This window comes from Camellia sinensis, chromosome 11, assembly GCF_055761805.1.
Source record: "Camellia sinensis isolate YWXY chromosome 11, ASM5576180v1, whole genome shotgun sequence".
Classification (NCBI taxonomy): Eukaryota; Viridiplantae; Streptophyta; class Magnoliopsida; order Ericales; family Theaceae; genus Camellia; species Camellia sinensis.
The window spans coordinates 115844013-115916101 of record NC_138971.1 but is presented as its reverse complement, the minus strand read 5'-3'; the positions used below and the strand labels follow the sequence as shown (position 1 = coordinate 115916101).

At 39.0% G+C, this 72089-nt stretch overlaps 2 protein-coding genes across 2 annotated transcripts; one reads left to right on the top strand and one right to left on the bottom strand.

Annotated features, from left to right (window-relative positions):
* Positions 1-31976: 31976 nt before the first annotated feature.
* LOC114310616 (disease resistance RPP13-like protein 4) lies at positions 31977-32537 on the bottom strand. Its single transcript, XM_028256659.2, has one exon. It carries the CDS (start codon positions 32535-32537, stop codon positions 31977-31979), a length of 561 nt encoding a protein of 186 aa, XP_028112460.2.
* Positions 32538-56784: 24247 nt separating this feature from the next.
* LOC145802569 (uncharacterized) lies at positions 56785-59685 on the top strand. The gene is made up of 4 exons (XM_082895302.1): positions 56785-56832; positions 57274-57593; positions 59254-59368; positions 59467-59685. Exons 1-4 carry the CDS (start codon positions 56785-56787, stop codon positions 59683-59685), a joined length of 702 nt encoding a protein of 233 aa, XP_082751428.1.
* Positions 59686-72089: the final 12404 nt, after the last annotated feature.

Sequence of the window (72089 nt, the reverse complement as noted above, 5' to 3'; positions counted from 1 at the left end):
TACTTTTGTAATGAGGTACTCTAATTATGTGAGGAAATGTAGATCTTTTGTATCTAAATGCATGTTTATATTGAAGGGTTTAATGTTATTATTTTGAGGGCGTTACACTTTATTCCTCACTCAGATTCCTCTATTTCGTTCAAATTATCAAATGATCAACGCTTGTAGTTCTGTCCCGTTGAATTCTTACTCTCTCAACCTTGATCGCCTCTCTCTATTCTTGTGTCTCTACACCAGATCCTTGAGTTTTTCACTTCTCTCTCTCTCTCTCTATTTCAATCCTATTGTGCTTGATGTTATGAAACTTTGTGACTTAATTACGACATTTGTGGTTTTTAATAATTTTGAACAATTTTGTTACGTCAATTAGTGATGTGGTTACGCATGTTGTGTTTTATGTTATGAAATTTTGTAACTTGATTACGATATTTGTAATTTCTACAAAGTTTAGATATTTTTGTTACACCAATTAGTGGTGTGGTTATACATTTTGTGGTTGATGACTACAATACACAAAAATAGACGAATAATTTATATTAAAAGAAAAAAAAAATTTAGGGTTGAAATTGATAAAATAAAAAATTAATAATTTATTTTATTGTAATACTCAAATCATGATTTTTATTTTTAATTGTTACTAAAAAAAATTATCAATTTTATTATAATTTCCCCCCCAAATAATTGTCAAAAATTTGGAACAAACACCCAAAATTTTGTCTAAATCAAAATGCCCTCCTAATTTGTTTTTTTTTTTGTGACAAATCCTTAGACCTTTTCTTCAGCCCGAAACATTTTGAGAAATTACGCTCATTATCTCTCTCTCCCTCTCTTCAGTTGTCGCTGCTGACCATCACCACCTCCAAGTAAGTCCCACACCTTTCTCAGGTTGAGGGTTGCTACTATGCCTTATGGTACAGTAGTCCTATTGTGAAGTTTTGTAAAAAGATTTTCTGACTATATTTTGATAATTTGAACAGTTCATATTGTAAGATTTGTGAAGTATATTATTCATATAAAAAATTAAATTAATCAAACATTTGTAACCTAATCATCAAGTCCTAATTATTTTTAAAAAATTATTAAAATCATATTAATCGTTTATTTTTTGAAAAAGAAATATGTTACTGATCAAGTCCTAATTATTTTTAAAAAATTATTAAAATCATGTTAATCATTTATTTTTTAAAATTAAAAGGTTACAGATATCTAATTTACTTAATTTTTTACATAAATAATATATTGAACAAACTTTACAATATGAACAGTTCGAACCATCCAAAAAAAAAAAAAAAACTCACGGCACACCCCCAATAGGCCAGCAAGAACCCAACTCCACCTTTCTCTCCTATTCTGTTTTATTTTGGAGCCTTGATTTTAACCCTCTAGGTGTCACTCTCTCTCAAGGGATCCTACACTTCCTGCCATCGATTCATCTGCCTTTGTCTCCATCGTCATCTCTAACTTAAACAACCTATTCGATAATGCCCAATCCCCTGCTGCGATGACGAAATTCTAGATGTATTCGAGCTGGATTACAAACTGGTATGTATGTAGTTCATAATTGCCCAAAGCCCGTACTTTTACTATTATTATCTGCAATTTGTCTGTGTTGAGAGGAAATTTTCAAATTTAGGGTTTTCAAACAGAGGACATGAATTTTTTGTATGATAAAATCAAAAACTCATCTTCATGCAGTCTCATTTCCTTTGAAGAAAGACTTGATTTTTTGTTTAGGTGTAATTTATGAGATTATGTGATTTTGAAGACCATTTGAGCCTTGATTATTTATGTTATTTAATGTTTTGTGGTTGAATCTACGTTGCTTCAGTTGCTCTAGACTTGGTAGGTCCACTACTTGGATGTGTTATGTTAGGTTTTATTCTTGGCAACCCCGTTTGACAAAACTCCTTTCAGTTGTATTTATTTTTTCACTTTTATTTCAATGAGACTATGAGTGTTTAGATGCGAATCCAACCTGAATTGTGCCTTTCAGAGAAGTTTGTGATGATAATGCTTTCAAGATTGCCACTTCGCTGATTATGACGAGGATCGAGCTGCCCAGTCAGCTCGCGGGGGTCCAGGGGGTAGCGCCCCTTGGCGGGTCCGGGGCAGTGCCACGGCGGGGTCGAAGGGCAGCGCCCCCGAAGCAAAATGCAAAAATGCATTCAAAATTGCCTGTCCGCTCGAGCGGACATACCCGCGCTCGAGCGGAGAATTCCTGGTTCCAGCAGTTTTGGTCGCCTGTAAAAGTACTGAGATGTGTAATTTTGCGCTCGAGCGGGTTCTCTAGCGCTCGAGCGGACCTCTATTATATCACATGCATATTTTGCTGAAGACGCTCGAGCGGGCTGTTGGGCGCTCGAGCGAAGATCGCGGGACAGATTCTATAAATTCGCGTGTTGGGTCAGATTTTAGGATTACTACTCCAGATCTTCTTTTTGGGTTCTAGGGTTTATATCTGGGGATACTTTGTGAGTTTTTCTTTGATGTTTTATTGAGTATTCAACTCATGGTTTAAAGAGAGTACATCAAAGGTTGTGTTTTGTTCTACAAAAGAGAGAGTTGTTCTTCGGTGGATTCTGAAGAATTCGAGCCTGAAGCTTTGGTGGATTCCGGGGTGGCTCATCGTAAAGACAATTCCGAGGTGAAGACGGGTTGGAAGAGGCACATAGAGGTTGGTTCAATTAGGTGTGGATTCGCTAGGTAATTGAGAGTATACCTGTGTAATTCCTTTAAATCTTCTTAGTGGATTGTTTTGTGGCTGTTGCCCGTGGTTTTTTTTATCACAGTTGGAGGTATCCAATTGTGGTTTTTTCCACGTAAAATCGTTGTGTCTCTTTGTCTTGATTGTTTGATTGGGATTGTTATATTCTGCTTAAAATTGATACATAATCACAAATCAACATCTAGGGATTTCTAGATTTTTCATGTTATAACTGCCATTGAAGTTTTGTTATTGTTATCATTATCATTATGGTTCTACAAAGGAAATTTTTCATTGTTTATGTGTTGTAGCAACTTCATTGCCTTTTGTGAATAGTTGTGTGGATAACTATGGAAGAGTTCAAATTTAGCTCAACTGACTAAATGAAGGACTACTTGAACAATTAGTCAAGATTAACACGACTATATTATTTGAAAATAATTAATGGATGTAATAGGTGTTCATTATTATTTTCAAGTTCTTTTGTCATTAATTAAGTTTGCTAAGAAAATATTATGTTTGAAGAATCATTCAAATTGATTATTAGCAAAAATATTGAATTTTGTGGACATTGATCTATTGAAATGTATAGTTTGGATATTGTCCCTTATGTATTATTGAGAATGCAATTGATCTATTGATGAATATTGAAATTAGGGGCTTATTGTTTGAAATCTCTAATCTAAATATTTGAAATGTATATGAATCTCATCAATGAACTTTTGTCAAGTATTTGGGATATTTATCTAGTTGAAGCCATTGTACTTAGTATTTAATTTATTTGAGACGTTCGTAGCTAACAGCCCATTGCCATCACTTGGAAAATTCAGGTAGAGAATTTTATTACTGACACCTTTGGTTGAATCCATAGAATTTTGTGTTTATTTAATGGTGTTTACAAGAGTGAAAGGGATCTAAAGGCTTCTGCACGTGCTTTTCAAGTTGAGGCGGAAGTATTCTCTAACCCCATTGTTAAGATTATTTAAAATTTTTTCATGAGGGATGGAACAACAAAAAAAGAAAAGCCTTTTGAGTTGTGAATTTGGTTTGGTCTTTTTGTTTTGTTCAAATGTGGGACATTGGTATTTCAGCCATTTATGCTCCTTGTGGTTTCTTGAGCTATGTTTAATTGGATTGTGATCTTTGATTTAATTAAACTATTACTACTGATTAAAGTCACATTTCAACGTCTAAATAACTGTTATGTTTGAAAGTTGACGATGCTTTGGGTTATCTTAACGGAGGGCTGAATTTTTTTTATTTTTTTTTTTTTAAGGTGACCTTCTCCTTGAAATTGTATGTGTCATGAGAAACACAATCTCGTATGATCACCAATTAGGCACAATTATGAAGATAGGTTATTTATTGTTTAATATTGTATCTTTAGCTATTGTTGATTTGCTGAAAGATTGCTACTTTGTTTTCTTTTTATAAAATTGTCTTTTTGTTTGTTTTACCTGGAAAAATTATGGTTATAGAGAGAAAGATGGAAACTTACTTTGTTTTCTTTTTACTTTATAAAATTCATAGCTATAAAAGGTAAATTCATCAGTTAATTGGGTTTTTTTATTTAAAAGATGTTTACAATTTAATGGTTTCTTTATGTTAATGGTTAGGATTTGAATTTTTTCAGTTAATTGACTTTGAAATTGAGGAACAATTTAAAATTCCCCTGTTGTTTTCATTAAACATGGTGACTTGTAGGTCCACTTTTATAATTATTTAACACTGTTCAAGATGAGGGGAATTGGGATTTGGTGAGGGGCACTATGTATTGTAATGAATATAGGTTGAAAGATTTTGTTTGAATGGAGTGACAGTGCATATTGTAATGGTGCATGATAGTACTTTTATAGTGATATTGGTGAGTAATTAGATTTTGGTAGTAGAATTGCAACTGCAGTCCACTTTAATGTTTTGCAAAATAGTGAACAACCAGAAAGAGACTGGAATTGCACACATAGTTGTTTTCAAATTTGATTTGCATACTTTGCTTTCTGGTTTGTTTTCTTTATATGTAACAGATTTTAGATCACTACTTTTGGTTAAGATTCACTTTGCTCTTAGTGGAAATCAATCTATTGATCCCTCTCCATTGCCCGTGACAGCCCGGTCTCTTTTTCTTTTCCTTTTTCCTTCTCCTTGGTTTCATTCTCTTTTGTTCCCGTTAGGTTTGAAACATTCGGGAGTTATTTCAAATTGAAGCTCTCGTTCTTGTCTTGTTTGTCGGTGTTGAACTCCACTGGTTTCGGGAGGTACAAGGTTAGGCCCGGAGTGCCCGGGAGCGAAACGAGATTTTTCTAGGCTGTTGGGCCAGGGCCGCACGTGCGGGATTGGGCCACACATGCGGGAAGAGGGGATTTTGGTGGCTTGCATTCTGCCTAAAAGACACGCGCGAAAGGAGATGCGAGAAGAGCCCCGCAAGTGCCGGGATGAAGGCCGCACGTGCGGGAAGGGGCACTTCGCACGTGCGGGGTTGGGTGTCGCACGTGCAGCACTCTGGCAGTCCGAAAATCCCTGTTTTTCTTCTCTTTTAGTCAGAAAGTGTATCATTTTTTTGACATTTCTCTCTCACTCTAAGCTATATTTTCCTTCTTTTCTCTCTCTAGAAATCATTCCCTAAACATTAAAAACTCTTTGATTCTTATAATCCCTTGGGTTTAGATCATCATCCTCTCCTCAAATCTTGAAGATCTAGCTTGGGGCTCTCCTTGGTGTAGTGGAAGTTGAAGAATCCACCATTGAAGTTAGGGTTTCATCCTTTTCCATCATCAAGACTTTGAGGTAGGGATTCTTGAGTTATATATACTAGTTTTGCTATTTTGATGATGATTTAAGAGTCTTCTACTAGTTTTGAAAATTTCAACCTTGTGATTTCAAAAATGTAGAGATTTTCTTCAAAAAAGGGTTTTGCCTTAACCTTTCAAAATTTTAGTTAATCTTTGGGGGTTTCATCTTGTTGATCTAAGAAAATTGTTTTGATGAGGGTTTCTACCAAGGAGTGGGAAGTGATTGTCTTGAGGAAAAACCCTAGAAATTGGGGATTTTGAGGACACATGAAAATACTTGTGAAATCCTTTATTATTTTGCATCATGATGTTGAATGAGATGTTATTGTTGCATAATTGTTAAAAATGTTTGAAACATGTTGTTGGAAGTGATGAATGACTTTGTATCATGGATATAAAAAGAAAAAAAATTTAAGATCTTGGAATTATGTTGAAAATCTCGTATTGCCTTGAAAAGGTTAATTGTTGTGATTTGTTGTTGTGAGGAATGGAGGGCACATGGATGTTTTGAGAAATGGCTTTGAAAGGAGGAAAAGAGGAATGGGATTGATTGATATTGTTGTAGAGATGTCTTGAGAATAGAAAAATGTTATGACATAGTGATTATTGCATCATGTTTAAATTGAATTATTATCATTATTGTGCATCTTGGCATGTGTTGGAAAATATTTATATTGGGAAAGAATACATATTGCAATGAGAATTATGATAATGTACATGGGGTAAATATGTGGTAAGTCCGGATAGGGGGTGTAGTTGAATTTAATAAGTTGGCCTGAGTGTCCATGGTGAAAGACCAGAAAACCGCGCGGATAGGTGTCGAACCTTCCGGTTAATACCGGTAAAAATGACAGTTTGGTAGTACTCGTAGAGTCTACTTGCAGACACCAGCCTAGGGATTACCAGTGTCGTATTTACCGCCCCTATTGAATTAATATTGGAAGTTTGAAATTGATGAGATTACAAGATAATATTGAGAACATGGTGATTTTGAAATAGTGCATAGAAATGAACATTTTCCGCATTTATTAACCTTGGCATGACATTGCATTTACGTTTATTTTTTTTATGTTGAGGAAAAAGCATAACTGTATATACTTTGTGAGGATTCTCTACTGGGCTTTATGCTCACCCCTATGAGATTTGGTGCAGGTAAAAATGTGGTGATCCCGCCGAGTTGATGGCGTGGACGTGATTGTGAAGAGTACTTTGCTCTTAAATTTTTGTGTAAGTTTTTGTAAAGCCAAGGGATAATGTGTATGGGTCCGAGAGACCATTTTGTGTAACCGGGCTATTGCCTTGGAATTTGTAAGCCCTTAAGGGCCTTAGTCGTTTGGATTTGATGATCTTACATGCTATAGATTCATGTACTAGTTTATCAATGAATGTATAACCGCATGTGAGATTATTTTTGTAAAACATTTGATCTTATGTAAAGGAAAATGGTTAATATCTTATTTTGGAAGTGGTTTGATGTAATAGGTATGTGGTTAGTTCATGTCGAATTATTTCGGGGCGTGACAACTTGGTATCAGAGCTATGTGGTTTGAATACTTGGGGCTCACGGGAAGTGGTTATACCACAATGGGTTCATTTCGCGTGATTAGGAAATGTCTTGTTTATTTGTGACTATGTGATAGCATGCTTATGTGACTATATGGGTATGGGATTAGACTTTTGGAATGTTATTTGCGCCTATTAATTTCCTTCAAGTCTTTTAAGAAGGATACTTGATCAATACTCATTCTACTAAGAATTCTTGGTTTCTCATGGGACGAATCACATCACTAAAGGATAATTCGTATGTGTTTATGTGACTACGTGCTTATGTGGAGTGAATTAAATTGTTTATGTGGTAGGATGTAACGCCCTCAAAATAATAACAATAAACCCATCAGGTAAGACATGCATTTACATTTAAACTAACTGCATTCCTTTCATTCATTAGAATTCCAAGACATAAGTATTACATGTTAACCTCATAACAAAATGCCCTACGGGCTTACAGCTTTCCAAGTTAACACTTGGTTACAACAAAGAGTTCTAACTCGTTTACACATTAAGCCCTTGGCTTGAAATTACATGTAATACATCAACAGTAAAACGACAAAACTATGCCCGCCACAAGCCTCCCAGCTATGTCCTTGGAGGTGGCATGCTTCCTGCACCTGAAAATGATATTCCCATATAGGGTGAGCCACAGCCCAGTAGAAATACACTAAACCAACCATGGACAATGACTAAAACATTAGCAATTGATAGTTGGTCAACACTGATACAGACACATAAATAACATATTTATGTCAACGACTTACAAGTCCCAATTACTTTTCATTTTCCTTTTAACAACAGATAAGCATACTAGCTCTATCATCATTTCCACAGATATGTATAAAAAACTATATCTCACATTCAGATAAGCATAAAAGCTATATCCACATTCTCAACAGATATGTATATCAACAATATCCACAGATAAGCATACAAGCTGTATCCACACTCTACAACAGATATGTATATCAACAATATCCACAGATAAGCATACAAGCTGTATCCACACTTCACTTCACAAAGATAAGCATATGAGCTCTATCTTCACTTCTCTAGACAAGCATATGAGCTCTGTCTACGGAGTACATCCCCTATCTCCTCCAAATACCTATCCGGTTTAGAGGTACATCCCCTATCTTCCCCTAAACCGCGGAGTACATCCCCTATCTCCTCCTCTACACATAACGTATATAAACACATTGGTTCTATATACAATCACACAATACACACAATTAATGTATTCTATCAACCGTCAAGTTCCATGACACATTCCATTGATTAGTTTCCGTTTACCTAATCATCATGCATTGTCTACAACAATCTCGACTATCCTCCACCGATAGCCCAAAGCAGTTATTTCTAAAACAGAGAATAAATGCACAAATGGATATTCAATCAACATTTCATTTCCTCATTTCTCACCAATTAATTATCCCAATTAATTAAACAATGTAATTAGGCCATTTTCCATAATTACCATTTCAACCCTTAGGTTCCATTTTCATCAATGATTCAACAATCATTCCATTTTTCTATGCCAAACATGCATCTAGGTTTATTATGAATAAAACCCCAACTTTTGTAAAAATTACACAAAAGCCCCAAACTTTCACAAAATTACTAAACCAAGCCCAACATCTCAAAATACCAAAATTTAAAGACAAAACCCATAGAGAGGAGTAGGTTATCCCTACCTCAAATTCGGGGTCCCAAAGGAGAAGACGACAAAACCCAACGTGCTCCAAAACCCGTGATTTTCAGATTAAAATGAAGCCCTCGACGATCAACAACTTTTTTGTAAAGGCCAAAGGTGAGTAAATCACTCCTACTAGATCAAAACCTAGAGAGAAGGTAGTATCTAGAGAGAAAGACTCAACAATGGTGTTTTTGGAAAAGTAAGAGAGAGAAGAGAAAGTGAAAAAGTGATTTGAAAAGTCACAATTTCGGGACTTAAACCCAGTCTTCCGCTCGAGCGTAAAACACCCCGCTCGAGCGGCCACTCACAGACTTCCGCTCGAGCGGCCAACCTCCCGCTCGAGCGCAGAATGCACTCGCCCAGCACTTTTGCAGAACCAGGCCTCCGCTCGAGCTCCCAATCCCTACGCTCGAGCTCACAACACTGCACAACAAGATACTGGATGGATGTAATCTACGCTCGAGCGCCAACACCTCCGCTCGAGCGTACAGGCCAAAAAAAATCTGGGCAACTAGTTTTGGTTTCTAAACTCAACCAACCTGTAACAAACCCGCTCAACACATCCTATAACTCAATATACAAAGTAAAGAGGATGCAAACTAGAAAATAAACAACTACCAACATTCACGGACACATGTCCGGATCATTGTACAACAAGGGTAAACCCGGGATCGCTATATAGGATATGTGTAATTGCTCTAGTTTAACGTGTGAGGCAAGTTGCGAGCACATTTGGAATTATTTGCTAAGTTTGTCTATCTTGTTTCTCAATTAGGATGTCGGGAAGAATTCGAACAAGAGGTGGTAGGGGTGGAAGGCAAGGTCGAGGTCGCCGGGGTGTACATGAGATACCAGTCCCCTAGGTTCCGGTACAAAAAGAGGGTCTAGGCCAAGCTAACATGGCCGAACAAGTTGGGCAAGCGGAGGTGTCGGGGCAAGCCGGCCAAGCCGCAATGAGGGCCCTAGCCTGGGACATGGCTGGGGCATTGAGGGAGTCTATGAACATCTTGAGGGCAGAGACCCAAGCAAGGGAGAATGTTGCAGAGACTAGAGCTAGCTTCCACAAAGTGTGTGAACAACGTATACTGAGGAACTTGTGCTCTGATACCATTCTGTCACGACCCCAAACCGCCCCTAGTAGTTTGGTGCCGTGATGGCTAGTAATCCGGGATTACCGAAGGCCATCTTTCAAAAGATTTAAACACAATCAGAGTATAATATATGGGGCTCACAAATGCGGAAGAAATAAATCAAATACAAGTGGTCCATAAGAGCAGTGCATAGGTCAAATGGAATGGCATACATCTTTACATAACTTTACAAACTTGAATACAACAAGGTAAAATACGTATTACATCTTGATCAAAAGGTTTCTCAAGCCGACATATACAAAATACAGTGAATACAAGCCAAGAAGCATAATTTTCAAGAATTGCCGACATAAAAATGACATCGCCGACGTGAATACAAAACAAAGCCGACAAAATCATGGATCCAAAACAAGCTTTCAAAAACACATCTAGGCGTCGCCGACGTCCTGCTCATCACCTACATATATATAGAGAGGGTGAGCTTGGATACTCAGTGAATGGTACAAATAATAAAGGTTTTGCATGAATATAGCCAAAGTCTTTCAAAACAAAACATGCCAAGACCATACGAATATTAGCCGAGATTTCTTTCCGAGCAAAACACATCAAAACTTTATCAAAACAAGGGATGAACCGTATTCATCTATCAGGTCTTACAAGTCTCAAGGGATGCTTACTGGCATCGGAAAAATACAAATCAAGCTTTCCGAACAAACAAGTCCACGCGGTAAACCGTCAGTGGCAAAACAAAGACTGCACGATCCGTAATCGATTAGTCAAAGGTACTGCGAAAGTTTATAGTCCTCCAGCACGAGGGACTTGTGTTACTTAAGCCCGTAGCTTCTTTTAACACGATGGTCTTGTGTTACTTAGGCCCGTAGCCCGCTTTAACACGATAGTCTTGTGTTACTTAGGCCCGTAGCCCGCTTTAACACGATAGTCTTTCTAAGAAAGGACCGTATCCTTTTATACTTAGTGCTGCGAAAGTTTAGAGTCCTCCAGCACAAGGGACTTTTCAAGGACGACATCAAAACAAAGCTTATACTTGATTCATCAAACAGAGCTATTCATTCATGCTTAACAAATACTTTCGTCAAAACAAAGATCAAGGACCCCAAAGCTCGAATCTAACGGCTCAAACTCCAAAGGTCAACTTGGAACTCTACTCTCTCACTCTAAAACTCATTTTCCCTCTTCTAGAGCTTCTCTCTCTTCAAGAACAAAGCTTACAACAAAATGATACAAAAGAATGATATATTCACAGGCCTTCCGGCTGACTTAACCTTCAGCTCAGACACGTGGCGCTTCCGGGTTGGTTCAACTCAAAAGGTGACTGATTGATAAGACAAGTCTATGACAAAGCGTATGCAGCAAGCTAAGGCAAGACACATTGGCAAGTAGTGACATCGGCTAAAGTCAAAGCTTCGGCAACAGGGTAACAAGACATCGGCTAGGGAGGACGACACTTGACTAAGCTGTGCCACACCTTGGCCTGGGTGTGCCACACTTCGGTCTAGGCCATACCTGCCCAAGGACAAGGATCACTAAGTGCAAAACATCTCGGCAAACATGCCTGGGGTGAAGATGGGGGTCGACCAAGTGGTTCCAAAACAGTTCTAAGTACAAAGGTTCAGAGGTGAACTAAGCTCAAGATGACCTCGGCTACACACCAAGCAAGGAACAAAATCATGCAAGCAATACTTAAACAAAACAAGGCAAGGAAAAACTTGCAAAACAACATAACAAGACAAGATCATGCACGAATGTATGCAAGTATGACAAGAGTGAGGGTTGCTACAGTCTACCCCCCTTAAAGAAGTTTGGTCCCCAAACTTAAGTTACCTTGCTCTATAAGCATTTCCGGATAACGGATTCTCACATCCGCTTCCTTTTCCCACGTGGCTTCTGTGCCATAATGCTCCTTCCATTCGACCTTTACCATTGGTATCGATTTGTTTCTCAACTGCCACACTTGCCTGTCAATAATCCTCATTGGTTTCTCCTCGTAGCCCAAATCCTCATTAACCGAAATCCCAGAATGATCAATTATATGTAGTGGATCTCGGATGTACTTCCTCAACATCGAAACATGAAACACATTGTGGACTTGGCTTAAATCTGGCGGCAAAGCAAGTCTGTAGGCAACGGGGTTAATTCTCTCAAGAATTTCAAACGGTCCAATATACCGGGGTGCTAATTTACCTTTCTTTCCAAATCTTGAAACCCCTGTCATCGGCGAGATCCTCAAAAATACATGATCCCCAACCTCGAATTCTAGCTCCCTTCTCCTCTGGTTGGCATAACTCTTCTGTCGACTCTGCGCGGTTCTAATCCTCTGCTGAATGAGCTTAATCTTTTCGGTCGTTCCTTGAACTAACTCAGGGCCAATCATAGCTGTATCTCCCACCTCGGTCCAACATATTGGCGACCTGCACTCCCTTCCATACAAAGCTTCGTACGACGCCATTCTAATGTTAGCTTGATAACTGTTGTTGTATGCAAATTCTACTAATGGCAGATGCGATTCCCAACTTCCCTTGAAATCCAACACACACATTCTGAGCATATCCTCAAGTGTCTGAATGGTTCTTTCCGTTTTCCCATCAGTCTGGGGGTGAAAAGTTGTGCTAAACCTCAACTCAGTCCCCAAGGCTCCTTGCAGGCTCTGCCAAAATCTAGAAACGAATTTCGGATCTCGGTCTGATACAATGGACACCGGCACACCGTGAAGTCTAATAATCTCATTCATATACAGTTCGGCAAGTCGGTCGGCATTGAACGTAGTTTTAATTGGAAAGAAGTGTGCTGACTTAGTTAACCTGTCAACGATAACCCAAATTGAATCCATACCTCTTTGCGTCCTCGGCAAACCCACCACAAAATCCATAGAGATGTGTTCCCATTTCCACTCAGGAATTGGCAAGGGTTGTAGAAGTCCTGCTGGTCTCTGGTGTTCTACCTTCACTTGCTGACAACACAGACACTGGAATACGAACTCAGCTATCTCTCTTTTCATATTTGGCCACCAGAAGGTCCGCTTCACATCTCGATACATCTTGGTGCTTCATGGATGAACGGCAAATTTGGAGTTGTGGGCTTCTTGCAAAATCTTCCTTTTTAACTCTAGGATGTCGGCCACGCATAATCTTCCTTCAAACTTGAGCACTTGATTTTCGATGGTGTATCCTGATCTCGGCCTTGTGACAATCTCCTCGGCTATTTTCTTGAAGAATTTATCCTCCATCTGTCTTGTCTTTACCTCATCAACAATAGTCGGCTCCACTGCTATCATGGTCAAACACGCCAAATTTCCATCTGACTTCCTGCTCAAAGCGTCGGCCACGCTGTTAGCTTTACCTGGGTGATATTGAATTTGCATATCATAGTCTTTCAACAACTCAAGCCACCTTCTCTGTCTCAAATTCAATTCCTTCTGTGTGAACAGGTACTTTAAACTTTTATGATCTGTAAAAACCTGACAAGAAGCTCCATACAAATAGTGACGCCAAATCTTTAAAACAAATACGCCGGCTGCTAGCTCCAAATCATGGGTGGGATAGTTCCTTTCATGTGGCTTTAACTGACGAGATGCATATGCTATGACTTTACCCTTTTGCATCAATTCACCACCCAAACCCTTACGCGATGCATCACTATAGATATGAAACTCTTCATTGCCTGAAGGAAGTACGAGTACTGGTGCTGTAACTAACCTCGTCTTCAGTTCCTGGAAAGCTGACTCCTGATTTTTAGTCCATTCATACAGTGTTCCCTTCTTAGTCAATTGCGTCAATGGAATTGCAATCCTTGAGAAATCCTTCACAAACTTCCTGTAATAACCTGCCAAACCCAGAAAACTACGAATCTCGGACACATTAGTCGGCCTCGGCCAATTTACTACGGCTTCAATTTTGCTAGGATCCACTGAGATACCCTCTTCATTAATCACATGACCCAAGAATGAGATAGTAGGAAGCCAAAACTCACACTTGTTAAACTTAGCATACAATTTCTGGTCTCTCAAAATCTGTAAGGCAAGTCTCAAATGATTTTCTTGTTCAGCTTTACTCTTGGAATAGATCAATATATCATCAATGAAGACAACTACAAACTCATCTAAATATGGCTTGAAGACTCTGTTCATTAAATCCATAAATGCAGCAGGGGCATTGGTCACCCCAAAAGGCATTACTAAAAACTCGTAGTGGCCATATCTTGTCCGAAAAGCAGTCTTCTCAACATCTTCGGCTTTAACTTTAAGCTGGTGGTAACCAGACCTAAGGTCAATCTTAGAAAAGACTCGTGCTCCTTGTAATTGATCAAGCAAATCATCAATCCTAGGTAATGGGTACTTGTTCTTGATAGTGACCTTATTGAGTTCTCTGTAATCGATACAAAGGCGGAGTGTGCCGTCCTTTTTCTTAACAAATAAAACAGGTGCTCCCCATGGTGAAGTGCTCGGCCTAATAAATCCCTTATCTAACAATTCTTGTAATTGTAGTTTCAACTCCCTAAGTTCAGCTGGGGCCATCCTGTAGGGTGTTTTGGAGATCGGCTGTGTTCCCGATATGATGTTAACAGTAAACTTTATCTCTCTATCGGCTAAGTGGCCAAGCAATTCGTTCGGGAAGACGTCGGGAAATTCATTAACAACTGGGATGTCGGCTAAATTAACATTTCCATTCTGATCACCCAGTATACTACATAAGTAGCCTCGACACCCTTTCTGGATTAACTTATATGCCTCAATGGACGAAATCAAGTAAGGTGGGGGCACTATCCCTTTACCCTGGAAAATAACCTCGGCTAGGTTTGGGGGTCTCAGTGTGACACTTTTCGAAACACAATTAATAGATGCATGATTTGCGACTAACCAAATCATTCCCAGTATAACATCAAAATGAGCTATATCCAGAGGCATTAAATCCACTAGCAATTCAACATTCTCAATCTCAACAACACATGCTCTATAAATGGATACAACAATCATAGATCTCCCAGACGGAGTAGTCACAAATAATACATAATCAAGGGGCTCTAGTTCTCTATTAATTTTCTCGGCAAACTTAGCAGATATAAACGAATGCGTAGAACCCGAATCAATCAACACATAGGCATTTTGGGAGCAAATTAGGAGTATACCTGACACCACTGTCTCAGCATTCTGAGTGTCTCCTAGTACTAGCACAAATACTCCGCCTTGTCTCATCTGTCCTTTTCCAACATTACCCTTCTGAACGGAACCCGAGATATTCTCATCTTTCTTGTTGTTATCAGCCTTTGTCTTAGGGCAATCCTTCACATAATGGCCCATTTTGCCACATTCATAACAAGCTCCAGACGTCCGACGACAGACTCCGAAATGTTGCTTCCCACAGTCCGAACACGTCGGTTTAGCATTACCTTCCTGCCTTAGGTTACCAGCACTGCCCATGTTCGCCTTCTTCTTGGTGCCTGGCTGTGCTCGGCGATTGTCATAGTTCTATCTCTTTCGCTGGTTCTCCCCGGAGCTCTGGTATCGATTCAAGTTAGCTTCAGCCAGAATGGCTTTGTCCAACACTTCGGCGTAAGTCGGCATATTGTGCAAGTTAACCCGGTCTTGAATCGGTCCGCGAAGCCCACTCTCGAACTTCCTGGCCGCCTTCATGTATTCATTGTTGGCTATGTGAGGTGCAAATCTCGCCAATTCAGTAAAAGCGCGGTCGTATTCAGCCACTATTCGGTTGCCTTGCGTCAAAGTCTGGAATTCGGTAGCCTTGCGGTTTCGAACACTTAGGGGAAAGTGTTTGTTGTAGAACAACTCTAAGAATCGGGTCCAGGTCAAGTCTGGGTTGCTTTCTCGAACCATCATCCACCATCTGCGAGCGTCATCATCTAGCGTGAATGCTGCCAATGTCACCTTCTGAGCGTTGGTGCTAGGAAAGATCTCGAACAACTTTTCCATTTCCAAAACCCACGCCTCAGCCTTCATCGGCTCTATACCCCCAGAGAATCTCGGGGGTTTCATTTTCTTGAACTCCCTGATCAAAGCTATCGTGCCATCCCCATATAAGGCTGGCTGCGGAGGAACTTGCAGCACTGGAGGAGATGGAGGCGGAACTACATTTCGGCCGTTGGTCTGCTCGGCCTGAGTCGACGTACCACTAGCGTACTACTGTCTTATTTGCCTCAACTTGCGGGCCAAACCTTCAACTAATCTTTCCAGTCTGTCCAATCTGTCTTCGGGCTGATCCCGGCCAATTGGAGGTCTACCTCTCCTCATGATGCTATGAGCATGCAAAGTGTGACTTTAAAACAAATAAGCAAATAACCACGTAGGCAAGTAACAAATAGGTATGTCAAGACAATGCACACCTTGTTCAAATAGCAAGCACCAGGATGCAATCCTAACATCTTTCTAAGGGAAATCCTATGCTCTTTAGGACTCAAAGTGTGTGAATAACGTATACTGAGGAACTTGTGCTCTGATACCATTCTGTCACGACCCCAAACCGCCCCTAGTAGTTTGGTGCCGTGATGGCCAGTAATCCGGGATTATCGAAGGCCATCTTTCAAAAGATTTAAACATAATCAGAGTATAATATATGGGGCTCACAAATGCGGAAGAAATAAATCAAATACAAGTGGTCCATAAGAGCAGTGCATAGGTCAAATGGAATAGCATACATCTTTACATAACTTTACAAACTTGAATACAACAAGGTAAAATACGTATTACATCTTGATCAAAAGGCTTCTCAAGCCGACATATACAAAATACAGTGAATACAAGCCAAGAAGCATAATTTTCAAGAATTGCCGACATAAAAATGACATCGCCGACGTGAATACAAAACAAAGCCGACAAAATCATGGATCCAAAACAAGCTTTCAAAAACACATCTAGGCGTCGCCGACGTCCTGCTCATCACCTACATATATATAGAGAGGGTGAGCTTGGATACTCAGTGAATGGTACAAATAATAAAGGTTTTGCCTGAATATAGCCGAAGTCTTTCAAAACAAAACATGCCAAGACCATACGAATATTAGCCGAGATTCCTTTCCGAGCAAAACACATCAAAACTTTATCAAAACAAGGGATGAACCGTATTCATCTATCAAGTCTTACAAGTCTCAAGGGATGCTTACTGGCATCGGCAAAACACAAATCAAGCTTTCCGAACAAACAAGTCCACGCGGTAAACCGTCAGTGGCAAAACAAAGACTGCACGATCCGTAATCGATTAGTCAAAGGTACTGCGAAAGTTTATAGTCCTCCAGCACGAGGGACTTGTGTTACTTAAGCCCGTAGCTTCTTTTAACACGATGGTCTTGTGTTACTTAGGCCCGTAGCCCGCTTTAACACGATAGTCTTGTGTTACTTAGGCCCGTCGCCCGCTTTAACACGATAGTCTTTCTAAGAAAGGACCGTATCCTTTTATACTTAGTGCTGCAAAAGTTTAGAGTCCTCCAGCACAAGGGACTTTTCAAGGACGACATCAAAACAAAGCTTATACTTGATACATCAAACAGAGCTATTCATTCATGCTTAACAAATACTTTCGTCAAAACAAAGCAAAACAAGATTTATCAAAACAGTATAACATAGCTTTATTAGAAATGCCACTCACTTAGATCTCCTCGGGTGTAGGCTCAAAGCAAAGATCAAGGACCCCAAAGCTCGAATCTAACGGCTCAAACTCCAAAGGTCAACTCGGAACTCTACTCTCTCACTCTAAAACTCCTTCTCACTCTTCTAGAGCTTCTCTCTCTTCAAGAACAAAGCTTACAACAAAATGATACAAAAGAATGATATATTCACAGGCCTGCCGGCTGACTTAACCTTCAGCTCGGACACGTGGCGCTTCCGGGTTGGTTCAACTCAAAAGGTGACTGATTGATAAGACAAGTCTATGACAAAGCGTATGCAGCAAGCTAAGGCAAGACACATCGGCAAGTAATGACATCGGCTAAAGTCAAAGCTTCAGCAACAAGGTAACAAGACATCGGCTAGGGTGGACGACACTTGACTAAGCTGTGCCACACCTTGGCCTGGGTGTGCCACACCTCGGTCTAGGCCATACCTGCCCAAGGACAAGGATCACTAAGTGCAAAACATCTCGGCAAACATGCCTGGGGTGAAGATGGGGGTCGACCAAGTGGTTCCAAAATAGTTCTAAGTACAAAGGTTCAGAGGTGAACTAAGCTCAAGATGACCTCGGCTACACACCAAGCAAGGAACAAAATCATGCAAGCAATACTTAAACAAAACAAGGCAAGGAAAAACTTGCAAAACAACATAACAAGACAAGATCATGCATGAATGTATGCAAGTATGACAAGAGTAAGGTGAGGGTTGCTACAGATTGTCTTGAGGAAAAACCCTAGAAATTGGGGATTTTGAGAACACATGAAAATACTTGTGAAATCCTTTATTATTTTGCATCATGATGTTGAATGAGATGTTGTTGTTGCATAATTGTTAAAAATGTTTGAAACATGTTGTTGGAAGTGATGAATGACTTTGTATCATGGATATAAAAAAAAAAAAAATTTGTAAGATCTTGGAATTATGTTGAAAATCTCGTATTGCCTTGAAAAGGTTAATTGTTGTGATTTGTTGTTGTGAGGAATGGAGGGCACATGGATGTCTTGAGAAATGGCTTTGAAAGGAGGAAAAGAGGAATGGGATTGATTTATATTGTTGTAGAGATGTCTTGAGAATAGAAAAATGTTATGACATAGTGATTATTGCATCATGTTTAAATTGAATTATTATCATTATTGTGCATCTTGGCATGTGTTGGAAAACATTTATATTGGGAAAGAATACATATTGCAATGAGAATTATGATAATGTACATGGGGTAAATACGTGGTAAGTCCGGATAGGGGGTGTAGTTGAATTTAATAAGTTGTCCTGAGTGTCCATGGTGAAAGACCAGAAAACCGCACGGATAGGTGTCAAGCCTTCTGGTTAATACAGGTAAAAATGACAGTTTGGTAGTACTCATAGAGTCTACTTGCAGACACCAGCCTAGGGATTACCAATGTTGTATTTACCGCCCCTATTGAATTAATATTGGAAGTTTGAAATTGATGAGATTACAAGATAATATTGAGAACATGATGATTTTGAAATAGTGCATAGAAATGAACATTTTCCGCATTTATTTACCTTGGCATGACATTGCATTTACGTTTATTTTTTTTATGTTGAGGAAAAAGCATAACTGTATATACTTTGTGAGGATTCTCTACTGGGCTTTATGCTCACCCCTATGGGATTTGGTGCAGGTAAAGATGTGGTGATCCCGCCGAGTTGATGGCGTGGACGTGATTGTGAAGAGTACTTTGCTCTTAAATTTTTGTGTAAGTTTTTGTAAAGCCAAGGGATAATGTGTATGGGTCCAAGAGGCCATTTTGTATAACCGGACTATTGCCTTGGAATTTGTAAGCCCTTGAGGGCCTTATTCGTTTGGATTTGATGATCTTACATGCTATAGATTCATGTACTAGTTTATCAATGAATGTATAACCGCATGTGAGATTATTTTTGTAAAACATTTGATCTTATGTAAAGGAATATGGTTAATTTCTTATTTTGGAAGTGGGTTGATGTAATAATTATGTGGTTAGTTCATGTCGAATTATTTTGCGGCGTGACGTTGCCCAACTCTTTCCTATTTCAAGTTGAAATAAAAAAGATAAACACTACACATTCGCTACCTGGGAGGCACTGAGGTAAGCTTAGAATAAGCCGACAGACCCTTTTAAAAAATATATATAATTAAAGAAATTATTAAGTTTACCTGTCGTGGAAAGGGAAATCTCTTCCAACACTTTCCCATGCTCTGGCACTTCATCATAGCACCAAATGAGAGAAATAAAATAGTTCACCAACAATATATTCAAATGGTTGAATTACATGCTTCGATGATATCAAAATAAGGTATTCATACATTTTTTTTTTGTTCTTTTGTTTTTTTTTTTTATTTATTAGCGAGATAAGTTTAGTTTGTTGTTGTTGTGAGAAGAGCCATACAAAGACAGAGAAACAATTGCAAACTAACAATTGTCAAAGTAGAGTTGGTTTCGTAATAATTGTTTATATTGAGATATTTTGGCTTTTTATTATTTGTTGCACTTTTTTTGGAGTACATTAGTTGGTGTCCTTCGGTTTTACTAAATTTCCATGCCATTGGTATGTTGTTGGTGAGAGTTAGGAGATAAGAAATTTTTTTGGAGTACATTAGTTGGTGCCCTTTGGTATGTTGTTGGTGTGTCATTAGTGAATTACATTAATTGGTATCCTTTGCTTGATAAGATTTGTTGTTTTTGTATTTTATGAATTAGTTGGAAAACTCAGATTACTTAACGTTCTAGAATGATTTGTTTTAGGAATAGTATATTTGTTTTTGTATTATGGAGGAGGGTTGTTGTCTTTGGGGCTAATATTAATGTTAGGTACATTTTTTTAAAAAAGTTTTCAGACCAAGTATCTTATTGTAAATTGTAATTTATCAATACTACTGATAATGTTAGGAGTTATTGCTATGCCTGCGTGTGTCCACTCACCTTGCATTTATATTTCTTTACTTTCTATCATGTTCGGATGCCATCTTCATACTAGCTTTTTTTTCTCCATGATAGCTGGAAAAAATGAATGAAAACTAGCATCTTGGCTACTGTTTCAGCAGACATGGTTATTTTATTAGTCAATCTTTGTAAACATGGATATTTTATTTTTGTTTTCAATTGGAAAATTTTTAGGTTTTGGAGGTTTGAAAGGGCTGTGCAGGTCCATTGACGAGCCTTTTCTTTTAATTTTTTGCCTTAACATCTTCAAATCTTTGTTTGGGGAGCTTGAATCTGATTTATTGAGCTTGAAATCTAATTTTTTTTGTTGGGGTTAGATTTGTTAGAAAATTTTATTGAAAATATTTACTACATTATATATGTTAAAATTTTACATAGAGGGAGTTTATACTTTTGTGCTAATCAGCTTCAATTTTTTTTTTTTTTTTTTGAATTACATTTCACATTGACATATTTCTTTTGGTTGGAATATAGGTTTTTAAAGAATCTTGACAAAGCCTAAAGGAATATTGGAGCTGGCATGAGTGGTTTGAAGTTCATATATTGCAAGACAACCATCTCTCTTAGCTTTTCTTTTTCTTTTTCTTTTTTTTCTTATTTGACTATTATTATTATGGCTACGCTTCAGTGGAAACTTTTGGCCTTGCTGAGGGGAAGGAAAAAGTTGTAATTTTATTAATTAAATGACCCTCATTTGTTCTTTGTGGACATCCAAGCTATTTTGTAGTGGAAAATATATTTATTGGATTTCTATGAAATGCGAATATGTTAGAAATTTTAGAAACGTAAATAAGGTAAGAATTGTACTAATAAATTCTACGGATGAAAAGGTATGGAATGATGGAAATCTTCTACTAATGTAATGATTTAAAAACAATGCTTAAAAGAATTTAAAAAAAATTCCTTTTATGTAGAAAGGTGATTTCATTTATAAAGTACAGACAAAATCAGACACAAGAAACAACCTCAATTAGAACCTCTTCCATTCAAAGTGACCATAGATGGGCAGTTTCATTTCCTAGCATTTTGTCATGAATACAAGCAGATTTAAAACTCATCCAATCTTTAATATTAAATCAGCAATTGTATTCCTAATAGATTAGAAATTTTCTTCATTACAGCTAATTTGTATGGTTAAAAGTAACTACTCTCAGCTTGTATGATTCCCAATAGATTTAGAAATTTTCTTCATTAAAACAAATTTATTTGGTTAAAAGTAAATACCTCAGCTTGTATGCTTTCCAATAGATGATAAATTTTCTTCATTAAAACAAATTTGTTTGGTTAAAAGTAAATATCCCTTAGCCTGTATGCAACAAATTCAAAACATTGGCAAAAGACACAACTTTGTACGGCCCAACTACTTTAATATTGTCCACAACATTTTCATTTGCAATTCCCTCACTGCTTGGTGCCATTTCTCATGAAATCTCTTACAATGATACCAATACCCATCACTACCATCTTTTAAATTTTTATATATATTCCTTTTAAAAATAGTTCACTAATTCCTTCACATTCACATAATAAAAATGTTAATGTGTAAAGTAACTGAAATTGTAACGCCCTCAAAATTAACCCATTATATATATCATTGACATGCATTATTTAAAGAAGACAATTTATTAATTTATTCATCATAGTATTACTAAATAAAGCATTACATGTAACATTGAATAAAATGCCTTATAGGCTTACATCTTTCCAAGCCAACACTTGGATACAAAAATATGAGTTCTAACTCAATACAAGAAAAGCCCTAGGCTTGAATGTTTACATGTACTAATAAATAAAGACAATTAACTAAAGGTAGTCTTCTTCCAACTAGAAGCCAAACCCTCCCAAGCTAAGTCCTTGGAGGTAGTTTATTACCTGAACCTGAAAATGATGTTCCCATAAAGGGTGAGCCATAGCCCAGTAGAAATATTCTAAACCACAAATAAGCAATGAATAAAGCAATAGCATTCAACAGATGGTTAACCAAGATAATCAATTACTTCATTTTACAGCCTCATGACACTATTGTCTAAGATACATTTTACTTTCCAACTTAATCAACATGGCTCAGAACCTGGCCGAACTTACAACAGTGAATTATATATATCATATTCACATTCTTCCAATATCAACAAACAAATGAGACTCAAGCTCAATTCAAAACACTTCATACTTCCAGATTGATACACATTTTAGTGCTGTATCAATAAAACACTTCTATATAAATAAGCACACATAAAAGTGATGCTAATGGAGTCCATCCCCTATCTCCTCCCAAACAAAAATCCGGTTTAGAGGTCCATCCCCTATCTTCCCCTAAACCGTGGAGTACATCCCCTATCTCCTCCCACACAAAACAATGTATGCAAATGCAATGCTCAATCAATACACGTATTTTCTGTATCAATGCAATAGTCAAAATTAATGACTTAACCAATGTGATTAGTTTCAGTTATTCCTAATCCACATGCAATGTCTACAACAATCACGACTATCCTCCACCGATAGCCCAAAACAGTTATTTCTAAACTGAAAATAACTATGTCAACAATTCAATAGACAAATAATTCAAATTATCCAACTACGCCATTTAATCAATGAATTCCCCAATTCCATGAATTAAACCATCTTTTCCCAACTCCATGAATTAATTATACAAATTAATTTAATAATACAACTAGGGTTTTTCCCAGAATTTACCAAAGTATCCCCAACATATCAAAATACCAAAACTTAGAACACAACCTATAAAATGGAGTAGGAAATCCCTACCTCAAAGAAAACAACCCAAATGGTGAAGACAGAGATGAGTGCCCAAATACCAAAGTGCTCCAAATCGCCAAATGTTCAGATTAAATGGAAGCCCTCGACTCACTCTATCTTTTTAATGAAGGATCTAGAGTAGAAACACTCCCTAAGTGGATCAAATCTAAGAGAGAAGGTGAGTAGGGAGAGAGAGAAGTCGGACCTAGGGTTTGGAATCAAAAAGAAGATGAAAAGGACTGATCAAAATCCGCTGCTGTGAATATAAACTGGACAGGCTCGCTCGAGCGAAGCCTTTGTCGCTCGAGCGACCAGACACAGAAAAGCTACGCTCGAGCCAAGGAAACCTTGCTCGAGCCAACAACCAAAAAGCTCGCTCGAGCGAAAGAAAACTCGATCGAGCGAAGAACTCAAATCCTCAGGTCTGTAATCAGACTCACGTTCGAGCGAAGGAACCATCGCTCGAGCGAAGAACAAACTAACTCGCTCGAGCGAAGAAAATATCGCTCGAGCCAAGAATGCAGAGCTACAGATCAATACTGGACGCCATCTCTCGCTCGAGCGACCAACTCCTCGCTCGAGCGAAGAACCAAAATCCTGGACAACAACACTTGGTTTCTAAACCCAACCAACCTGAAACAAACCTGTCCAACACATCCTATAATTCCAAATGAGAAAATAAAGGACAACAACAACAATTATAAAATGACAGAATCTACGGAACCTGAGTCCGGATACAATAATCAAATGGGAAAAGACCGGGGTCGCTATAACCTCCCCCCCTTCAAAGAATTTCGTCCCCGAAATTAAGCATAAAATTTTTTTTGAAAACAGGTTTTTTCTCAATTCCCAAAGATATTATAAAACAATAATAAACTTCTTGACCCAATACTGGTCACTTCATCTCTTTATCAAGAGGCATCTCACAATATATATATAAAAACAACATATATCTCAACCTGCATTACTATTGTGCATTATTCCTCCCAATGTTAGCAATTCCCATATCGAATTCAATTCCAAAATATAACCATTGACCAAAACATACCCAGTGTTTTACAACTTAAGACATTTATAAAGCTCTTAAGTTCAACAATATTACAAAATCTAAATACAAGATTACAAATCAATAAACATGTCCGGGTATTTTTCGCAGACTTCCAATTCACGCTCCCAAGTGGCTTCCTCCACTCCATGATGTTTCCACAAAACTTTTACCAAAGGGATGGTCTTGCCTCGCAAAACTTGATCCCACCTATCCAAGACCCGAACCGGTCTCTCCTCATACGAAACATCCTCATCAACCACTAAATTGGTCCAATCCAACACATGTGATGGATCCGGCTCATACTTCCGAAGCATACTCACATGAAACACGTCATGTACTCCGGACAACTGCGGCGGCAAAGCTAAACGATAAGCAGCCTCGCCAATCCTCTCAAGGATCTCAAACGGACCAATGAACCGAGGGGACAACTTCCCACTCTTCCCAAACCTCATCAAACCCCGTCTAGGTGATATCTTCAGAAAGACATGATCACCCACCTCAAACACCAAAGGTCTCCTCCTACGGTCGGCATACGATTTCTGACGACTCTGTGCTGTAACAAGCCTCTTACGGATAAGCTCAACTTTCTCCGTCGTTTCCCTCACCAACTCTGGACCCAACAGAGGTGCATCACCCACCTCGGCCCAACACACAGGAGATCTACACGGTCGGCCATACAAGGCTTCAAAAGGTGCCATACCGATACTAGACTGGAAACTGTTGTTGTAGGCAAACTCCACCAACAGCAAGTGCCTCTCCCACGACCCACTAAAGTCTAGAACACAACCCCGAAGCATATCCTCAAGTATCTGAATAGTACGCTCGGACTGTCCGTCAGTCTGAGGATGATAAGCCGTGCTAAAGGTCAACTTAGTGCCTAAGGCACTCTGCAAACTCTGCCACAACCTGGCAGTAAAATGAGGATCTCTATCTGAGACGATCGTCACTGGGACCCCGTGCAATCTCACTATGTCCCGAACATACAAGTCGGCAAGATGATCTACCGTATCTCTCACGCGCATAGGAATAAAGTGCGCCGACTTAGTCAACCGGTCTACAACCACCCAAATAGCATCACTACCCCGCTGAGTCCTCGGAAGACCTACAACGAAGTCCATAGTGACATGCTCCCACTTCCACTCGGCAATAGGCAAGGGTTGCAACAAACCCGTTGGCCTCTGATGCTCGGCCTTCACTTGCTGGCAAGTAAGGCACTTAGATACGAAAGCTGCCACATCTCTCTTCATACCCGGCCACCAAAACTGGCGACCCAAATCCCGATACATCTTAGTGCCTCCCGGATGCACTGCAAGGCGTGAATGATGAAACTCTCGGAGTACCTCCTCTCGGCAAGACTCCGGCACAAACAGACGGTCTCGGTATCTCACACTCAGGTCGGAATACACCGTCAAACCCTTCTCAACCTTCCCACCGGAAATCTTATCACGGAGAGATTCTACCTCAAAGTCACCTCTCTGAGCCTCTAACACTCGAGTCACAAGTGAAGGCTGTGCAATAACAGAAAACAAGGTCGCAGCCTCAACGGATTCGCCCAGAAGTAAATCAAACTCCCCAAGTGCACCCAACATCTCCCATTCTCGGATGGCTATACTAGCTATGTCACCAACAGGTTTCCTACTAAGGGCATCGGCCACCACATTGGCCTTTCCCGGATGATAATGCAACTCAAAGTCATAATCCTCTATAAATTCCATCCACCTCCTCTGCCTCAAGTTCAAGTCTTTCTGTGTAAACAAATACTTCAAACTCTTATGATCCGAGAACACCTCGAACCTCTCACCATAAAGATAATGCCTCCAAATCTTCAAGGCAAATATCACAGCTGCTAACTCTAGATCATGTGTAGGGTAATTCTGCTCGTGAATTTTTAACTGACGTGAGCCATAGGCAACTACTTTCCCCTCTTGCATTAACACACAACCCAGACCCTCTCGTGAGGCGTCAAAATAGACTGTATAACCCAACCCTCTCTCTGGAATAATCAATACTGGAGCGGTAGTCAGTCTAACTTTCAACTCCTGAAACGACTTTTCACAAGTCTCACTCCATACAAATTTGACTCCCTTCCGAGTCAGTCTAGTCAACGGTGATGCTAACCTGGAGAAATCTTTCACAAACCGACGGTAATACCCAGCTAATCCCAGAAAACTGCGGATCTCAAATACACTCTTAGGCTGTGCCCAATCCTGCACTGCCTCTACCTTGGATGTATCAACAGACACTCCTTCACCGGATACCACATGGCCTAAGAATTTGACTTCTCTCAGCCAGAACTCACACTTCCCAAACTTGGAATACAGCCTATGGGCTCTAAGTAACTCAAGCACCACTCTCAAGTGTTCCTCGTGCTCCTCCTCAGAAGGCGAATAGATAAGAATATCATCCACAAAAATGACTACAAACTGATCCAAGAATTTCCGGAAGATCCGGTTCATCAAATCCATAAAAACTGCCGGTGCATTGGTGAGCCCAAAAGGCATCACCAGAAACTCATAGTGGCCATACCGCGTACGGAATGCCGTCTTCGAAATATCCTCTTCCCTGACCCTCAACTGGTGGTAACCCGATCTCAAGTCTATCTTAGAGAAACAACGGGAACCCTTCAACTGGTCAAACAGATCATCTATACGAGGCATAGGGTACTTATTCTTAACCGTAGCCCGATTCAATTTCCGGTAATCTATACAAAGTCTCAAAGCGCCTCCTTTCTTTTTAACAAAGAGGGCTGGTGCTCCCCACGGCGAAACACTAGGACGTATAAAGCCCTTATCTAGCAACTCCTGGAGTTGGATCTTCAACTCAACTAACTCAGCTGGGGCAAAACGATAAGGTGCCATCGAAATCGGCGCCGTGCCGGGCACTAGGTCAATGGAGAACTCAATCTCCCTATGCGGTGGCAAACCAACAAGATCCTCGGGAAAGACATCCGAGTACTCACAAACCACCCTTGGCAACACAATCTGTGTTTCCTCATCCTCACTAATCGAAAGGTTAGCAAGTAGACCACTAAGCTCACTCCGTCCTCGTGGAACATACCCCGGTGGCAACACATCACCAACTCGGTCCCCCAGAAAATGAAAATACTCTCCGCTCACAGTACAACAAGTGACCCTCTGGCGGTAGCAATCAATAACTGCCCGGTATGACGATAACCAGTCCATACCCAAAATAACATCGAAACCCCTCATAGGCATAACTACAAAGGAAAATGGGATTCTATGATAATCAACCTCTATATCACAACCCCTAACGCCTTGTTTCAAAATCAATTCACCGCCAAGAGGTGACACTACACAAATAGGAGATGCTAGCTGTGCTAACTCCAACTCCAAAACAGATGCAAATGCAGCAGACACAAAGGAATGAGATGCACCCGTATCAATCAAAACATTAGCAACCGAGTTGCAAAACAAGAAGGTACCTCTCACAACTGATGGTGCTGGCACAAGATCCTGCGCGGTAACAGCATACACGCGCCCAGACGACCTCTGATCAACTTGCTCAACCCTAGGAGCATAAGATTGTTGTACCGACTGAGACGATGAAGCCCCCCCCTGATTGGCCCTCGAGGCCTGACCCGACTGAGCTGGCTGCTGACCCTGAATCGGCCTCAAACCAGATGCACCAGATGTGCCACCCAACTACGGGCAATACCTCTTCATATGCCCTAGCTGACCACACTGATAACACGAGAGTGGCTGACCTCTACCCTGACTCTGACTCTGAGATCGAGCCGAAGAAGATACTGCTCTCTGAACTCCTCCCCTCTGAGGACAAACTGGAGACTTGTGGCCCAGCTGGCCACACTTGAAACAGGTAATGTCTCCCTGACTGCCTTTCCCCGAACTAGCACTCGGTACAGGAAAAGTCGATCTAGAAAAGCTACCCTGAGACTGCTGGGGATTAAAACCCTTCTGTCTCCTACCATCATTCTGACCATCCTGACTCCTCTTGGAGCCCTTCTGCCCTTCCTCCTCCTCCTGCATCATGATTTCCATGTGGGCTGCAGCATCAACCATACGCCCATAATCCCGAATCATAGTTCCCCCAACTCTCAGCTTGAGGCCACGCCTCAACTTCTTCTCAAACTCAATACAACGGCGTTCCTCAGACGCCACCAACTCAGGTGCAAACCTGGACAAACTAGTGAATGCAGCCTCAAATTCGGCCACTGAAGAACTCGCCTGCTTAAGCTGACAAAACTGGTCTCGCAGCTTCTCCCTGACTGCTGGAGATAAGAACTTCTCCTGGAAAGCATTCACAAAAGCCTCCCACGTACCTCCTATACGCCCCTTAGTAAACTTCCACCACTGACCTGCATCCCCTTTCAACTGGAAAGATGCCAAGGTCACTTTCAACCCCTCGTCTTCGATGCCAAGCATCTCAAACGTCTTCGTTGTCTGTTCGAGCCATTCATCTGCCTTAAGCGGCTCTTTAGGATCACCCACAAATTCATCCGGATTAGACCGGAAGAACTCCCTCTTCAGAAAGGAAGGTCCTGCATCAGCAGCAACAACCTGAGCTTGATTCTCAGCTCTGAGAATGCCTACTGACTCCCTGAATGCTCCTGCTATCTCTCGAGCTAAAGCGCCCATAGCCTGCTGGCCTACTGGCTCGGCCACATTAGCCTGGCCAATTCCCTCCTGAACTGCCGGAATCTCCTCTGGCACAGGCACCCCCTGCCTACCCGGCCTACCACGCCTACCGCGTCCTCGTCCTCGTCCTGACATCCTAATAAAGGAAACAGAGACATTAGCACATTAATAAATGTGCCGAAGCTAAACACTCGCGTCCTAATGCAATGGACAACAATAATACATTCCACGTAAGCACATAATCACATAAGCACCTACGAATTTCATTCCCGGATAATGATAGTCCCAATGCGTTACTATAGTTCCGGTTGGAAGCAGTAGTGATCAAGTGCCTTTCCAACAAGACTACTAGAAACTCAAGGGTCCAATCAACATCCTAGAAACTACATTCCATACCCACATAATCACATAAACATGTTATCACATAAACATATAACATTACACTAAGTCTCTATCAAACGAGACGAACCCAATGTGATGCTAATCACGTCCCACGTACCCAAAGTATTCAAACCCGGTACGCTCTGATACCAAGTTGTAACGCCCTCAAAATTAACCCATTATATATATCATTGACATGCATTATTTAAAAAAGACAATTTATTAATTTATTCATCAGAGTATTACTAAATAAAGCATTACATGTAACATTGAATAAAATGCCTTACAGGCTTACATCTTTCCAAGCCAACACTTGGATACAAAAATATGAGTTCTAACTCAATACAAGAAAAGCCCTAGGCTTGAATGTTTACATGTACTAATAAATAAAGACAATTAACTAAAGGTAGTCTTCTTCCAACCAGAAGCCAAACCCTCCCAAGCTAAGTCCTTGGAGGTAGTTTATCACCTGAACCTGAAAATGATGTTCCCATAAAGGGTGAGCCACAGCCCAGTAGAAATATTCTAAACCACAAATAAGCAATGAATAAAGCAATAGCATTCAACAGATGGTTAACCAAGATAATCAATTACTTCATTTTACAGCCTCATGACACTATTGTCTAAGATACATTTTACTTTCCAACTTAATCAACATGGCTCAGAACCTGGCCGAACTTACAACAGTGAATTATATATATCATATTCACATTCTTCCAATATCAACAAACAAATGAGACTCAAGCTCAATTCAAAACACTTCATACTTCCAGATTGATACACATTTTAGTGCTGTATCAATAAAACACTTCTATATAAATAAGCACACATAAAAGTGATGCTAATGGAGTCCATCCCCTATCCCCTCCCAAACAAAAATCCGGTTTAGAGGTCCATCCCCTATCTTCCCCTAAACCGTGGAGTACATCCCCTATCTCCTCCCACACAAAACAATGTATGCAAATGCAATGCTCAATCAATACACGTATTTTCTGTATCAATACAATAGTCAAAATTAATGACTTAACCAATGTGATTAGTTTCAGTTATTCCTAATCCACATGCAATGTCTACAACAATCACGACTATCCTCCACCGATAGCCCAAAACAGTTATTTCTAAACTGAAAATAACTATGTCAACAATTCAATAGACAAATAATTCAAATTAACCAACTACGCCATTTAATCAATGAATTCCCCAATTCCATGAATTAAACCATCTTTTCCCAACTCCATGAATTAATTATACAAATTAATTTAATAATACAACTAGGGTTTTTCCCAGAATTTACCAAAGTATCCCCAACATATCAAAATACCAAAACTTAGAACACAAGCTATAAAATGGAGTAGGAAATCCCTACCTCAAAGAAAACAACCCAAATGGTGAAGACAGAGATGAGTGCCCAAATACCAAAGTGCTCCAAATCGCCAAATGTTCAGATTAAATGGAAGCCCTCGACTCACTCTATCTTTTTAATGAAGGATCTAGGGTAGAAACACTCCCTAAGTGGATCAAATCTAAGAGAGAAGGTGAGTAGGGAGAGAGAGAAGTCGGACCTAGGGTTTGGAATCAAAAAGAAGATGAAAAGGACTGATCAAAATCCGCTGCTGTGAATATAAACTGGACAGGCTCGCTCGAGCGAAGCCTTTGTCGCTCGAGCGACCAGACACAGAAAAGCTACGCTCGAGCCAAGGAAACCTTGCTCGAGCCAACAACCAAAAAGCTCGCTCGAGCGAAAGAAAACTCGATCGAGCGAAGAACTCAAATCCTCAGGTCTGTAATCAGACTCACGCTCGAGCGAAGGAACCATCGCTCGAGCGAAGAACAAACTAACTCGCTCGAGCGAAGAAAATCTCGCTCGAGCCAAGAATGCAGAGCTACAGATCAATACTGGACGCCATCTCTCGCTCGAGCGACCAACTCCTCGCTCGAGCGAAGAACCAAAATCCTGGACACCAACACTTGGTTTCTAAACCCAACCAAACTGAAACAAACCTGCCCAACACATCCTATAATTCCAAATGAGAAAATAAAGGACAACAACAACAATTATAAAATGACAGAATCTACGGAACCTGAGTCCGGATACAATAATCAAATGGGAAAAGACCGGGGTCGCTATAGAAATATTGAATATAAGTTAAGGCAAGAAAAATGAAGGGCAGTGGAAAATTAAAACTAAGCATTATTTATTACAAAGTTGAAGACGTGTAATAAATTATACATTTAGCAAAAAATTTAAATTCAAAAAAAAAACTCTTTTGAAATCAAGATTTCTTCAAAGCTGATAAAACATCTGTCATTGTAGCTTATAGGAAAGTAGGTTGATGGTTTAGACTAAAAACAAATCAAAAAATTTAAATTTAAATTGATAGAATTAAAAATTAAGGCCTGTTTTTTCACAAAATTTAAACTCTGATTTTTTGTTTTTATTTTTATTTTTGTAATTTCCCCTTAGAAAAAATTACCAGTAAAGACATGCCCTGTCTTTCCCAAATGCAACTTTATTGAAAACTTGTAAAGAAGCCTTGATGAATGACCTTCAAGACATATACATTTGATTCAATAAATAAATACGTACAACTAATTTTTCATGAGAGGGAAATAACTATATACTATTTCTGAAGACATTAATTTGCCAGCCTAGAAGTAGAAAGGGAAGACAATAGAAAGAGGTTTCCTATCCTCGCTCAGTGGCTTCTTCCACCGCATTTCTCATCGATGCCATTGTCTTTCCTTATCCAAACACCATTTTAATCACACGAGAAGGAATCGAGGCTGGGACATTCTACTTTCTCCAGGTAAATCAAATTGGGAAATAACATCATAATATCTTTCCAAGGCATCTCTAAGTTACTCAAGTACTTCAATTGTAACATTTCAACTGTGGTAGCTACTATTATGCCCAGATTACACAATAGTCCTCCTCTGATGTAAAGTTTCTTCAAGTTTTCCAAATTGTGAGATAGCAACCAACCAGGTGTATCTATCTCAGGAAAACCCTCAAGCTCTAGTTTTTGCAACGATGAAGGAAGTTCCAATGAGAGAGGAAGTTTTAGATCACGCTGCTTAGTTTTACCTCGTAAAATGCATCCTGGCCAAGATATTTTCAACTTCTGTAGAAATTTTAATCTTTGTAAATGAAGCTGCAGAGCTATTGGAAATTCTTTCGTACTTATGGATATGCTCAATTTTCGTAGCTTTGACAATTTTGTCAAATTATTGATAGTACATGACTTTTTGTCCTTGAAATCTCCAATAATAAATCCCTTGAGGACTTGGAGATTAGATAATGCACCAAGCCCCTTGGGCATGTGATCTAAAAGTTAACACTCAGATATATCCAAGTGTGTCAAATTTTCAAGCAAGCCAATCCAATCTGGAACCATCTCAAGGTTGTGACAGGCTTTGAGATCTAGAATTTTAAGATCAATCAGTTGTGAAATGTACCGAGGAAGCTCTATAATCAAAGAAATTCCTCGAAGGCTAAGAAACCTCAATTGTTTCATATTCTTGAGTGCATTGAGAATTTTGATGTCTAGGACTTCAATGTGACGCGTGACCGAGCTCTGCCACCTTCCCAAGTAAACAACTTTCGAATTGGTGCCCCTTTTGAAAATAATTTCATGTCTTCCATCAATAATAGCCGCATCAACGTTGACTATGAATCTTTTCCAATAGCCGAAGCAAAGACTCGGAAAATAATCAAAATCATGGCCCTCTAATTCAAAGGTTACAGCAGAACGAATGTAAGGGGGCATCCTGTAGCTATCCACAACCAATCCACAATTTTTGTAGATAGGCTCGATGAAGCCCTTTGCAGTAAGCTCATCCAAGATCTCATTGGCAAGATGCTCTGCTTGTTCTGCGTGTAGAGATATCTCTCCAATCCACCAGTAAATCATAAGAATTTTTTTCATGGTAGCCATTTCTGGGAACATCAAGAAAAAATTCAAACATTCTTTTAGTATCCAGGGGAGTCTACGGAAAGATACCCGGATATCTGAAAGTGCAGGGGCATGATCAAACTTTGGCTCCTTGTACGAGCTGTGCAAATAACCGGCCTTGTTTACATCGACTTGGTAGTTGCTGCTGCTACTGTTAATGGATCCATCAAACCATGGTTTCTGATGTGGTTTTGAATCATCATCATAACGGATTTTAAGCTTGGAGGGAATCTGGGATTTCAACTTCTTGACAGACATTCTCAGTTGGTCAAGTTCGTTAGTATTACTCCCTCCTCTTGTTTTGATCTCCTCAAATTTCTCACAAGCCTGGTTGATTTGCACATTCATACGATCTACAAACTTCTGAATCTCTGTCGTGGTCTCTTTCATGAAATTAAGATCTCGACCAATCATGTTAGTGAGATCAGGATGTGCAACTTGGTAGTCGTCGTTGTTGTTTGGGGCGGTGGTAGCTTTGTGGTGGTGGTTGTTAAGTGGATTTGGTTGGGAGATACTACTGTCCATGGCTTTGAAAGGAACTACTACCAAAACAGGGTCGTGTTGTAGTCTTGGATAGAGAGAGAGAGAGAGAGAGAGAGGTTTTTTCTTTGATGGTCTGGTCTAGGTTTCAAAGAGAAAAATGGATCATGAGAGAGGGTGAACACGTTTTTTCTTTGACGGTCTGGGCTGGGTTTCAAAGAGAGAGATGGATCATGAGAGAGAAGAAACGCTGTGACACCATATGAGAGAGAGAGAGAGAGACGAAGTGTGTGTCCGGGCTGATTTCCGTGCTTTCACATTTTCAAAATTTTATTCCCACTTTTTTTTTTATTCTCATAAAAACGACTTTAGCAATATTCGTTTTTCAGAAAATGATTTTTGAAAAGCTGTATTTTGTGATTAAAATAAAAATAAAAATTTGAACATAGAAAATTGGCTTTGAAAAGACAATTTTAATTAAGTTTTAATTAATTTTGAATTAATTACAAATGGTTTTGATTTACACTAATTTCTTTTTTAATTTATATTTTTAACATAACTATTTTTTGACCAAAAATATTTTTAATACAAAAACGATTTTAGAAAAATGTTTTATATTTGTTTTCCCATGTGGGAAGGTTGTTGGACTTGGAACCAAAAGAAGAGAGAGAGAGAGAGCAACAATTCCAATACATTCAAAGATGAATTTCAAAAATATTTTTAATACAAAAACGATTTTAGAAAAATCGTTTTATATTTGTTTTCCCATGTAGGAAGGTTGTTGGACTTGGGAACCAAAAGAAGAGAGAGAAGCAACAATTTCAATGCATTCAAAGATGAGTTTCTTTAGGAAATTACAACACAGACAAAACATGATCCATATAATACTCCAATAAATCTCATCAAGATTCCACGTTCAATTACTTATTATGCCCTTGTTTGGGTATGAGTTAAACTGAGATTTTTTTGACTAAAATATTCATAAAATGATAAAATAAATTTTTTAGTTTAATAAGACAAAGGGACTATTTAGGAAGTGGGATTTTTGCTTAAATTAGGTTAAGATTCACAAAAAGACAAATTAGACTGAAATAGTTAATAAGACAAAATGTCACATCAAACTTATAATCATTTAATTTTTGTCTCACAAACATTACATTCAAGCACAAAGAAATCTAACCATCTTCCCAAATACAAAAATTGTAACCTAGTAAATAGTCAAAAACTAAAATAACCTACTAAAATAGTCAAAAGCTAAAGTAGCTTACTAAAATAGTAACTTCTCAAACACTCACAAAATGTCAAATCCAAACCATAATTATTTCATTTTTTCTTTCACAAAAGTCAAAAAAGTCAAAAAACATATCTCAAACGAGACTTTTTAACCATAGGCTAAAATAGTCAAAAAGTCAACCCACATCCCAAACGAACCCTATATAAAACATATATTGTGGAGGTTTGAGAAGTTGTTATTTTAATAGGCTATTTTAGTTTTTGTCTATGTTAGTAAATTAAATTTTTTGTGTTTAGAAAGGTAATTAGATTTTTTTATAGTTGGATGTGATGTTTGTATTTTCAAATTAAAGGTTATTTTAATTTATATTTTCAACATAAATATTTTTTGACCAAAAATATTTTTAATACAAAAAAGATTTTAGAAAAGCATTTTATAACCAAACACACCACTCAAAATTACTCAAAACTCAATTCAAAAATTAATTTCAAAACTCATAATCAAATACACAACTCAAAACTCAATTCAAAACTCAAAACCAAACTCTTTTCAAAATTCTATTTTCAAAAAATATATTTTATTTTGTTTTTTAAAATTATTTTTAGAATCATGATTTGAGTGTAGAGTCGTGTTTTGAGTCATGAGTTTTGAAAAGAGAAAACTTGTTTGGTTATGAGTTTTGAAAAGAGTTTTGAGTTGTATTTTGAGTTTTGAGTTGTTTTTTAAAATTTTTTGGTCAACCAGCCAGATGTCGTCCGGGGGGACATCCGAGGGGAAAGTGGATGTGGAATCAATGTTTGAAAATTATAATCAAACACAACACTCAAAGGAGACGGTGGAAGATCAAGAATGTGTGTATATATATAGCGATCCCGGGTTTACCCTTGTTGTACAGTGATCCGGACATGTGTCCGTGGATGTTGGTAGTTGTTTATTATCTTGTTTGCATCCTTTCTACTTTGTATATTGAGTTATAGGATGTGTTGGGCAGGTTTGTTACAGGTTGGTTATGTTTGGGAGCCTAGTGTTGCTGCCCAGATTTTTGGACCTTCGCTCGAGCGAGGAGTTGGTCGCTCGAGCGAGAGTTGAGATTGTGTCTGGTGGGTCGAGCCAGAGTGGCTTCGCTCGAGCGAGCGCTTGCGTCTGGTTCTGGACCTGAGAGTTGCATTTCTTGGCTCGAGCGAGTTTTTCTTGGCTCGAGCGGTCTGGTTTGTTCCTCGCTCGAGCGAGAGGTCTGTCGCTCGAGCGTGCTTCTGGTTACAGACCTGAGGGTTTGAGTTGTTGGCTCGAGCGAGCATTCCTTCGCTCGAGCGCACTTCTGAGTTTTTGGCTCGAGCGAGAGTTCCTTGGCTCGAGCGAGAGTTTCTGTGTCTGGTCGCTCGAGCGACCAAGTCTTCGCTCGAGCGAGCGTGTTTTATATCAGCGGACAGTAGCGTTTTTGAACATCACTTTTTCACTTTCTTTTTTTATCAAAACCTAGATCCGAGACCCTCTCTCTCTAAACTTACACTCTCTCTAAGAATTGATCTCCCTAGAGTGTGAATCTAGCCTAGGGCCTTTGTTAAAAAGATAGAGGGCGTTGAGAGCTTTGTTTTAATCTGAAAAAGTTGGGATTTGGAACACGTTGATCTTCGAGTCTTCATCTGCTTTTTGGCTCAAACTTCGAGGTAGGGATATCCTACTCCTCTCTATGGATTTTGTCTTTAAATTTTAGTATTTTGAGATGTTGGGGTTGGTTTGGTAATTTGGTGAAAGTTTGGGGCTTTTGTGCAATTTTACAAAAGTTGGGGTTTTATTCATAATAAACCTAGATGCATGTTTGGCATAGAGAAATGGAATAAATGTTAAATCATTGATGAAAATGGGACCTAAGGGTTGAAATGGTAACTATGGATAATGACCTAATTACATTGTTTGATTAATTGGGATAATTAATTGTGAGAAATGAGGAACTGAAATGAGATTGTTAAGATTGGGAATGCAAAGGGGTAAAGGGTGTAGTTGAATTATTTATCACTCACCGGAATGAAATGTTGATTGAATATCCATTGTGCATTTATTTTCTGTTTTAGAAATAACTGCTTTGGACTATCGGTGGAGGATAGTCGTGATTGTTGTAGACAATGCATGATGATTAGGCAAACGGAAACTAATCAATGGAATGTGTCATGGAACTTGACGGTTGATAGAATACATTAACTGTATGTATTGAGTGATTGTATATAGAACCATTGTGTTTGTATACGTTATGTGTAGAGGAGGAGATGGGGGATGTACTCCGCGGTTTAGGGGAAGATAGGGGATGTACCTCTAAACCGGATAGTATTGGGAGAAGATAGGGGATGAACTCCGTAGATACAGCTCATATGCTTATCTTTGTGAAGTATGGATATAGCTTATATGCTTATCTGTGGATATTATTGTTATACATATCTGTTGTAGAATGTGGATACAGCTTATATGCTTATCTGTGAATGTGGGATATAGTTTTTTTACATATCTGTTGAGAATGTGGATAGTGCTTATATGTCTATCTGTTGAAAAAGAGAAAATGAAAAGTAACTTGGACTCATAAGTCGTATGACATAAATATGTGATTTATGTGAATGTTTCAGTGTTGGCCATCTATCAATTGCTAATCTTTTAGTCATTGTTCATGGTTGGTTTAGTATATTTCTGCTGGGCTGTGGCTCACCCTTTATGGGAATATCATTTTCAGGTACAGGTAGCATGCCACCTCCAAGGACATAGCTTGGGAGGCTAGAGGCGGACATACTTTTGTCGTTTTACTTTTTGATGTATTACATGTAAATTCAAGCCAAGGGCTTAATGTGTATGAGTTAGTACTCTTTTGTTGTAACCAAGTGTTAACTTGGAAAGCTGTAAGCCCTTAGGGCATTTGCTTTTGTTGTTAACATGTAATACTTATGTAATGGAATTCTGATAAATGGAAGAATATGGAACTTTTACATATCAATGCATGTCTTATATGTTGGGTTTAATGTTATTATTTTGAGGGTGTTACAACTTGGTATCAGAGCGTACCGGGTTCGAATACTTTGGGTACGTGGGAAGTGATTAGGATCACAATGGGTTTGTCTCGCTTGATAGAGACTTAGATGTAGTATCATATGCTATGTGCTTAATTGATAACATGCTTATGTGACTATGTGGGTATGGGATTTAATTTCTAGGATGTTGATTGGATCCTTGGGTTTCTGGGAGTCTTGTTGGAAAAGCACTTGATCAATGCTGTTTCTAACCGGAACTCCAGTAACGCCTCGGGACTATCATTATCCGGAAATGAAATTCATAAGTGCTTATGTGTTTATGTGCTTACGTGGAGTGAATTACAGTTGTCCATGCATTAGGACGTGAGTGTTTAGTTTCGGCACATTTGTGAATGTGCTAATGTTCTGTGTTACCTTTATTAGGATGTCAGGACGAGGAAGAGGTGCTAGGCGTGGTAGACCTGCGAGGCAGGAAGTACCGTTACCGGAGGAGGTTCCGGCAGTGCAGGAGGGAGGTTCCGGCAGTGCAGGAAGTACCGTTACCTATATTTTTATCACAATGTTATAAAACGATTTTTCTAAAACCGTTTTTGTATTTAGTCAAAAAATATTTATGTTAAAAATATAAATTAAAAGAAAAATTAGTGTAAAAAAGGTTTTACCAAAACTGTTTTTAATTAATTCAGAATTAATTAAAACTTAATTAAAACCAGCTTTTCCAAAATCGATTTTTTGTGTTCAAATTTTATTATTATTTTAATCACGAAACACGGCTTTTCAAAAGTCATTTTCTGAAAAGCGGCATTACTAAAGCCATTTTACCCGACAATGGGAATAAAGATAAAAGCCACCCTAGAGTGGGAATAAAGTTTTGAAAATGTCATAGTCAGAGAAATCAATCGTGTGTCTGGGAGAGAGAGAGAGAGATGCCAAGTGAGATTGAGAAAAGGTGCAAAAGAGATAAAGAAGGGGGTGGCCAACTATAGATGTTTACCGAGGCAATAATTGGTGAGACACGGGGAAGAAATATAGCCCACTGGCTGGGACCAGGGTTGTTGAACCGCGTTATCTTGAGAGAACTTGAGGGTGGATTTTGGAAAATTCTATTTTCACACACCAAATTATCTCTGTGTACATATTTTCTCAATCCACATATTAAGTAATTTGATTTTTACTGTAACGCCCTCAAAATAATACAATATAAACCCACATGCTTGACATGCATTGACATTAGAGGATAAAGTATATTTCTATTTATCAGAGTATTCATTACAAAAGTATTACATGTTGACATCAAAAGTAAATGCCCTACGGGCTTCCAACTTTCCAAGCCAACACTTGGTTACAAAGAAGAGAGTACTAACTCAAAACACAAAATAAGCCATTGGCTTGATTTACATGTAACACACAAAATAATCACAAAAAGGAAACCTTCAGATTCGACAACCTCCCAAGCTACATCCTTGGAGGCGACATATCACCTGGACCTGAAAATGATGTCCCATATAGGGTGAGCCAACGCCCAGTAGAGATATGCTAAACATAATATGAGCAATAACTAAAACTTTAGCATTTTGATAAATGTTTAACTCATATAAACCAACATACAGCACAATCCAAATCCATGACAAGTATGTCCATGATCCTTTCCAATATCAACAATTTAAATGAGATTATAACTCATAATAAAACACTTCCATACTTCACAATTCACATGAGATAACAACTCATGTTAAAACACTTCATACTTCATAAATGATACACAGATTTGCTGTATCAATGGAGTTCATTCCCTATCTCCTCCTAAATAAAATCCGGTTTAGGAGTCCATCCACTATCTTCTCCCAAACCGTGGAGTACATCCCCTATCTCCTCCCACACAATACAATGTATATAAACAATTATTGTAACGCCCTCGAAATAACAACATTAAACCTATTAATATAGATATGCATTGATATACAAATGATTCACATTCTTCTATTCATCAGAGTGCTTCATTACAAAAGTATCACATGTTAACCACAAAAGCAAATGCCCTAAGGGCTTACAGCTTTCCAAGTTAACACTTGGTTACAACAAAAGAGTGCTAACTCATTTACACCTTAAGCCCTTGGCTGGAATATACATGTAATACATCAAAGAAATAAAACAACAAAAGTCCGCCTGCCTCTAGCCTCCCAAGCTACGTCCTTGGAGGTGGCATGCTACCTGTACCTGAAAATGATATTCCCATATAGGGTGAGCCACAGCCCAGTAGAAATACACTAAACCAAATATGAACAATGACTAAAAGATTAGCAGTTGATAGATGGCCAACACTGATACTTTCCCCTATCACACTTTACAGTTTCATGACATGCAAGTCCATGTTACAATCCATTTTCCAATTCTGTTCAATTCTCAATTTATAACCATGGCTCAGAACCTGGCCAAACAACCCATATGAGACAATAACTCATATTAAACACTTTCTCATTTCATAATAGATAAGCATACTAGCTATATCCCACACCAACAGATAAGCATACAAGCTATATCATCACTTCCATAGATATGCATAAGACCCCTATCACACTTCCAAAGACAAGCATATGAGCTCTGTCAACACATTAATAGATAAGCATATGAGCTCTATCTATGGAGTCCATCCCTTATCTCCTCCCAACAACATCCGGTTTAAAGGTCCATCCCCTATCTTCCCCTAAACCGTGGAGTACATCCCCTATCTCCTCCAACACGACACAATGCATATAAACAATAATTATACACATGATCATATAATACATAAATTTAATGTATTCTTTCAACCGTCAAACTCAATGACGCATTCCAGTGATTAGTTTCAGTTAGCCTAATCATCATGCATTGTCTACAACAATCACGACTATCCTCCACCGATAGCCCAAAGCAGTTATTTCTATACAGAAAATAAATGCAACAATGGATATATAATCAACATTTCAACTAGGTAAGTGATAAATGATCCAACTGCACCCTTTAAACCCTTCCCTTTCCAATTTCCACATTTTCAAATCAATCCCTCATTTCCAACAATTAATTATACAAATTAATCAATCAATGTAATTAGGACATTTTCCATAATTAACATTACAACCCTTAGGTTCCATTTTCATTAATGTTTCAACATTAATTTCACTTTTCCATGCCAAACATGCATTTAGGTTTTATATAGCTAAAACCCCAACTTTGTAAAATTACACAAAGGCCCCCAAACTTTCACAAAATTACCAAACCAACCCCAACATCTCAAAATACTAAAATTTAAAGACAAAGCCCATAGTGAGGAGTAGGTTATCCCTACCTCGAAGTTGGAGCTCGGATGAAGAAGAGACAAAAACCAAAATGCTCCAAAGCCCAAGATTTTCGGACCAAAACGACGCCCTCGACGATCAACACGACTTTTACAAAGGCCGAAGAGAAGGAGGACACTCTAACTAGATCAAACCCTAGAGAGAAGGGAGTTTCTAGAGAGAGAGAGGCTCTCAAAAATGGCTTTTAGAAAAAGTAGGAGAGAGAAAGAAAAGCAAAAAGTGATTTAAAATCACCCAGCGGATAACTCATATACGTATGACCCGCTCGAGCGGAGAACACAACGCTCGAGCGCCAAGAACAAAAATCTGAACACGCTCGAGCGTAATAATGCCCACTCAAGCGCCAAGACACAAGAATAAAGCACTTCCGCTCGAGCGCGAAAACTAGTCCACTCGAGCGTAGATTTCCCCCTCCCAGAACCTGTACCCAGAAAGTACCACCCGCTCGAGCGCCAACCAACCCGTTCGAGCGTAAACAAACCTGCTCGAGCGTAAAAATCACATCTGCAGAAGTTTTGCAGGAACACGAAATACTGGAGGAGTGCAATCCCCGCTCGAGCGCAAGAAGACCCACTCGAGCGGATCGCCTAAAAACTGAACAACAAGGAATTGAAACTAAGGCCTAACCAACCTGTAACAAACCTGCCCAACACATCCTAAAACTCAATCAAGTGGAATTAAAGGACGGCAACAAGATAGATACCACTACCAACTTCACGGAACCAAGTTCGGAATACAACAGAACAGTAAAGGGACAACCGGGATCGCTATAACCTCCCCCCCTTAAAGAATTTCGTCCCCGAAATTAAACACAGGTTTTTCAAAAACAGGTTTTCTCCATTTTCAACAATATTGCAACATGATATTAAACAACCCGACCCATTACTGGCCAACCCCATCTCTTTTCAAGAGGCATTTCATAACATATATTACAAGTGCATTATTAACATGCAATTTTCTTCCATTTCCAACCATTTCCAACATACATGGTTCACAGTTCATATCATAATCAATATACATGATATAAATTCCAATTCTGCAATATAGCCAACATATGCAATATCATAATCAACTTCCCATATCAAGGTAAGTTCTACAACATACTTCCATTAATACCAAAACATAAGTCTAGTAACATTACAAAATTTAAATACAAGATTACTCATCAACAAACAAGTCCGGATATTTCTCGCGGACCTCCAACTCATGTTCCCAAGTGGCTTCCTCCACTCCGTGATGTTTTCACAAAACCTTAACCAAAGGGATGGTCTTGCCACACAGGACTTGATCCCGCCTATCCAAGACCCGAACCGGTCTCTCCTCATACGAGGCATCCTCATCCACCTCTAAGTCGGTCCAATCTAATACATGCGATGGATCCGGCTCATACTTCCGAAGCATACTCACATGAAACACGTCATGAACTTCGGACAACTGCGGTGGCAACGCTAAACGATAAGCAACCTCACCAATCCTTTCAAGGATCTCAAAAGGCCCAATAAACCGAGGGGATAACTTCCCACTCTTGCCAAATCTCATCAAACCCCGCCTAGGTGATATCTTCAGAAAGACATGATCACCTATCTCAAACACCAAAGGCCTCCTCCTACGGTCAGCATAAGATTTCTGACGACTCTGGGCTGTAACAAGCCTCCTACGGATAAGTTCAACTTTCTCCGTCGTCTCCCTAACCAACTCCGAACCCAACAAAGGTGCATCACCCACCTCGGCCCAACACACTGGAGACCTACACGGTCGGCCATACAAGGCCTCAAACGGTGCCATGCCGATACTAGACTGAAAGCTGTTGTTGTAGGCAAACTCCACCAATGGTAAGTGCCTCTCCCACGTCCCACTAAAGTCAAGGACACAACCCCGAAGCATATCCTCAAGGATCTGAATAGTACGCTCGGACTGCCCGTCAGTCTGAGGATGATAAGCCGTACTAAATGAGTAGTTATCCCTACCTCAAATGGAGAGACCAAATGGAGAAGATGAAGGATTTCGAAGGTGCTCCAAACCCAATAATTTTCGAATCAAAATGAAGAGCAAGCCATCCCTTCCTCTTCCTCTCAAGATTTCTCTCTTGTTCTCCTTCCTCTCCTTTAGTCGAATGTGTGTGTGTGAGAGTGTTACTAGTGTTTGCCATGCTAGAGAATGGTGATATTTATAGGCAAACCTGATGTAACATGGCATAGAAGCCCACTGGTTGGAATTGAAAGGTCAAGTTAGGATTTATTGGTACATTAAAGCCCACTAATAAACACTAGTTGGATTATGAAAAGACACTAGTTGGATTATGAAAAGACACTAGTTGGCATTAAATGGACACTAGTTGGATTAAATGAACACTAGTTGGCATTAAATGGACCATTATGAAAATTTAATGGACACTAACCCTTGGTTTCCAACCACAACCAACCTGTTTTTCCAAACACACCCAACCTGTTTCAAACCTGCCCAACACAACCCAAGACTCATATACAAAGAGTAAATGATGGAACGGGAATAAGACAACAACACATCCACGGAACCGAGTCCGAAATACAATTAAACAATGAAGGGAAAACCGAGATCGCTATATTTACTTCTTTATCTCAATCCACACACTTCACATTCCAAATATACCCTCACATTCTTTGTGTACATCCTCTCCTTCCACCATTTCTCACTCCAAAAACTTTATCCCTAACTACACTAGCTAATGGCGATAGCGGCAGTGACGACATCAACCACCGTCCCTTCCCAGCCTCTCAGTCATTCTTACACATCTCTTCACGCTGCCGTCACCTCCATCGTGATCATCGCCGGTCACAGTCACCTCCATTGCAATCATCATCGGTCACCGTCACCTCTGCGATTCACCTTCTTAACCCTTCTCCAGTCTTCTTCGCCCCCTCCCCCAGTCCTCTCCGCCTCATCCATCACGACGCAATTTCCCTTCTTCACCACGATCGATCGATCAATTAACAGAGAAAGAAAAAGAGACAGAGAGAGATTCAATGGTTGATGCTCGAACAAACCCTATAAATTCAATAGTTAATATCCTAATGGCGGCGATCTGTTCAGCACTAGTTGTCCGAACATGAGCGATTTCTCTGACGATCTATAGAGAAAGAAAAAAGACGAAATGGGAAGGTTAGGGACTGAAAAAAGTAGGGAAAATAAAAGGAAATGCTATGTATGGTTGAGATTTAGGCATGGGAGGCGATGGCCGGCGAGGAAGTGGCTGGTGAGATGGTGGTAGGTGAGATGTGTATGGAGAAATTGTGAGATGTGTGGGTGAGATGTAATTTTGTTAAAGGATAAAATTGTGATTCTGAAAAAATTCATTAAGTGTGTGGAGTAAAGAAACTTGGTGTGCGGAAATAGAATTTTTCGTGGATTTTATTACGGTTCTGTTTTGGTTTATGGAGTTTATTATGAATTTTATTTTAATGATTTCAATTATTTATAAAAAAAATTAAATTGATTCAATAATTATAATATTTTCATTTTGTCTTATTTTTCTAAAAAGATAAATAGTCTATTTTAATAAAAATATTTGTTTAATTTTTTGAAAACAAAAGTAATAAAATAAAAATGTTATGATTATCGATTCAACTTAATTTTTCTGTATAATAGGGAGATTGACCAATAAGTCATATATTTTGGACTTGTAATCCATATAGTCCCATATTTTTTCTTGTGAACCATTTAGTCCTTTTGGATATGTAATGACTCATTTGCCCGTCACATTAGAGTGTCACATTATATCCGCCACGTTATAGTGCAATATTTAAAAAATATATATTAAAGAGTTTTTTAATTTTTTTAGAGTGCCACATCATACTTGTCACATTTGGAAAAAGTACACTGAGAAATTTTTAATTTTTTTTAGAGTGTCACATTATACCCGCCACATTGTCGTGTTTGGAAAAAGTACACTATTTTTAATTTTTTTTAGAGTGTCATGTACTTGTTTGTGAGATGAGATTTATTGGTAAATATCCCTAAATAATATACATTTAAGACCCGACAAAATAAATAATTAGAATCATTGAAACAGAACTTGTAATGGATTCCACGGAGAAGCTCAACCCTCCTTTAAACAATGTGAAGGAAGTTTTACTTTGCCCCCAAACTATCACTCAAAATCAATTCAACATCCATTCTTTCAATTATATGAATTTTACACATAAACCATTCAATTTTGGATCAATTTCACCCCGCTGTCACTTGTCGTCTATGATCAGACAGAATTTGCTGACTTGGCATCATGTTTTTATTTAAAACTTCATCTTATCCCCCAAATTATTGATAAAATATTAATTAGACCTTCAAATTTCATTTTGCCTAGGGGTCTAATTGATATTTTAGAAATAGTTTGAAAGGTAAAATGAAATTTCAAATGAAATTTGAGGGCCATATAAGCAACTTCTGTTTGCTTATAAACGACAATTGATGGTGAGGATAAAATTGATGCAAAATTAAATAGTTTATATGTAAAATTGATTTTATTAAAAGAATAAGAATTGATTTGATTTTTAAGCAATAGCTTTGGGGACAAAATAATATTTTCTCAACAATGTGCCTTCTTCACAAAGTGCATATCATATGCATTCTATTACAATATGCATAATATAATTACAATGTTTCAAAACAAGCACTAAATAATATGTTGTAATTTTATAACCAAAATTATTCCTAACATTTCTCATCATAAATTATTTGTAATATACATAATCACAATGGTTATAAATTTTGCTTTAGTTGTGCGCATCATAGATTCACCATTTGTAACTTTTATCATAGAGTGAGTCACATAATGTGCACCGCAAATATTCTTAATTTTCATCACAAAACACAATAATCAATAAATATATTTTCTTGACTAACATTCATCACAAGATATAATAATAATAAAAATTGAATGTAAAAGAAATGACATCATTTTATGACTAACAAATTACTAAAAAAAATATAATTAAATGTCATGTGAATTAAAACATTAAAAAAATTTAACATAATTATATTAAAATTATGAAATTTGATGTATTTTTTTTTCAAAAATGCTAAAACTTTGGTAAAATTTATAGGGCCATAATTTATAATTTATTATTTTTAATTAAATTAAATTTATAATTTATAATTTATAATTAAATTTTTTTATTTAATATATAATTTTAAATTAACAACACGAAAAAAAATAATTTATAAATGTTCAATAGACTATTTTATCCTTTTCTAATTGTTTGCTAAGTAATAGCATGGAGGGTAAAATGGACATTTCACAAAATAATCCCATGAGATACCAATCCCATGGTTTCTATCCCACCCTCCCCCCATAGGATAGGATAGTCCCATATTTGTGGGACTAATAGTCCGGGGGGACTATTAGTCCGGAGCAAAAAAAATGAAACAAACAATGGACTATTAGTCCGGTGGGACTAATAGTCCAATCCCACCCCCTAATCCTTCAAAACAAACACACCCTTTGGGGTCTCTAGCATTACTCAATTTTATTTTATTTTTTTTTAAATCTCCAAAATGATAAGTATAATTTACCTAATAAATTAAGGTGACCCTATTTTTCTTAATAAATGATTAAATTCGGGCGGCGTTTTGGCTGGTTGATCTAGTTGACCATAAAGACCTCCTTTTCCATCAAGTTCCGAGTAAATCCATTTGATCATACTTCAAATTTTAAATGATGAATACATTGATCAATATATACAATTTTTTCTTTTTCAAAGAGGAAATTTGTAAGAACTTTTTCTTATGTTAGGTTTTTGTTATTGGCAATCTTGTTTGACAAAACTCCTTTAAGTTGTAATTTTATTCAATCTTTTATTTTAGTGAGGCTATGAGTTTTTAGATATGAATCCAACCCGAATTTTGCCTATGCAGAGGAGTTTGTGATCTTAATCCTATCATGTTTGACACTTCGCTGACTATGTCGGGGGTCAAGCTGTCGAAGTTGCTTGACCGCTCGAGCAACTATTTGTGCGCTCGAGCACAGAATTTTTTATTCCAGAAGTTTGAACTATCTGCAAAAATACTGGGAGTTGTGTTTTTGCGCTCGAGCATAGACCCTTGTTCTGAAACACGCGTTTTAGTCAGTCTGCTCGAGCGGCCATTCTTGCGCTCGAGCGGAGATCGCGATTATGTTTTCTATAAATCTGCGATTAATTCAGTTTCTAGGGTACGGCTTCCAGATCTTCTTCTTGGGTATTAGGGTTTTCATCTGGAGCTTCTTTGCTTGTTTCCTTTGATATCTGTGAGAGTTTATATCATGAATTCAGTGGATTATATCAAAGGGTTTGTTTGTTTTGTTTTATTCAATACAAAAGAGAGAGTTGTTCTTCGGTGGATTCTGAAGAATTTGGGCCTAAAGCTTTGGTGGATTCTGGAGTGGCTCATCGTCGTGATTTGACACCGGCGTTGTGGATTCAACGTTGGACAAGACAATTCCTAGGTGAAGACGGTGTTAGAAGAGACACATTGGAGTACGTTCAATTCGAGTATGGATTTGCTAGTTAATTGAGAGTACACTTGTGTAATTCCTTTTTGTCTTCTTAGTGGATTGCTTTGTTGCTTTGGCCTGTAGTTTTTTATTACAATTGGAGGCACTCCAATTGTGATTTTTTCACATAAAATCGTTGTGTCGATTTGTCTTTGATTATTTGATTAGGATGGTTATTTACTATTTAAAATTGATACATAATCACAAATCAATATCTCCAAAATTTTAAGATTTTTCATCTTACAATAGAAAGCTTTTGGGGAGGTTCAAATAACCTCAAGTTTGGCTTAGCTTCCTTGTAAAATCTCTGAATAATTTAAATTTTTACATAAATAACTAATTAATAAGTTAATATGTTATCACAGCAAATAATGAATTTTATGAAGACTAGCGACTAGTACACATGATGTGTGTGCAATTTAAATAAGTAAAAATAAAAATAAATAATAATAAAATTAATATTATAATACGTGTGTTGCTTAAGTGGTGTGCACTCCTCTATATAATGTTTTTTTTTAAAAAAATAAATAGAGAAATGAGTAATACTACAAACCCATCTTTATCAATCTAGAAATTATCTAAAATTTTCATCTTGTGGTTCAGATTTATTCTACACATAAACATCACTCCGCATAAATTCAATCACAACCACACAATCCCATTTAGAGTAAATTCAGAAAAAGTTAAAAGTGAGTACCTAAAATTATTTATAAAAAAATAAGGGACACGTATCATAAGAAAAGCAAACAAAGATTTGACCACCAAATCTAGCTTTCGGCATGCAAATTGCAATTAAGTATTGTGGTGCCCTTCAAACCTACCTCAAATGTGCAAAAGAAGTTTTTAATTAAAGAGATAAAAAATTATATGATACCAAACTTAATAATTTTCCATGGAGGGAATAAAGCCATCCCAAAAAGAAAAAAGCCCTGCAAAATATAGGGAATCCTATGTGGATCTCCTTTGTCCAATTATTTTAAAGAGGAAATATCATTTTGCCCCCTAAACTTTCACATGTTTTTTAATTTGGCTCCCAGACTTCAATTAATATCAATTTTACATCTAAACTTTCAAAATTTTGATCAATTTGGCCACTACCGTCACATTCCGTTTACAATTAGACGGAATTTGATGACATGACACCAAAGTTCATTTGAAATTTCATTTTATCCCCCACACTATACCTTAAAAATCAATTTTTCCTCCAAACTATACCTTAAAAAATTAATTTGCCCCCCACGTCAGCATATTCTGTCCAATTGTAGATGGAATGTGACGGTAAGGGCCAAATTGATCAAAATTTCGAAAGTTTGGGTATAAAATTAATATTAATCAAAGTGTAGAGGTCAAATTAAAAAATGTGTGAGTTTGGGGGGTGAAATGATATTTTCGCTATTTTAAATCATCTCTTTATTATACAATCAGACTACAAAAACTTATCATTTTGTGGTATATTATGTCCCTTTGTATTAAAAGTTACGAAAAATAAAATTATGATGTATTTATCTAAAGTGAAAGTTATAAATTATATTGTGATTATCTATTACTATTTTAAAAAGGAATGGCTTCCCTCCAGTCCTTCATCGAATTGGAGGGTATTATTGGGCCCGTGGAGGCCTACCACGGGACCCCCACAGGTCCCGTTTCGATAATCCAAACTATTTAATATGTAGAACTCGTCGAGTACTATATAATTGTAAAAAATTACGTTGATCGGATATTGATAGTTATGTGATCAAATCAAATTTTTATCAATCGTTTATTTTTTACCATCCATTTTTTTCCGTACAGAACTGATTTGATCACATAGCTATTGATATCCGATCAACATGATTTTACAGGAATATAGTACTCAACGAGTTCTGCACATTAACGGTTTAGATTATCGAAGCAGGACTCGTGGTGGGCCCCCAGGGGCCCAACAGTACCTTCCAATCCGATGAAGGACTAGAGGGAAGCCATTCTCATTTTAAAAATCGAAAGAGCACATATGTTTTTTTTATTTTTTTTAGTATTTTAAAAATACCTTTCCAAATTTATTAAATATCACACCACAACATACATCTACCAAACAACTAAAGACCTTCCAGAATTCAAACACCTTTAAACATCATAATTATGATTTTTTTTTTAAATAATTCCACTAGTGTAACTTGTTTAATATTTGTCTCCTCCACCACCTTTTCATAAACAGTGAGTGAGACATTTTGTTAGATTTAAATTAAGAAAAAGGCATCCAACCGAGGTCAAGCAACAATGTTTATACTCTCTCTACAATGAGAGCTTCTCTCTCTGAATGAGAGGTTTGCCTTGCGTTTTTTTTTTTTCTGCCTCTTTCCAATTTTCGTCTTGGTTTTTCTAACTATTCCCTACTACGTCCATTCTATTCTGTCCTCTACTCATTATCCATCTTCCTTACGTTCATTTCTCAGCTAGCTTCTGGTATTATCTTTACTTTCAAACCCAGTTTCATCACCTCTTTCACCACCCCTGCTGGTTCTATTGTTTCTATGGATTACTATGGCTTCGACTTCAAACCCACCACTACAACATAAGGGTATTTCTCTAGAAGAAGGGAGTGGAGAGAATGAAGACACTTCTAATATGTGTTTGATTGGAAAAAACTTAGGCTCCAAAATCCTGAATCGAACCACTGCAATGCTTGTTTATCTTTTCCAATTTAGTGATGGTGATTATGTCAAATATAATCAGAGGGGCGTGGAGAATCATGGGTGAACTCTCTATTTCTCCTTGGAATGCTAATGTTTATCTTTTCCAATTTAGTGATGGTGATTATTGGAATAGAGTTCTTAGAGATAGCTCGTGGTTGGTTATGGGAAAATTATTAGCTCTTCAACCACTGCAAACTTGCCAAACGGTAGAAGAAATGGAGTTTCGATGGTGCCCTTCTGGGTCCAAGTTCATGGTCTACCCCTAAACAATATTACTAAACAGAATGGAGAGATCCTGGACAATCGGATTAGAAGATTAGTTCAAGTTGAAATACATACAGAAGGGTTGTTACTCTATCGAAATTTCTTACAAATTCGGGTGGAGATTGATACTCAACAACCTTTGCCTAGAGGCCATTGGCTTCAGCGATCTATAGAGGGCGGTGAATCCTGGCTTACTTTTAAATATAAAAAACTTTCTAGTTATTGCTATGATTGTGGAAGGTTGGGGGCATGAAAGCAATGCTTGTAAATTTGTCTCAAAGGAACAAGGAGTTTCTTTTGGCTATGGACCCAACTTGAGAATGGGCATAGCTCCCCCTACTGGCCTTCCCATTGAACACTATCACTGGTAAGTTGATGAAATGGAAAAAAGGGTAGCTATCAGTTTGAAGAACATCAATCATCCTCTGCCGGCTTCTTCGACGGTACGTGATCATCATGAGACTGAGCATCTATTTCCCCAAAGGCTGAACTCGCCAATTCCCCCAACGGTTGAACTCGCCAATTCCACTATCCCATACCGATTCGTGCACTCCTTCTATGTCCTTCCAACAGTCAGCTAGTGGGGAGGTTCCAGGTGTTGTTCACTCTAATCCATCTCCTGTACATACAGTACTGCATGAGACTAAGCTAGAATTGGGACAACAGGATATTCATGCGCACCAGAAGATATTAGAATCTGGGCCTTGTTACAACACAGGCCCAAATGGGTAAGGGGCCTTTAGACCCACCGGTTAAACCTAGCTATTATGTGACTGAACCTCCAGACAACTCAATTAGTGGTCCAGCCCAATCTAGGGAAAGTGAAGCCAATACAGAAGAGCTACAACAACTGGCCCTGAAAAGCCAAATCCCTTCTTCTTAGAGATGGCAATTTGAAACCGGCCTGACGGGGACCCGACCCCCCGACCCCGATGGGGACGGTTTTTCCCCGAAAAATACCTCCGACAGGCCAGGGATGGTATTAAAAATTAAATCCCCAATAATTTTCGGGCCGGAGACGGTGATAGCTCCTCCAGACCCGGCCCCGGCCCGGCCCCGCCCCGAATCTCCCCGAACCATCTTTATAGATATATACATATGCTAAGCTTTATTATATTATAGATATATACATGTGCTAAGCTTTATTATATTATATATTATATATATGTGTTTAGGCTAGGCTTATCAGATCTGTCTTTCACTTTGACTTTTCACTCTCTCTCTCTCTCTCTCTCTCAACTCTCTCACTGAACTCTCCACTCTTTTCTCTCTCACTGAACTTTATCAAGTCTTGAGTGAACGATCCACCACACAATCACTTCGCTGCTGCGTGAGAAAAATGGAGTGAGAGGGAGCTGCGTGAGAAAAATAGAGTGAGAGGGAGAGAGGGAGAGAGGGAGAGAGGGAGAGCCGATTCTTCGCCGGAGCCGATCTCCTCCGCCGAGAGAAGAGACCCTCCTCCGCCGACTCCTTCGCCGATCTCCTCTTCACAGCGTCGATATCTATCCCTATCTCTTTCTCTGTGTTATACACACATATATATGTATATATGTATATATATATATATATATTATAGATTGAAGCTTAGATCTTGAGATCTATTCTATGATGATGATAATATGTTGTTGATCTCTTTTTTTTTTTTTTGGATCTGTTGGTGTTTTTTGATCTGTTCTGTTCTTTTTTTTTTTTTTATCTGTTGTTGATGATGATACATGATGATCTGTTGGTGTTGGTGTTGATCTCTCTGTTTCTCCATGTTGATCTTTTTTTTTTTTTATCCTTCAGCTTCAAAGCAGTTTTCCAAAAAGAAAAAAAAAAAAAAAAGGTCGGGAGTTGTTCGGGGTCGGGGACGGGGAAACCCAATCCCCGTTGGGGGCGGGGACAAGGGCGGATATACGTTCCCCGTCGGGGATCGGGGCCGGGGCCGGGGACGGGGGGATTTCCACCATCAGGGATCGGGGACGGGGAGTGTGATCCCCGGCCCCGCCCCGCCCCGTTGCCATTCCTACTTCTTCTTTAACTAAAAAACAACCATATCTTTTAGATGGGCTACTCTCAAAGGCCCTAACCTAGTTATCTCTAAAGCAGAATGAGATTGACGATGATAGCACAAATCTGCAACAGGTAAAATGTTAGAAGAAGGAAGGTCAAGATCATCCTACCTAGAGGGTGGTCCAGAATACACTGCCTTTGCCCAATATTGAGCTCCAAAAGATGTAACTGGACAGAAGAAAAGCAAAGAGGGGGAAACGAGGAAGTCCTCGAGTAAGGAAAAGTATTTCGACAACCTAAGGCCTGATAGATGTGCAAATTAGTGAGGCAGAGGGAGTTCTGGCCGCTACGGTAACATACCCGAGGAGTGTTAATCCCAGTTGTATTATCTCTAATGAGAATCTCTTGCAAGTGTCGATTGCATGTCCTGTTGGAGAGTTATCTGAAAACATATGGGCTGTGGTGGCGAGCCCTAAAGCACCACAAGGGCCATGCTGATGCTCAGCTAGAATTATCAGGGAATGGGGCGACCCCTGACATTCCAGATCTTACGAGGCTTATGCATGACTCATCGTCCCTCAATAATTTTCCTAATGGAAACCAAAAACAAGCGAACAATGCTAGAAAGAACGAAAATAAGGCTCCAATTTCCAAATAAAAGCTATATAGATCCTGTTGGTCTGTCAGGAGGTTTATCACTTTGGTGGAAAGATGAAGTGGACTTGCATGTTAGTCACAAATCGGCTAATATATTAAAATGTTTCATTGTTATGGGAACGACATCTTCTAGTTGGCTTGCCACCTTTGTGTATGCTCCTTCCCATTAGGCTGAAAGGAGAGTCTTTTGGCAATATCTAGAAAAATTGACTGCAGGAAATGGCTACCCGTGGGTGTGTTTGGGGGATTTAAATGAAGTCTGTTGGTCGTGGGAGAAGTAGGGTTTAGGGCGCTGCAATAGAGCTAAGATGCAAAGTTTTCAAGAATTTCTTTCTCCTTATGAGCTTATGGATCTAGAGTTTAAAGGGGCACCATACACTTGGACCAACACCAGCAGTGTAAGAACCCACATTTTACGTCTTAATCATGTTCATGAGCATCTGTATGATTATGGCTTGTTAAGCTTGCATGTGTATGTTTGTGACTCGTTCTGCTTAAGTGAGTGAGATCCATGCCTTGTTTTGATGCCTTTGTGATTTGTCTAAGTGTTGTGTGCTTGCCTTGCTCCTTCCTTGATGTGAAACCTAGGTCACGCCTTGCCTAAGTTATGATTAGCCGATGTTATGCCAAGCCTAGGTTACGTTACGCCTAGACCATTCCGAGCCGAGGTCATCCTCAGCCTAGAAGTATCTTGGAACCCATTTGTTGACCTCCATCCTTGCTTTGACGCATTGGCCGAGATGTTACCTTTGCACCCAAGCGATCTCGTCCTGGAGTGGTATGACCTAGACCGAGGTGTGGCACATCTAGGCCAAGGTGTGGCACAGCTTAGTCAAGAGTTGTCCTTCCTAGCCGAGGTCATTGTCACCTTAGTTGCCGAAGCCCTTGTATTAGCCGATGTCACCCCTTACCGGAATGCCATTCCGGGTAGCTCGTTAGATACGCCTCGTTATTAGCCGATGTCATTGCCTCGTCAGAGAGCCCATACCGCTTTACTTGTTGAACACCCTTTCGCCATGCTTTGTCTGGTCTGTCAGCCACCTTTTCAGGGAAAACCCAACCAGTCGTCGCCACGTGTCCCCGCTGAGGGTTAACCCCAGAACCGAGTAAGGGAAACTATCATTTGGTATCATAACCTTGCCTTTTAGAGAGAGAAGCTCTAGGAGGAAGAGGGAGTTTTAGAGTGAGAAAGTAAGTCTTCAAGCTTGATTCCAAGAGATCGAAGCGTTAGATTCGTGTATTTATGTTAGATCCTTGGCTTACTCTTGTTGTTCCTTGTGTTTATCTAGTTGCATTGCATGATCGAACCTGTTCTGCACGTCATGCATTAATTTGAAACTGATTTTAGATAAAGAAAATAATGTTCATACGTTCTTGAAGAAAAAGTCTTGTTTTGATCCGAAAGCTTGCATAGAGAATCACGTTTTTGTGTTTTTTTCCGCAAGAACTTCAAGTACGGGTACCCAGGTCCATGTTTTCAAACTCGTAGCATGAAAATCCCAGATTTTGTAATAACAGGTTGTAAATGAGCATTCATATTCTTCATGTTTTCGTACCCATGTTCTTCATGTTCATCAGCAGAGGGAAACCCAGAGTTTCCCGACCTCTTTTCCTTGCATGTGGCCCTCGGGGACACACCTCGACAAGGAGGTGTGGAACCTCGGCCTAGACCTGGTTAGTGCCCAGCATGTTTTTCCGAGATCATTGGTTTACATATGAAACTTGTTTGAAAGTGCATTCAATAGGCTTTGCCATGTGTTTGTAGGACTTGGGCTTGTCTCGACCCCGACGTTTGAAGAGCTAAGTGAGTGGTATTTTTAATAAAGCTATGTTATACTTGTTTTGATAAATCTCGTTTTGCTTTGTTTTGATGAAAAGTATTTGATTTAGCATGAATGACTATCCCTATTTGTATATCAAGCACTATCTTGTTTTGATGACATGTCTTGAAAGTCCTTAGTGCCAGGGGACTATAATGCAACTGCACTCTTCTCTTGAAAGTCCTTAGTGTCAGGGGACTATAATGCAACTGCACTCTTGTCTTGAAAGTCCTTAGTGCCAGGGGACTATAATGCAACTGCACTCTTGTCTTGAAAGTCCTTAGTGCCAGGGGACTATAATGCAACTGCACTCTTGTCTTGAAAGTCCTTAGTGCCAGGGGACTATAATGCAACTGCACTCTTGTCTTGACATGTCATCGCCCCTTTGTAATATGTAGATGTTATTAACATCCAAGGAACTTGAAAGACCGGCAGTGAACTTGATTTTTCCCCTTGATTGTATAGTATGCTATGTATTATTTTGAAAGAGACCCTGGATATCAATCATGCAAAACCTTTATTTCTAATATCATTCACTGAGTATCCAAGCTCACCCTCTCTATATATATGTAGGTGATGAACAAGAAGGCAATGAGGCCTAGACGTAATGCCGACATGTTTTTGGGTGCATTGCCGACCTGTTTTGGGATTGCATTTTGTATCATCTTGAAGATCATGCTTCTTAGCTTATGTTTCATGTGTACTTGCATAGGTCGGCTTGAGAAGCCTTTTAGTCAAGATGTATTTTGTATCTTATTTCCTTATTGTACTTAAGTTTTAAGACTTTGTAAAAATGTATGTCATTCCATTGGACTTATGCATGGCTCTTATGGACTACTCAGATTTTTGTATATATTGCTTCCGCACTCGTAAGCCCCATATTTCATACTCTGATCGTGTGTGATTTTTGTAAGTCGGCCTTCGGTAACCTCGGGTTACTGGCCATCACGGCACCAAACTACTAGGGGCGGTTTGGGGGCGTGACAAGCAGGGTGTTCATAATGTGAGAGAGAGATTGGATAAAGCTTTAGCCATAATGAGTTGGCGACAGAAATTCCCTTATGCACAAGTACACCATGAGGCATTGATAGGGTTGAATCACTGCCCTTTTCTGCTACATTGTCATATCCCGCCAAAGAAGATACCTCATCTATTCAAATTTGAGTCTATATAGACTACCAGCCCCGAATGCTCTGAGGTTATCGAATCACATTGGGGGAAGGATCTGGCAGTTTCACCTATGTATAGTTTTTCCCATAAGCTCCAGAGATGTAGTAACAGTTTATCCCGGTGGGGTAAGGAAAATTTTGGAAATAATTGAATCTGAATTGCTGATTTAAAATATTCAATTCGAGACTTACAAGCCCAACCTTTTTCAGATGACACTCAAGTCTAGATTCAAAGGCTTCAAAGGGAGTTAGCAAAGTGTTGGCCCGAGAGAAAATGTTTCAACATCAGAGATCTAGAATCAATTGGCTGCAGTATGGAGACAAAAACACAACTTTCTTTCATGCTACAGTTATCCAAAGAAGGCAATGGAACCAATTAGTCAAGTTAAAAACTGATTTAGGGGAATGGTGTGAGACGGAAGAAGCTATTAATGATCAACTCCTATCACATTTTCAAAATCTGCTTCACACCATGGAGGCTAGAGATTTGACTGAAGCTTTAGCAGTTGTAGAGTGTGAGGTAATTGAAGCAATGAATTCTGATCTGACTAAACCTTTCACCGATGATGAAATCAAAGTGGCAACTTGGGATCACTAAAAGCTTCGGGACCAAATGGCTACCCAGGTATATTCTATCAAAAGCATTGGTTTATAATTGGCCCATCTTTGTGTGCAACAATCTGTAATTTTTTTGATGAGGGGACTGTTTTAAGAGATTGGAATCATACGAATCTGGTCCTAATCCTGTAGGTGGCAGCCCCAGAGACATTGTACCATTTTAGACCTATCAGCTTATGTAATTTCAAGATGAAAATTATCACAAAAATTTTGGAAAATAGGCTCAAGAAAGTGCTCCACCAGCTAATCACACCCACTCAATCAGCCTTTGTTCCAGGGCAATTGATCCAAGACAACATTCTTGTGGCGCATGAAGCTTTCCATTTTCTTATGACATAAAAAGAGGGGTAGGCGGGTGGATTTAGCTTTGAAGTTGGACTTTAGTAAGGCCTATGATCGGATTCAATGGGATTTTCTAGAAGCCGTACTCAGAAAATTGGGTTTCAGTGCACAATGGGTTCGATGGGTCATGGAGTATGTTTCAACCGTCAGCTTCTCAATTATGGTTGATGGAGAAAAGCGGGTTGCTTTCACCCCGACTTGTGGGATCAGGCAAGGAGATCTCCTATCCCCCTACCTTTTTCTGATAGTAGCGGATGTGTTGTCAAAATTGATTAATCGTGGAATTCATTCAAAGGCCATCTCGGGACTCAAAATGAGCAGGTACTGTCCGATTCTTTCCCATTTGTTGCAGATGCTGCTATTCTATTTTTCAGAGCTAGTAGCCTTGAGTGTCAAAACATGCTCCAGATTCTTAATGTTTACAGCAGGGCATCGGGTCGACTCCTAAATTTTGATAAATTTGAGATTATTTTTTCTGCCAATGCTGATGAATAAGTAAGGGAGAGGATATGCAGAACCATGGGTATCAATCAAGCGCAATCGAATGTTAAATATCTAGGTATACCTTCAGTGTGGGGGCGATCTAAGGCAGTGGCATATGGTTTTCTGCTTAAAAAAATGGCCACTAAAATGCAAGGGTGGAAAAATAATTTTCTCTTTCATGCTAGGAGGGAGGTGCTTATTAAAGCAATTGTGCAAGCTATACCCTTTTATGCAATGTCATGTTTTTTATTTCCCCAGAGTTTGTGTCAAAAGCTAGACGCCTTTATTTGAAACTACTGGTGGAAGGGAGATCTGGCGGAGAGAGGTATCCATTGGGAAAAGTGGGCATCCATGTGCATGTCAAAAAATGAAAGCAGCATGGGATTTCAAAATTTTTTACATTTTAATCAAGCTCTACTTGCTCGACAAGGCTAGAGATTAATCAAATCCCCTAACTCCTACTGGGCTAGGATGTTTGAAGGGCTATATTGTCCACATTCGGATTTCTTACATACAGCTAGAGGGGCTAGAGTTTCATGGGCATGGTCAAGCTTGATGAAGGGCAGGGACTTATTGTTAAAAGGTTGCCGATCACAGAATCGCAATGGGAACTCAATTCGTTTCTGGGATGATAACTGGATACCATTAGTCCCAGATTTTAAGGTCTCATCTAATCCGTCCCCAGGGAATGGTATTTTGTATGTTTCGGATACTATAGACCCTGTACTGAGCAATGGAAATTCATTGACCTAAGCAATATTGTCACAATTGAGGAGCTAAAGGCAATTCGATCCATCCCATTGCCTTTCGAAGATAAGGAAGATACTCTAGTTTGGCACCCCAACAAATTGGGGATATACTCTATAAAGTCTGGGTACCATTTGGCCAGCAAGCTTTTGGACAATCATATCTCAGTACAACCCTTGTCCTCTTACTTTTTCCCTTGGTGTTTTTGGAGAAAAATTTGGAATTTAAATGTACCCGCCAAAATCCGCCATTTTAGTGGAGATCATGCAAGAATGTATTGGCAACAAAGGCAAATTTGGCTAAACGTAGATATGCAACATCCAATATATGTCCAGTATGCCATAAAGAAGTGGAAATAGTGGAGCATATGCTTTTTGACTATGAATGGACAAAGGTAGTCTGGTTTGGAAGCATGTTGAATTTTCGGATGGAATATGGAGCTATTACGAATGTGGCGCAACGGACAGCTCAATGGGGGGATGACGGGGTGCTTAAAGAATCTGGAAAGGAAATTCTAAGCAAAAGTGCCTTGATTATGGAAGGCAAGAAATGATTTCACTTTAAACTCTATGTCTGTCAATCCATATGACACACTCTAGAAAATACACCATGGGTGGAACAAATGTAATCTACAGGGTGGGAAAGAGAACACCGTGGCTAGTGCTGAGCTCAAGGGAATACAGAGAAGAGTCTGGCCAGACACCTCCCCGAGTGGGGAATTTTAAAGTTAATTGTGATGCACTTTCAACAGGTCATCGTCAAATGCTTCTACGACAACTATCCATAGGGATTCAGAGGGCCATTTTATTGATGGGGTTGTCACATCCTTCTTCTCAACATCAACTTTGCAAGCTAAAGCGTATACGGTGCAATTAGCATGCCATTTAGCCTAGATGAATGGGCTTTCTACAACTAAAATTGAGAATGATAATCAAAAGCTCATTAAACTGTGTGTGTGTCTGAGATAGTCTTTCCATGGGAGATCATGGCAGTTGTGGCTGATATTCGCAGATTTGCAAAGGACAGATCTTGGAAGTTCTCGTGGACACGAAGGTCCAGCAACAGTGTTGCTCATTGGGTGGCTGTTGCTCAATCAAGATCATTTCTACCTGCAAATTGGGTATCTTGTGTGCCACTAGAATTAGCTTCTGTTCTTTTAAATGATGTATCTGCCCTTCCTTAGTGTTTCTTCTACATAATCCTTATTGTTCAAAGAAAAAAAAAATATCAAGAAAAATCAGGAAAATATATAAAGAAAATAAGGCCTTGTTTGGTTTGGCTTTGGGAAAAAGATTTTGGAGAAAATTTTTGAAAATTTTGTTTGATTTGTAATTTTTCTCAAAAAATTTCCAAAATCACTTTCTCTCTCCTACACATCAATCAATCACTTTTTCTCTCTCCTCTCTCCTTTTCAATCACTTTTTCTGTCACATACATCTATTCAGTTACAACAAAATATCAAATCATCCCAAACTCCCAAACTCCAAAACTATCTTCAAAATATACAACCAAACAAACTACAAAAATTTCTAAACTCTCTTCCTAAAATATTTTTTGAAAACTTATCTCCTAAAGTCAAACCAAACAAGGCCTAAATATTTGTTTGATCTTCATTTAATTTTCAACTAAAACACTATTTTATGATGATTTATAATCTTAAAATTGCCAGTCACATTAATACTGGTTGAGATTTTTTGAGTTATATATATATATATATATATATATGTATTTATCAATCAAAGTTGCATGCTATTGATGGTGAATGAATCAATTGATTCTACTCTGAAATACATTCTTAATGTTTCTTTTTCCTTCACACTGGTTTGCCTCCAAGGGATGCATCACTCCTTTAAGGGCAACACAACATTTTTTCTATCTTTTTTTTTTTTTCTTCTTCTTCTTTTTATTAGCAAAAAAAAGAACTTTTATTGATGCATCATTATAAACACCCCATTTTGACCGGCCTTAAGACTTGGGCACTTTCTTCCGAACACCCAAGGATGAAAATTAGAATGTGCTATATTACTGTAGACCGCCCGAATCTTCGCTCCGCGCGCGAGGGCGCGAATTGGGTTCTAGCTACTACAGTTCGGACTCCTGTCACGGTTCTGAATCTAATCTTACAAAGTGAAATGTGAGACTGATAAATCACCAAAGAGTCCAAATCCGGCAAATTGTTTTAGAAAATCGATTTTAATCAAAAAGCGCCAAACATGGACTTCTTTGCCAGATTTCAGAGTCGCCACCTAAATATTTTGTTTTGGGAAATTTAGGAAACCCTGACTCGTGCCTAAGGCCATGTGTCCGTCATCACCAAAGTTGCCTTGGCTCGGGAACTTGGGTACGAGGGGGCAAGGTCATGAAATGAGCACCCCCGCTCGCCCGATCAAAGGTTCGGCCTCTACTAAACATGATATGTTATTTTGAAAACACATGTGTTTTTTTTTCTGGTTTATTAGCTAACCTTACTATGTGATGCGCACAGCATACAAGTATAGACTCAATCACACGGATTGGAACAAAACAACTCATGTTTGTTTTTGAAAGTGGTTTGAAGTTGCTACTCGCAAGTAGGCTAAGTCGCGGATTTGCCACCCTCAAATGGGCTTAGAAAAACATGATTTTGCCACTTCAAGTGGGCTTAAAAACTCACAATCATCGAGTTGTTCCAATTCAGGCAATCAAACCTTCACCCACAGGCATTCATGCAGTTAAACACTTAAGCAGTTAGCCTCATGGAAAGCATGCTAAACATGGCAGCCACTTACACACATGCAAGGATGCTAAAACATAAACACTCACCGAGTACTCAGAGCCAAACAGAAGCTAGTTAGTAATCAATGTATGATCCTAGCTATGTCAAGAATGCCTAATGCAACACATGCAAAATGCAACTAAGATAGGCTCGGCTATTCTAATATGTCATGTGAATGCAACTAGATAACATGTATTAAAATTGGTATTGAAATACAATGCAGTTTGTATGATGCGCCGAGCCCGGTGCATGCAAGACAGATGAATGGATGCACGCATGCAAAGCATAAGTATGCTAATTGAAACATGCCCTAAACTAACCATTGAAAGCTGATAAGTAAAAGGGAGAAAGAAATGGGGGTTGGAAGGCATGCATCACACACACGCACACACACACACACACTTATTACAACATATATGCCCTCTCGACGGAGGGTCCGAATGAAAGAGAGCTAACTAAGCTAAGCTAACCAACTTAACTAATCTAATAATCTAATTAGACTAATTATTACACAACACAAATTGAATAACTAGCTACAACTAATTATTACATCACTTTAACTAATTAATCAAATTAATTAAGTTACAAAACCAACTAAGTAAGAAAAAGAAGCTAAATTAGGCTGCCACAGCTTTGCCTTGGAATAATGAATGATGCATGCTCAGTCAGCTTCGCTCGGAAATCCATTACCATGCCCCCAATTGCCTCCGTTTGCATTTGGTTTCTGAAAGGTGCACAAACCTCCAAAATGCTCCTACTCCAACACAGGGATCTCCTGGTGGGTTGCCGACCAGAAAAGGTGGCTGTAGACCACCTGTAGACCAGAAAAACTGGTTGTAGACCCGAAAAAGTGGTCGGCCGACCACCTTTACTGGTCTGCCGACCAGAAAATCTGCCAAGCTCCAGTTTTGCTGCAACAGAGAACGAGAAGGGGCATAGTAGTGTATTATCAAGATATGTGTGCACAACCACCCTCCCTATCATTTCTCAAGTTCAAGGGGGTGCGGTACTCGACTCTCAGGCCACCAACCATACATCGCAATGCACGATGGCCGAGGAGCCAAGTTTGCACAAGTCAATGTTAATGAATGCACAAATAACACATAAGGGCCTCCACCTTTACCATGCTTGATCAAGAGGGTCGGCGACCTAGAAATGAGGCGCGTTTCATCACTTCAAGTGTAAAATGCCCCTCGTTTCTCATGTTTGGATCAACATCCGATCCAAACACAATGCAATGCAACAACATGCAAACAACATGAACAGGCTCCTATCTGGTTTTTTGGTTTTTTGGCAGCAACTTTTGTTTTTCTTTTTGTTGGTTTCTCACCAACTGGCGCTTGGAGCTTCGTGTTAGCTCTAAGCTCCTCTTTATTGATGTATCTAATCATACTTTGTATGTTTCATCAATAAAGATTTTTTTTGCCGATCAAAAAAAAAGTTAGAGTCCTTAAGCATTGAGACTAGTAAAGGACACAACACAAGGGCTATGTAATGCAATACTCAATGGACCAAACCAACCTCAAACAAGCCCCATGCATGCCAAGACAATGGCCAAAACATGCTGAAAATGAAGTCCAAAAGCATATACTAGCATGCATACACATCGGCTCACAAACAAGGCATGAAGACACAACTTTCAAACACGTTGAAGGAGTAGAAAATGTGAGAGTGTGGCAATGAAATATGCTCTGAAATCATGTAAGAAATGATGCCAAATCATGCACACATCACAAATGAGGCATGCTAGGAGGCTTAAAGCTTAAGGCTAGCAAAGGTATTTGCACGATAGCCATATCAAGCAAGCCCCAAAGGGCCAAGATGACTCAAAACAGTCCTAAAACATGCCAAAACAAGGCCAAAACATGCATGGGGCAGAGTTAACACATGCTAGAATGGGAGGCATAAAGCATGATGCATGCAAGGCCAATGAGCATGATTACACTACAAGTGTAAGAAGCAAATGAGGGATGCTCTAACCAGCTAAAAACAAAGCTGTATCATGGAAAAATAAGACCAAAAACACACTGAGATAGTACCCCAAAAAGCTTAGGCAAGCATGCATGCCAATTGGCTCATGATTGAGGCATAAAGCATAACCTTCCAAAAGTATTGAAAGAGTGAAGCATGGGAGAGTATGACCACATTTCATGCACTGAAATCATATATCAAATGATGCTAAATCATGCAAATAACCCAAGCAATGCATTTTAGTGGACTCAAAACACCAAGCTAGTGAGCAAGATTGCACTGTGGCTATACAAAGCAAGGCATGCATGACCAAAAACACTTAAAATAGAGCTTAAGCATGGCAAAACATGAGTAAAAGCTTGCTGGAGTGGAGCCAAAAACATGCTAGAAAGCATGATGCATGTTAAGGCTATAGGGAGGATTGCACTACAAGGGTATGAAGCATGCAAGAGGCAATCAAAACGACCCCAAATAGAGCAATAACATGGCAAAACAAGGCCTGAAACATGCTAAGATAGGGGCCTAATAAGGTAGAAAAACATGCTAACTTGGTGAGCCGTCAACACAAGCACACAAGAGAAGAGGAGAGGGGACAACCCCCACCCATTTGAGGCCTCAAAACACGGTTTCCACCACTGAAATTCCTCTAGAATTCAGTGGTGAAGAGGCCAAACAAAGGTGATCAGAAAGGCCTAAAGAGATGGCACAAAACAAAGCTAAATAAGGCACAAAAAGGGGGTAGACCACCCCCAACACCAAAGAGGCCTAAACAAACACTTTAAGCACTTAAATACATAAATTTTTTCAGTTGAAACTTAGGCCTAAAACATCATGCAAATAGGGCCAAATAAGCAATGAAAACAAAGCTTTAAAGAAGCTAAAGACTCACCCTTGAAGAACAACTTCACAACAGCAACTTCAGAGGCAAAAACCAAGCTAAAACCACTCAAATGCAACCTCCAAGAACCTCAGCTCAAGAGTGAAGGTGTTTCACTAGGTGTTTGTGTGCAAAAGTTTGAAGAAAAACCACTTTAAGGCACAAACAACACAAATATAGAGAAAGAGGGAGAAATATAGAGAGAGAGGGCTATGTATATCTCTCAGCAAATTTTCTGAACCCTGGAAATGGAGAGAGAGCCTCCCTCTTATAGAAATCCATGCCTCAAGCTTGTTGAACAAGCTAGAGACTTGAAGCAATCCCTCCATACACGTGTATGGAGGATGCCTTCTGTGCCCAACAGCTGGCAAGGAAAATATCTGCAGAAAATGCAAGATGGCCACCGACCAGTTAAAGTGGTCGGCCGACCACTCCCACTAGTCGACCGACCACAAAAAGTGGTCTACGGAGAAGAAAAATGGTCGACAAGGGGGAAAGAGGGTCTGCACAGAGAGGGGAAGGTGGTGGCAGGATGTTGACCACCTTAGGTGGTCCACAAACCACCCACTCTAGCTGGCCGACCACCAAAAGTGGTCTACAGGGACAAAAAAAGTGGTCTACAAGGGGAGAAACTAGTCTACACCCCCGTGCCACCCTCCAGGCAAAGGATAATAAGGTTTGGTTCAAAAACAAACCAAAAAGGAAGCAAGACAAGAGTCCGCAAGGCGAGACGCTCAGCCGGGAGCCTCGAAAACTAGTCTACGGGTACAAAAAGTGGCCTACGAGAGGGAAATGTAGTTTACGGCTACAAAAAGTGGTCTATAGGCCTCTGTTTCCCTCTAGGCAAAGGCAACAAGGCATGGTCCAAAAACTAGGCCAAGGGGAGAAAGTTAAGAGGTCCAGAGACAAGGTGCTCAACCGAAGACTCCGAAAACTCGAAACGAGCACAAACATGCAGAATCACCGAGTGCACAAACGATGACATCAGAGTCTTAAGGTCGGTCAAAAATGAGGTGTCTACAATTACGAATTTCTCAACAAAAAAGTCAAATTTAAGCTTTAATTCCAACCTGATACTTGTTTTGTCAAATTATTTTAGACCTGTTTGAAAACTTATTTTGTCCACCTATCTACTTTTCAAATATTTTTCCATCCGAAAATCCATTTCATTGTTGAGGGAATTTTTTTTTTAAGTCAAAAGTGGAGACATTATTTTTTATTTTCAAAAAAAGATGAAAACATTATTTCATTGTTAAAGGAATCTTGGCTTTTCAAAGATGAAGATATTTTGATTTATCTTGGATTTGTTTTCAAAAGAAGAAAAGGGGCGACAAAAACATTAAAAGGAGATCTTTGGTTTTTCTTTGATTTTTGTTTTCAAAAGAAGCAAATGGGAGACAAAAACATTGGAAGGGATCTTTAATTTTCTTTTGGATTTTCAAAACAAGAAAAGAGGAGACAAAAGTATTGGAAAAGTACCTTTGATTTTTCTTTGAAGAAAATGGGAGACAAAAACATTGGAAGATGATCTTCATTTTTCCTATAAATTCTCTTCATTCTCTTGAAGAAAAAAGTTGGTTAGTTTTGAAAAGAAGGGTTAGTTTTTTAGAAGAGTGGGTTTTTTTTTAGGAAAGTGGGAATTTTCTTGAGAAATAAAAGAAGTTGTTTTTATATAATAAAAAAAACTCCATTGAAACAAAAACAATTTAAAGGAGGAGATACCATCAAAACTCCATTGAAGCTAAGACTTAAAGCTTTTTTTTTTTTTTTTTGAGGATTCAGAGCATACTCTAGAACCTTAAGGGTGATGGGAAAAGAGTTTGGAAATAATAAAAAAATGCATCCTTTCCTCTAAAGGAATTCCCAGATGAGCAAAACAAAGTAGTTCCCAAGCAATAAACAAGGCAATTTTTGATGGATGATTGAAGTTTCTTATTATTATTATTATTATTATTATTATTATTATATTCCCATGATTTGTGTCGTTTGGTAACACTTACGTTTTCAGTTTTCTGTTTATATTTACAAAAATTTTAAAAACTCAAATAAAAACTTGTTTAGTAAAATTTTTGATTTATAAATCAGTGGTCTCAGTTTATAAATTTAACCAAAAAATGAAAACACAAAAAATGTGTTTCCATTTTGAGTTTTCAGTTTTTTTTTTTTATCACCCAACATTAGCCACCACCTGCCACCATTTTCCACCACCGTCTTCCGCCACCACCACCCACCCTCCACCACCACCTGCCACCACCACTCACCACCCACCTGCTACCACCAGCCACCACCCGCCACCACCACCCACCAGCCACCACCCACCTGCCACCCACTCGCCACCACCACCTACTCCTCGCCGTCGCCGCCGCCACCACCACCACTCACCTGTCATCCACCCGCCACCACCCACCACTTGCCACTACCATTCACCGCCCGCCACCACCACCACCACCACCACCCGCCACTTACTTGCCACCACCACTCACCATCCACCTGTCACCACCAGCCACCCACCCGCCGCCACCACCACCACCACCACCATCACCCACCACCCACCCGCCACCCACCTGCCACCACCACCCACCACGCACCACTACCACCACCACCCACTCGCTATCACTTACCACTCGCCACCGTCACCCACCCACCCACTACCACCACCACGCGACACCCACCACCACTACCACCCGCCACCTACCCGCCATCCGCTACCCACTTACTACCACCACCCACCACCCACCGCCACCACCACCACCACCCATCACCCGCCACCGTCACCCACCCACCCGCCACCACCCACTGCCACCCGCCATCCGCCACTCACCCGCCGCCACCACCACCACCACCACCATCGCCCACTCGCTACCACCCACCACCCACCACCCGCCACCTTCACCCACCCACCTACCACCACCACCACCACCCGCCACCTACCCGTCACCCGCCATCGGCCACTCACCACCCACCACCCGCCACCTACCCGCCACCCACCTGCCACCACCACCCACCACTACCTCCCACTCACTACCACCCACCATGCGCCACCGTCACCCACCCACCCACCCATCACCACGAGTTACCCACCACCCACCGTCACCACTTTCCACCACCGTCTTGCGCCGCCACTTGCCATTTCTCACTCTTTTTTATATTTTTAAATTTTTTTAAACATTTTGTCAATTACCAAACGCGTTTGTAGTTTATGTTTTTCTAAAAATAAACAAAAAATAAACAAAAACCTGTTTATAAAATTTTTGTAAATATAAACTAAAAACGTAAACGTTACCAAACACACACTTAGATTTAGTTTGTGTTGTAATAATTTTCAACCTCATTTCTTTTATATTTCTTTTATTCGGTGTTGTAATAATTCCCTGCCCCCACTTCTTTCTATCCTTTTCATTTACTCACTTTCCATATCTGTAAATAGTATCATATTTTCTATAGCGATTCTAGTTTTGACCCAGCACTTGTGGTAGTCCGGACTCAGGTTTATGGTTTCTGAATGTTGTTCATTGTCTTTTGCACTTTATTCCTCCTTAATTTTGGTGATTTGGGCGTGTTAAGTGTGTTTGGAACAGGTTGGTTGCTTGGTTTTCAAACCTTATGCTGCCCAGAATTTTGGTCCTTCGCTCGAGTGGCCCTTCTCGCTCTCGAGCGGGATTTGCAAACTCTCAGTACTTTACACGTCTGCAAAAGTACTAGAGGGGTGTTTTCTACACTCAAGCAGCGTTTCTTACACTCGAGCGGCCTTTCTTGAGCTCAAGCGGTTTGTCTATTGTCTGCAAGAGTACTGGATGTGTGTATTTTGCGCTCGAACGGGTCTCTTTTTGTGCTCGAGCGAAACGACTTGTTGTGTCTGACGCTCGAGCGTCAACTCTTCCACTCAAGCGGACTGTGCGTATATCAGATCACGAAAATGACTTCTTACATCACTTTTCAGATCTTTTCATCCTAAAACCTAAAGTTGAGACCCTCTCTCTCTAAAACACACACACTCTCTCTCTCTCTACATTTTCACCTAGTTCTAGTGGTTTCTCCACCCATTCACCTTTGCTAAAAGATAGAGCATCTCAAGATCTACTCTTTGATCCGAATAAAGTTGGGTTTGGACATCTTTCGAGTTCCATCCTTGCTTGACTCATCTTCTCTCTTTGAGGTAGGGACTTTCCACACTTTGTTATGGTTTTTAACTTAGTTATTTATGGTTGTGTAACAATGATGGGTTTTGGGAGTATTATGAACAAACCTAGGGTTTGGGATATAAAATCAAAAGAAGGGTTTTGAGTAAATGTGAAATAGATGGTCATGGGGTTAAATGTAAGGTTGTATTGTGGCCAAATGCTTGATTTGGGCCACTTGGGTTGCTATTTAAAAAGGGCAGTTTTGCCCTAATTGGTTCAAATATTTATTTTGCATAAATAAATGAAATTGGTGTCGCAAATGTGAAATTGGATGGATATTGGTAGAAATGGTGGAATTGGATATGCATTATCTCAAACCTATGGAAATTTGAATTTATTATCTGTCTAGAGATTGAATATCTATTTAGAAATATCTGTGTTGGACTATCGGTGGAGGATAGTCATGATTGTTGTAGAAATTACATGAGAATTAGGTGAATTGAAACTAACCTCTTGTTGATTTTCATTGAATATGATTATGTTTAAATACATTGTATATGTATGATTGATTGGGAGGAGAAAGGGGATGTACTCCATTGTTTGGGAGGAGATAAGGGATGGACTCCATTGAAATTAAGGTGGCTGGAGTGTCCAGGGTGAAAGTCCTAAAATCTTGTATATACATGGGTGCCGGTTCCAGCGGACGAAATTTTCGTAAATTGGTAAAGTGAAGTGTGTATGTGTTGGTTGCACTGATTAGAGAACCATTGAGTTGTAGTCTCGGTTGGGTTATTGAAATATAAATGAAATTGGCTCATGAATTGAGATGATATAAATCGACTACAAATAAATTGAAGGAAAAACGGATTGAAACATAATTTTGGGTACCTTATGGTCATATAAATGAGGATGTTTTGTTTCAAGCATTACATGTGCACATCGTACTTATACCTTTGTTAAATCTCATATATTGTGTTAGATTGTTTCTACTGAGCTTTGGCTCACCCTATTTGGGAAACCACTTTCAGGTACCAGTGACATGCTTCCTCCAAGGACGTAGCTTGGGAGAACTTAGGAGCTGAAGGCTTTATTTTGTTGTTTTGTGCTTAATGTTTATTCAAGCCAAGGGTTTTTTGTGTATAGAGCTTATGACTTTCTTTTGTTGTAACCAAGCGATGTCTTGGAAAGATGTAAGCCCGTAGGGCATTTATTTTGTTGATCATCAACTGGTATTACATGCTATAGATTCAGGATGTATATTTATGAATGTATATCGTATGTGTTATCTTTTGTAATATGAACTCGGATGAATGAAAGTATTTTATTTATGTTATTCTTCTATTTATGAGTTGGATTTATTATTTTTTTGGGGGGCGTTACATTTTCTTTTTCATCAAACCCATTTTTGCATTCATATTTCATGCATTAAAATTCGGCTCATTTGTATCTGTGGGTTTAATCAATTTTTATGTGATTTTATGTACTACCCCATATCTTGAAATGATTCACATGTCATGTATTAGTAGCCAAGTATTTTAGTTGCATTTTTGTATATGTATTGCATTAGAATCTTGAATCTAGGATCATACATATTTTGCTAACTTTGTTTTGTAACTTTCGGCGGGACGTCAATAACTACTATGTGAGTGTTTATGCTTTAGCATCCCACTTTTGTGTATTTTTCTTATTATGTCCAGCATCTTACCATGCAGCTCTTTGCTTAGTTGATATAACTCTATGATTGCCAGTGGATGAAGGTTGTGTTGCTTAATTTGGAATAATGTTGATTTCATGCTTGTGAACTCAATTCCCCTTGAGTTGCACATTTTCAAAAATCCTTTTTCAAAATACATGAGATCGTAACATTCCAAATTGAGCAAAGCAGTTTATACTTGATTGCTTCACATAGTAATTTTTAGGATTATTTAATAATCAGAATGTGAACATATATTGTCTATAAAATTCATATCGTGGTTTAGTAAAAGTCGATCTTTTCATCGGGTGAGTAGGGTGCTCAATTAATGACCTTCCTCCCTCATACTTAAGCTTCTAAACCAAGACATCTCTGGTTATGACAAACTGTGGCCTTGGCATAAGTCACGTGTAACGCCCCAAATTTCTAGCCCAAATGATAATACAATAATCATGGCTCTTTCAAGCAAAACCGAATATAAATCTCCAAACTTACATTACATGATACAATAGTTCTTCATGCAACTATACATTAATCCCACAACAAGTAAATAAACAAATAAATACCCCTAAGGGTTTACAAGTTTCTAAGGCTTGAGCCTGGTTACAGCAAACGGTTATTCAAACCCACACAAACACAGCCCTTGGCTTACACATAGAGTCACAGTAAAATGAGAGCATTGTACTCCCAACACACATACTTCCACACCCCTAGTTAGGCGGCATCACCACATCTTTTCCTGCACAAACATCCCGTACGGTGAGCATAAAGCCCAGTAGAAAATTCTTAACAAAGTATATACGTTTTATACAAGTCTCAAGAGATGAAATGCACATGCCATGCTATGCCCTTTTTGAAGATAAATCACATTTTCATCTTTTCAAAACCATCACGATCAATGATACCATGCAATTTCAATTGTTCAAAACTTAACAATTTATTTCAAGGGCGGTAAATACGACTCTGGTAATCCCCAGGTCAGTATCTGTAAGTAGACTATACAAGTACTACCAAATTGTCATTTTTACCCGTATTAACCGGAAGGCTCGACACCTATCCGTGCGGGTTTTCGGTCTTTCACCCCGGACTCTCAGGCCAACTTATTCAATATCATCTACACCACCTATCAAGATTTACCAATGTATTTATCCCAAAACCATTCCATGAAAACTTGTTTCTCAACATTCTTTTCTCAATGCAAGTTTTCAAATCAACTTTCAAAGTTTAATGTAATCAAATGAATTGATATGCCAATTTCACAAGATGAATATAAATACTTTTATTCCAATTCATCATCCAAGGAATAACACAATTCTCGCTTTTCAAGTATCCTCGACAATTAGTTATTTCAAGACTATTTCAACGTTTTGAACAATAATTTTCAAAATGAACAACAATTCTCATATTCCCTGAAATTCATCATTTATATAAATATGAATAAGAAATTTTCCAAACATCCATTTATTTTGACACACAAAATAAATATAATAATATCATTCATGGATTTTTAGTCTCCTTTAAAAAAAATTCTTAAATTCTAGATTTTCTCGCCAAAACTATACAACTCAAATCTTTTGAAAGAAAACTTTCCAAAATCATCTTTTCTTCAATCAACGAAGATCAAAACCCATAAGATCATTTTAAAAGAACAAGAGATAAACCCACTTTCAAAATCACTCAACTTCTCAAATCAACAATCAATTTTCAAAGCTATCGAAAGATGATTTCGAAAATCATCCGGATCTTGCAAAAATATATATATAACTCAAAGAAAATTCCTACCTCAAGTTTTGAAGAAGAAATGAGATGAAACCCCAAAATCAACGGTGTCAAAACTCGATCTTCACCGCACATAACGAAGCCTTCGAGGAGTTAACCAACTTTGATGAAGAACCTATGGCAGAACTCTAATGGATGTTGAGAAATCAAGATTTTGATCCAATTTGTCGTAGGGAAATGTAGAGAGAAGGGAGAGAAAAGGGTTTTCAAAGAGAGAGAGAGATATACAAAAGTGATCTGAAATATCAGATTCAAGAACTAATATAACATGGTCCGCTCGAGCGTGGAAAGCCCCGCTCGAGCGTCAAATACACTTTCCCAGTACTTTTGCAGACAGGTCAAACTTTTGGAACCAAATATTCTCCTCTCGAGCGCATAAACGGCCGCTCGA

What these genes read in the sequence shown, in the direction of transcription:
- LOC145802569 (XM_082895302.1), top strand. Translation starts at nt 56,785, where the DNA reads ATGGAGGCTAGAGATTTGACTGAAGCTTTAGCAGTTGTAGAGTGTGAG. An exon ending in TAGCAGTTGTAGAGTGTGAG is followed by an intron (nt 56,833 to 57,273) that starts GTAATTGAAGCA and finishes TGACATAAAAAG; the next exon opens with AGGGGTAGGCGGGTGGATTT. An exon ending in TCGGGACTCAAAATGAGCAG is followed by an intron (nt 57,594 to 59,253) that starts GTACTGTCCGAT and finishes CACTTTCAACAG; the next exon opens with GTCATCGTCAAATGCTTCTA.
- LOC114310616 (XM_028256659.2), bottom strand. Translation starts at nt 32,537, where the DNA reads ATGCCCAAGGGGCTTGGTGCATTATCTAATCTCCAAGTCCTCAAGGGA.